The sequence below is a fragment of the Bidens hawaiensis genome, unplaced genomic scaffold (genome assembly GCF_021521415.1).
Source record: "Bidens hawaiensis isolate Kalapana, Puna unplaced genomic scaffold, B.hawaiensis_p1.1 tig00419453_1, whole genome shotgun sequence".
NCBI lineage: Eukaryota > Viridiplantae > Streptophyta > Magnoliopsida > Asterales > Asteraceae > Bidens > Bidens hawaiensis.
The window spans coordinates 48,970-121,058 of record NW_027504867.1 but is presented as its reverse complement, the minus strand read 5'-3'; the positions used below and the strand labels follow the sequence as shown (position 1 = coordinate 121,058).

General features: G+C 37.2%; 1 protein-coding gene across 1 annotated transcript; it reads right to left on the bottom strand.

The window, feature by feature from the left end:
* Positions 1–39,588: 39,588 nt before the first annotated feature.
* Positions 39,589–44,778, bottom strand: LOC143608917 (ERBB-3 BINDING PROTEIN 1-like). The gene is made up of 10 exons (XM_077083818.1): positions 44,762–44,778; positions 44,569–44,669; positions 44,363–44,447; positions 44,137–44,286; positions 43,896–44,049; positions 40,821–41,036; positions 40,606–40,742; positions 40,421–40,512; positions 40,063–40,242; positions 39,589–39,945 (listed from the first exon to the last, which is right to left on the bottom strand). The coding sequence occupies exons 2-10, from the start codon at positions 44,663–44,665 to the stop codon at positions 39,890–39,892; spliced, it is 1,167 nt and encodes a 388-aa protein (XP_076939933.1). The 5' UTR covers positions 44,666–44,669; positions 44,762–44,778; the 3' UTR covers positions 39,589–39,889.
* Positions 44,779–72,089: the final 27,311 nt, after the last annotated feature.

The following is a 72,089-nucleotide window of genomic DNA, read 5'->3' as shown; positions in this document are numbered from 1 at the left end:
TTTAAAAATATATTTTTATACTATATTAAAATATATATAGAAAGGGCAATAAAGTAATTTAACCACAAACTCCCAAATTTAAGAGTTTTACTATTTTTAGCTTGAGGTACAACCCAATTACGCGTTAGTAAACACAAGCCTCTAAAATGGTTATCTGGTCACGTGTCACGTGCATAACCAAGTTTAGATTAATATTCAAATTCAAATTCAAAATCTACTCTGGTTGTGTTATTTCTCTGGCAGAAATATTTAGGTTTTCTCTTCATTTTCTGTATGATTTTCGATGGATCTTTGGCGATGAACGTGTTTTTCCTGGCAAAGCTTCGATTTCGCCCAACCCTAATCTGTTTCTGAGTGGTAATTTGTCAAAATCTGTTGCTGATGTTACCAAAGCTTTCAGATCTGATAAATATGTCAATATTTTTTTAACTTTTTGTTAATTGTTTCAGGGACACTCATTGATATTAAAGCCTGCTATCTTAAGAAAGAACAATGGTTGTTACCTCTATGCTCAAAACGGACCGATTATGAGTATTAATTATTTTCCATGTCATTTTTACCTTTATCAATGTTTGTGACTGTAAATAGCAAAAGGCAGTTTTGCCGCTTCATTATTTGCTAAGTGTGGTCTTTGTGTACATTTGGTAATTTTGGTACCTCTCAAAAGTGGATTTATATTCATATGGGTTTGGACTTTTGGTACATACCTTTAGCATCAATGGCTTTTAAATATTGTTATGATAATGATCTAATTAAATATTTATAAGTTCGATTACATGTTTCTTATATCAAGTTTAACTAATGATTTTCAATAATGATCACGATAGAAGTTGTTCGTTCAATCAATAACATTATAATCCCAAAACATAACTCGAATCACATCGAAATCTCAAATTCATTCTGCATGTTATATCGTTAACGAATAACTCATAATATTATATTATATAACTAGGAATCCGTGACGGTGAATCCCGAAGGGTTTAACTCTCTCATATCATCATTTGTATTCCGTGCATCTATTCAAGTGAGTAATCACTCCCCTTTTTACTTACTTTCAATGTTTGGGGACTTATGCGTACCTTATATCAAATTACATGTTTCATTATACTATCAAATGCAAATTGTTTATATTTGTGTTGTGTATCAATTTAATGACGAGTTGCTATTTGTTAATATGTTTATGTGTTTATTTATCGCATTCATAGAGGTCCGTTATTTATCATACTAATCACATTATGTCGTAGTGACCGACGTCCGATCGCATAACAATGGTTTCACTGATAAAGAAGTTATGGCAACCAAAGCCCGATTCGCATGGCAACGGTTTAGCCGGCTCATCATTATTTGTTTAAAATATAACATCTGCAAACAGGTGGACAAGTGATTGCTTATACTCACTAATTACAGCTTTGCAGTTTTTATATATATTATTGTTAGTGTCAAAAACTGGTGATTTTCTCACTCAACCTCGTGTTGACAAACCTTTTCTATTTTGTATGCATTTGTAGGTTGATAGTTTAACAAGATGAAGATCACTTAGAGAAGGCTTTTAGGATAAGAATAGTTTGATATTATTTAGTAATTTCTTTATATATGATATACTCATTTGCAAATTATTTATATAAATAAATTAAACAGATATTGTCATATATCAATTTGCATGATAGTGCCTTGTGAGTTGTGAACAATCAGTTCACGCCCCAACATTTATGCCTTATTTTGGGGTCTGACAGATTGGTATCAAAGCCGAAGGTTTAAGATAGGTCGTTAGTGGTGCCCTAGTAACATGCTTAGACCCATCGTTCTTATTTGTTTACCTTATGTGTTATATTTAAATATCACATTTTAAAATTTTTTAACTTTGGGAAGCTTTTAAAACGATACAATGTGAATCACCGCATTGCTACTCCATATCATCTGCAAACAGGTGGACAAGTCGAAGTGTCCAACCGGAAAAACAAATAAATTTTGATGAAGACGGTACGGGTCGATAGAAAGGATTGGTCATCTAAATTAGATGATGTGTTGTGGGCATGCTGGACCACCTACAAAACTCCCATTGGTACAGCTCCTTATCGGTTAGTGTATGGGAAGGGGTGTCACTTACCAATGGAGTTAGCGCATCGAATGTTGTGGGCAATCAAGACTGTCAATGCGGTTTACAAAGAAGCGGGAGAGTTGAGGAAGTTGCAATTGAACGAACTTGAAGAAATAAGGGACGAGGCATACGAATGTGATTCCGCATATAAGTACAATCTTAAAAAGGTTCATGATGCAAAGTTGAGGAAGAGAACTTTTGAAGTAGGTCCAAAGGTGTGGTTATATAATTCGAGGTTGAAGTTATTTCCGGGTAAGCTAAAAAGTAAATGGATGGGTCCATATGTCATTACACAAGTGGGTTGGTTTAGTGATTTGGAAATACCAGATGTTCAAGACCAAACCAAGCAAGTGGTGACCGGACATTAACTCAAGCCATACTTGGAAGGAAAGGGCATCAACATGCTTGATGTTGATAGGGTGAGCTACTTCTTACGCCCACCGGATGCAGAAACAATTTGAGAGGCTCAGGTTTGTGGTATAGTTTAGTTTAGTTTAGTTTAGTTTATTTAGGTTTTTAAAAAACTGTCGTTCTCGTATTGGAATGTGTTCGACTCAAGTGTGGGGAAATTCTTACGAATTTTTCCTTAACACGGTGTTGGGGACAACTCGATTTTTTCATGAGGGGTAGGGTAATTTTGTGTTTTCAACAAATTTAAAGATCCATAAACAAAATGAAGTATAAAATGCTCAGCGGCCACTGTAGCTTACGGTGACCACCGTATGCTACAGTGGGTTTCAAAAGACTGACGGTGGATGGCGCCTGTCTTATGGTAATTTTTTGTGCCATAGTTCACTGTAAGCTATGGTGGATATCAATGCTTATGGTAGCGTCTAGCGATTGGAGGCGGATTTTTGGTAATAAATAAATATAACAAAAATTCTTAATATTTCTCACCCACATACGGGGTTAACCTCTTTTCACCACATATGTCACCCTCCTTCTTCTCTACCACTCCCAACTCATAAACCCAAACTCCATATCTTAAACCCTTACCATTTTCTCATCAGTTAACCAAATCAAGTGATTTTTGGGTCTATTTTGTCTAAATTTTCACAAGAATTTCAATTTTGTACTCGTATTGTGAAGAATCTTGCATTTTGGTGGTCGATTTTGGACGATTTGGTTCAAACTCTTTGGGTTTTTGTGGGTTTTTAGTTTAGTTTGACGTTTTTTTGTCATTCTCATCTTCTATAACACAATTTCTTTTCATTCTTGAAGGTGCATTACAAAATTGTAAGTTGTTTATAATAGATTTGCATCCACACTTTCTTCAAGTTCTTGAATGATATGGCTTGTTGAGTTTGAAAGGGTTATGGTTGTAGATGCTAAGTTGTTTGATTCAAACATATTTTTTGGGTAGAATTTTGCTAACCTAGTTGACATATTGCTCGAATTTTTGAAAAAAAAAAAGATGAATATTGTGCTTGAGTTACATCTACGAACATAGTTCCAACCAAGTGTGGGGACGTTTTAAGGTTGAAGAGTGTTATAATTTATTCCTTGGTTATTGTTTGTTGTGATTATAGGAAGGGGTCACAAAGGCAAGGAGCCCGTTGGGTCTTCTAGCAATCCGGCTAAACAACAGATATGAAGAAGATTAGTGTTATAGAAGGATGTAGAAGAAGGATAAGAGGAGGAGCCGAGAGGTGAAAACCGATATGGACATCTGGGTCTTTAGCAGACCAACCAGAGGAATGGCATGAGGAATTGTTTAATGATCAGATGAATGCCTTAGCCCGGCGGAAAGTTGTGTTCATATGTGAAAAGGAAGTTCGGGAGGCGGATTTTGGTCCGTTTGGGGTTACCGACAAGTTTAGAGCATTGGATTGGGAAGTTGTGTTAAAATGTTATGATCGGGAGGTGAGAAATTTGTTTGATGTGGAGATACAAGAATGGGTTGCTACTCTAAGACGTCCTCCATGTAAGAATGCATCAAAGATTAAATTAATCGACATGGTAAGCAACATCGATGTGGAGATACCCTTTGATACTTTGCAAAGAATTGTGAAGTTTGATAGCAAGCCCGCCAACCAATATATGTTCCCGATCTTGACTGATCTTTATTTCGAGCCCAAAAAGCAATCAATGTAGAATACAATGTTGGATTATTTGTTCTTGCCTGGAGCATGGCATGAGAAGCTTTATTACAAGAATTTGAAGATTGAAGCAAAACTTATGTTAGTGATATGTATGCATAATGTCATTCCGCGATGGGGTGACAAGATTGAAGTGAGATATCCTGAGGTACAGATCCTATACGCACTATTAAATGGATCATCACTTATTGTCACACCCCAACCTAAGGCGGAAATGTCGGGGCGTGAGCTGATTGCTCACAGCTCTTAAGGTACTATCATACAATATTAAAGGTGACAATATCTATTATATTTATTTAAATAATCATATACATCAAAGTAACCAAGGTACATAATTTAAAATTAAATCAAATAAAAAAATCCAAAATTCTAATTCTTGTATTTTCTTCTCTAGCATGCAACCCTAAGTTTTCTTCAAAACAAGCTTGAGAATCACATCACACGATAAATTTCATATGCGTTTAAATACAATAGGTTTTTGTCAACACCAGGTTGAGTGAGTAAATCACCAGATTTTCATGATTATATAATAATAATTATATAAAAGGCAAACTGTGTCAAGTGATACAAGCAATTTAACCAATGAGCAAGTAAATAATGATGTCGGTAAGCTCGATGTCAGATGAACTGAAGATGGCTAACACAACGGACCTATGATCATACTAGACTGAGAATATGTTGGACCTCTCCGACATGTATTCAAGCAAAGCATATAAGCATATAACACGATAGGTATAAACTGTAAAACTCACAAGACTAACAGTTGCAAGTTTGAGTATTAAATAGTAGTAAAATATCTACGAACGCATATGTCCCTCAAAAAAAATAACAATAAGTAAAAGAAGGGGAGTGAAATACTCACCTTAGCAATTAAGTAAAGGTAAACGAATGCGCAAAACGATAGCAAACAAGAGTCACATCCGACGAGATAAATCAACGGAATGTCCTAAGTAAAAGTAATAAAAGAGATACTGATGATTAACGAATGGATTCTAAAGATTTAAGTTTTGAGTTAACGAATAGTTAATCAAGAGTTACAATATTTTACTTAAAGTTTATTTAATAAAGTTACTAAAATTATATAAAACAAAATAAATTGGTTTCTTTATAAATATTATTTTTATTTAAATTTGTATTGAATCATATTAAATATTTCTTTTATAAAAATACATTATTATTAATAAATATTTCTTTTTAAATTAATCTTGTAAATAATAAGATAATAATATTTGTATAAATAAAATCGCTTATAAAATACTTAATCTTAAGTTAAATACGAGATAAATTTTAAATATATATATTAAATTAAAAGCCTTTTTAAACATTTAATACTAAAACATTTAACAAAACTTAACAACTATTTATAAACATATATTTTTATACTATATTAAAATACATATAGAAAGGGCAATAAAGTAATTTAACCACAAACTCCCAAATTTAAGAGTTTTACTATTTTTAGCTTGAGGTACAAGATTATGCGTTAGTAAACATAAGCCTCTAAAATGGTTATCTGGTCACGTGTCACGTGCATAACCAAATTTAGATTAATATTCAATTCAAATTCAAAATCTACTCTGGTTGTGTTATTTCTCTGGCAGAAATATTTAGGTTTTCTCTTCATTTTCTGTATGATTTTCGATGGATCTTTGGCGATGAACGTGTTTTTCCTGGCAAAGCTTCGATTTCGCCCAACCCTAATCTGTTTCTGAGTGGTAATTTGTCAAAATCTGTTGCTGATGTTACCAAAGCTTTCAGATCTGATAAATATTTAACTTTTTGTTAATTGTTTCAGGGACACTCATTGATATTAAAGCCTGCTATCTTAAGAAAGAACAATGGTTGTTACCTCTATGCTCAAAACGGACCGATTATGAGTATTAATTATTTTCCATGTCATTTTTACCTTTATCAATGTTTGTGACTGTAAATAGCAAAAGGCAGTTTTGCCGCTTCATTATTTGCTAAGTGTGGTCTTTGTGTACATTTGGTAATTTTGGTACCTCTCAAAAGTGGATTTATATTCATATGGGTTTGGACTTTTGGTACATACCTTTAGCATCAATGGCTTTTAAATATTGTTATGATAATGATCTAATTAAATTGAGATGTCTTCTTGTTCTTAACCCCTGTGCAAAATGGCCTATGACTTGTTGGGTCATCAGATTTGTCTTGCTATTAAACTAATCATTTTATTGGAATGTATTACCTACAAATGTGGCAACTAGCATTTGTGTTTACAGCCCGTAATTTGCCTGTATTTTGCTGCAGAGGGATTTTTCAGAGGTAAACCGACTTAAGTTATGACCTTTTGGATTCCAAGAAAAACGGATGTTGCTTTGAAATGGTTCTTATCCTTCTCAGCAGATTACTCCTAGCATCATCAGTCAACGATCTTGGTACATGTTTTTGTGAAGTTTGAATTGGCTTTTATAGTTGATATATAGATTTTTTATTTAATTTATTAATTTTTTTTAATGCCTAAAACATGTTTTTGATTTTATTGGAGCTACTATGATGGTAAAAACAAAAGTTGTGATGGATCTTAGTAAAAAAAAACTTAGTTAGACGATATGCATGAAAAGAATATAGTAACATTAATCCAGCTTTTGGGAAGTATTTTGAGATTTTAGAAATTCAAAAATTCTAATTGTGCGGGCCTGTTAGTATATAGTAATTCAATTATTTTCACCATACGTATATAATAATAAGTCATTATTTAAGAATATTAAATAAAAGTTATGTAAAAAATAAGCTTGTTTAGCTCGGCTGAGTTTCAGTTTTTTAACAAGTCGATTTTTGAGTAGTTCACGAAATTAAATTGTTTTGTGCAGTTGGGTATCTGTGTGGTTATTCATTCCAGCTTCTGCGTAGAACCATTATGAGGAGTGCCTTTTTAGATGTGAAGATGACAGGTATTAAAAAGTAGATGAAAAAAAAATTATTAGAAATAAGTTGCAAGCAAGAGAAAGAGAGTCGAACCTCTGTCTTCAAGGAAAGAAAGAAACTTGGACACCACTAGACCACATAAACCTTACTTCATAAACATGTAAAGTATATTGATATAAACGTTCAAGGAATTGTTTTTTCCGGGAATGGGGCCTTTAAAGTTTGGGGGCCTAAAGCTAGGGATTTAGTTTATTATGCTATTGGGTCGGCTCTGTTTATTGACTAACAGTCTTAATTATCAAGAGAAACATACTTAGACATTAATTTCAATAAGTATGTTCTGTTAATAATGTTTTTCTAGGTTTGAGTAAGACATATTAAACACATTAAGAAACTGAAAATACCAATGGCTGAAGTCGTAGAATTGCTGCACATTCTTGTATTTATATCATGTGATTATAAATTTGTAAGAGTGTTAAATATTTTGTAAACCATTCTTCATTTTTGAAAGATTCAAATGCTAAATGTAGGTACACTTGGAGCAACATTAAGTGGATATCAGTCAAAGCTACGAGTCTATGTCGGAAGCATGAAATCAGATCCTATTCTTACTCACAAGTCAAATCCCTTCCGTCAAACTACTTTACTGCTTGAATTATGGTTTAGTAGTCTTTTTGTAGTTGAATATCATGTGTATACATATGGCAAGGGATGTGCATGAGTCGGTTTTGATCTTAAACCGAACCAAAAAAGTGAAAATTCGGTTTTAAAAAAATGTTTTTTTTTGTTTATTTTAGGATATGTACCTCACAATTATATAATGTTTTTTTACAATATTTTCTTAGGTTATTGTTTACACCAAATGAAAAAGTTTGGCCAGGTATAGGCAAGATCAAGGATTGGCATGTGTATCCTCAATGGAAATTTAAGCAGGTTCCATCTGCAGTACCAAATCTGGATGCAAGTGGCTTAATCTTCCTTGGTAAATAGTATTTCAACTTTTTTTTATTAATTTTAGTAATTAATTGAGGTATTTTTAATATAATTTTTTTTTTGGCAGAAATTGTCGAAGTATGAATGATCAAGAATGATTTTAGCTAAGATGACAATGGAGCATTCATACTTTGATATGTTGGATAAAAGTGAACGAGAAAAGGTAAAACTTTTAAAATACATAGATATGTTTTATGATTATTTAATTCTAACTTGGTTAACATAAAATAATCCCATTTAGAGATTTTATAAAGTGTTTTTATTTCTATATGCAGACCAAGAAACTAAGCTACATCGTACAAGAGTCGCGTTTCTAGGTGGTGATTTTATGTTTGCACAATCATCAAGGTACCTTGCGAGTCTTGAAAACCTCGAGGTCATAAAGCTTATTAGTCACGTATATCATATTATCATTTTATTGTGTATGCTTTAAAAGTAGAGATGTAAAAAATCTAATCCGTTTGGAAGCTACTCGAGATCAGCTCACAAAAAGCTTGAATCGAGTCAAAGCTTATACGAGCTCAAGCCGGAGCTCGGCCCTAAAAGTAAGCTTGTTTAATAAACGAGCCCGAACCTGAGCTGGTTCACAAACCTAAATGAGTCTTTTATATAATAATAGAATAATAACTATTATTGTATATATAATTATGATAAAAGTAATTAAATTTGTATTAAGTTATACTTTATAATTTGTATGAGATATATGTTGCACACATGCCCTGTATTTCAATTGCGCCATGTGGTTCGGTGACTACCGATTTTTTTTATATAAATTCTGGTTAACTTAAAACTCTTGCTTAACAGCATGTATATTAACTATTAAGTTCTTTAGTTCATACATTATTTTACAATATTATATCATTTCTGTGAGGACATTCATTTGATCTATTGAAGCTGCTTTTGATAATTTCAACTGAAAAGATTGTTATTTGTGGATTAGGACTTCTTAGCAATTATGTGCTTTTTCAATCTGATTACATTATTATTTTTAGTATGACTTTTATAGTAGAACTTTGATTGATTGTGAATGGCTAGGTAAATTCTTTTTCATTAGTTATGTATTCATATGTTTTCGTTTTTTTTTTTCATTTTGAAAAGGCATACAGGTTCTTACCAATAGTGCTCCAATTATAAAGTTCAACATCTGTGTATAAAATATAAACATCATACCAAATTGTGCATCTTTATGAGTAGTACTCCAAGAATTATCATTTGGTTGCGCTTATTGTTATTATTGTTTGTTTGGTTATCCAGGGTGCACCGGTTTCAAACAACTCAAACTGGAATGCATCCATATATATTTCATCAAGGTTAGTTTCTCTACAGTGGGTCTATGAATCTCTCTTTGTACATATATACATAAAAATTAGTTACATGCATTTATATAACTAATGAGAGGATTATTTCAGTCCATTTATATACACATGCGCTTTATATTGGACCTTTTATACATCAGCCCGCTCTAACGTGAATCCGTTCTTACCGAACCTCTTTTGGACATAATCTTTTTTTACCTGAATCAAATCAAACTATTTTACATCAAGCCATCTGACCTATTTACCCAACTCGTTTGACCCGCTTAAAATTTCTCAAAACTGGAGAGCTTTAAGATTAATTTTACTTTTTTTAACTTGATCAAAGTGTTCATGTCTCTTTAATATTTTTTTAATGATCCGTTTTGCAAATATTTATGATTGTTTTGGGGCCGCCATTTGTAAGAAGTTACAACAACTATATGGTAAAGTTCATTTGTTTGTCAATTTTTTTTATTTATTTATTAAATCTTTGTAGAGGCTTTAGTGGAAAGCATCAGTTATCAAGAATGAAGTCATGAGCCATGGACTGATGTTGACTTCTTCACTCATACCCGTTCATGATGATAAGATTGATGGTTCTAGCATTGTTGAAGTGCTTCTTCGACATGTTCTTTTTAGAATATATCTTTTTACTTGTAGTTATGAAATACGATGATTTATAAATTTCATGTTTATTTATGCAATATTTTTGTGAATTATCAAGGTATAAATTATTTTATAGGAATACAATTGAAAATAAAGTTCATGTTTATTTATACTTCTTGGAGAATAGAAAATCCGTGTTTTGAATTGTTGTTCCCGCCGCATCGCGCGGGTTTCTACTAGTATATATATATATATATATATATATATATATATATATATATATATATATATATTGTAAGTCCCCGTTCTCGGTGCCCTACTTTGGCGTTGGATTTACTCATAAACACAGTTTTAAATATCAGCGTTAAATTAAAAACTTTCGCGGAATATAAAACTTTCATAAAATATTACATAATAATTCATAACTTGTCTTAATCAAACATTCTTGTCTTTCAAATGAAACAACAAATCATAAAAACAACTTGAGTCTTTAGATGCCAGCTTCTTTATTCAACTGCCATGTGCACCGCTCAAGCTAGTTGCCACTCACCTGCGTGTAGACGTGCACAAAAAAACCGGTTCCGGAACCTAACTGGTGGAACCGAACCGGAACCGGTTCCAGTTCCAACCCGGTTGGTACAATACCCGGTTTGGGTATTTTTGTACCCGAAAATCGTACCCGGTTCTCCTATTTGTATGTCAGTATCAGTTCCAACCCGGTTCCTACCCGGTTCTTAATTGGAACCAGTTCGGTTCGTACCTGGAAAAACCGGTTCCGACGGGTTTTTTTTGAATGGTCAAACAAAAGTCAAACTAGCCGTTGGAACCGGTTCCAACGGTAATATAGCCGTTGGAACCGGTTTTTTAGACACCAGTTAGCCGTTGGAACCGGTTCCAACGGTAATATAGCCGTTGGAACCGGTTTTTGTGACAATAGATCCGTTGGAACCGGTTCCAACGGTAATTGTCACACCCGGCCCTGAGTGGCGGAAACAGCCGGGCGCGCGCGAGTGGGGATTGATAATTAAGCACGGGCCATTGCAAACATTTATAGTAAGATTTTCATTGCGCATGAAATGTTTAATACAAATACATTACATTGTTTAAAAATTACATAAAAACATCCAAGTATAAAACTGTTGAAGATTTCCACGCCCTATCCCCTTGCGCGGCGGGAACAACTACGCGCATCGAAGGGATAGAACTAAAATCTTCCAAAAAGCTAATTTTAGATGTTCAGCGTGAGGTGCTCTAAGTGTGACTCCATGCGCTACCTAGTTATCTCCTGAAAGACACGTAAAAACATTTGAATCAGTATAAACTGAGTGAGTTCACAAGTTTTAGTAACTATATAAATCGCATTGCATCATAGTCTTGATAAAATCATATTGAAACACATTTCTGATTTCATGTCTAAACATATAGTTGATAATCCGTATGAAAACATAGATCTGACACATATTTCTGATAAAAGTCGTTCCGCGGGCTACGCGCGATCATTACCGGAAGTGTGCTCGTCCATGCAAAGTGGCGCTGCCACTACGAGCTAAATAATATAATGCCGTCCCGCGGTTTACGCGTGGACATTTCTGAAAAACCGTGCTCGTCTATGCAAAGAGGCGCTGCCCCTACGAGCTAATCAATAATTCCGTCCCGCGGGTTACGCGCGGACGTTGTGCCGGAAAACAAGGCGCCCGTCCATGCAAAGAGGCGCGACCCCTACGAGCGGGCTCAAACCCATAGTACTGCCCCATGACCATACTAGGCACTCGTCCATGCAAAGTGGTGCGACCCCTACGAGTGGGTGGATCAAACCAGCAGTCCCTACCCTTAGAGTTCCAATGGTAAAGTGATCACTTACTCGAGTTCTAGCGCACATACATCGAAAACCTTAGATAACCGTTCGCATTGCTCATCATGAAATATAATTTAAACACATAATCGCTTGCATAGCTTGTAAGTATACCATGATAAAACATTATTTAAGTACGTGTCCCTCGCCCCGAAAACAGTTTAAAAACAGTGAAAACAGCGAGAATAGGGGCTGTGAGACTCACCTGTGGTTCTTGTTAAGGGATTAATCGAGATTCGGGTTTTCTTGGTGTTGGCCTCGGAATTGAAGGTCTAGAATGCGATTAAATAACAAGAAGTATATATATTAAGATCAAGAATTAGGAGAATATAAGGGTTGGAAAGCAGATCTCAAGGTTATATTCTTGGCTTACCTGGTAACAGGATCGGAAACGAAAACAACGGATGCGTGGGAGATGATTAGTGCAAGTTGCAGTTCTTAAGAGAGAAGTTTGAAGTGTGTTTTGGGTGATAATTTAGGTTACATATTTATAGGCAAACTCAAGGGAACACAATCCCTTGCTTTAGGGGATTGTAATCTTTTCATATCTAGGTGAAATGATGATAAGGTATGGAAATTATTATTATTTATTTAAAAGTGGAGTAGTGGATAAAAGATTTTGATTTGATTTGGTCAGGACATGCAGGTCTGGGGTTGGTGAGAATAGGGTGGCTGACAGTTGACTTTTCATGTTACAGTGTGCTTTTTCAGGTACTTTTGTCAGTGTACAGTAAAAAGTGGAAAATCTCTGAAACACGCTACTGTTTCCTTTTGGGCGGGAGTAATCTCCTTACAACTGGAGAATAGACTAAGTGTTCTGCGCGTATTACTTTGTGCGCATAGCTTTCTGCGTGAAGGACATTTCTTTGCTGCGGGTAGGTGCGTAACCTTCTCGCAGTTAGGGACATTGAGTTTCATTTGTAGATTCTCCAGGTGGTCTTGGTATTTCAACATAGTGATCAGTTATGTTGAAGTCAATTCCATCTTGGAGCTTCAGACAAACTAGCTCTCAATGTTCCCGCCATGCGGGGAGGTTAGTTCCCTCCGCACGCGCATAAACGATTTAGGATGCACCCGCCTTAGCATCATGCGGGATGGTCAACCCATTAGACAACTTAACGTTAAGGTACATGAAAACATAAAGCCAAAACATTCGCGCATGGCGCATATAACATATGCCCACGCTGGTTCTTAACATGGCGCGCTCGCGCAGGGCGCACATAATATGCCCGCGCTGACTAACATGGCGCGCTCGCGCAGGGCGCACATAACAAATGCACGCGCTGATTAACATGGCGCGCTCGCGCAGGGCGCACATAACAAATGCACGCGCTGATTCTAATATGGCGCGCTCGCGCAAGGCGCATATAACATAATTACCTAATATTTAGGTTGATTACTTGGTTTAAGGGATTGGGAATTTACCGGGTGTCACATTCTCTCCCTGTTAAGCGAATTTCGTCCCGAAATTTAGGAGACGTTGCTGGCAGAAGCCATGCTCTGAAAGAGGTGTGGGTAATTCATGCGCATCTGGTCTTCTCTTTCCCAAGTGAATTCAGGCCCACGCCTCGAGTTCCATTGAACCTTTACTAACCTGATTCTGCTTCTGCGTAACTTTTGTTCTTTCCAATCGGTTACGGCTATAGGCTCTTCTACGAAGTGCAGTTGTTTGTCGATGTGAACCTCTTCCAACGGTAAAATCAACGTTTCATCAGATAAACACTTTTTGAGGTTGGACACATGAAACGTATCATGAACTCCACTGAGTTCGGCGGGTAAACGGAGTTTATAAGCAACCGGACCGATCCTTTCCTGGATCTCAAATGGTCCGATGAAGCGCGGATTCAACTTTCCTCGCTTGCCGAAACGGGGGACTCCTTTCCATGGAGAGACTTTCAAAAGTACTTTATCCCCTACTTGAAATTCCAATGGTTTCCTTCGCACGTCTGCGTAGCTCTTCTGTCTATCGCGCGCTGTCTTAAGGCGATCCCTTATCTGAAAAATCTTGTCTGTTGTTTCTTGGATCAATTCTGGACCAGTCATTTGCTTGTCACCCACTTCAGCCCAGCACAGTGGGGATCTACACTTGCGCCCATACAAAGCTTCGAACGGCGCAGCCTTGATGCTTGTGTGATAACTGTTGTTGTAAGAAAATTCAACCAATGGGAGATGAGTATCCCAGCTACCACCGAAATCGATTGCGCACAGCGCGCAGCATATCTTCCAATGTCTGGATTGTTCGCTCGCTTTGCCCATCCGTTTGAGGATGATAAGCTGTACTCATATCAAGGCGAGTACCTAGAGCTCCTTGTAACGATCTCCAAAACCTTGATGTGAACCGACTATCTCTATCAGAAATGATGGACACTGGGACTCCATGTTTTGAAACTACTTCTCGAATATACAATCGGGCTAACTTTTCCATCTTATCGGTTTCCTTGATCGGCAGGAAGTGCGCTGACTTAGTTAGCCGATCTACAATAACCCAGATCGTGTCATAACCCCCAGGTGTCCTTGGCAGTTTGGTGATGAAGTCCATAGAGATTTGTTCCCACTTCCACATGGGAATTTCTGGCTGCTGAAGCAACCCCGACGGCTTCTGATATTCAGCCTTTACTTTTGAACACGTCAGGCACTTACTGACATACGTCGCGATGGCGCCTTTAAGATTGGGCCACCAATACAGCGCTTTAACATCTTGGTACATCTTGTCTGCGCCAGGATGTACGGAATACCGCGTCTTGTGAGCCTCGTTTAATACTCGCTCACGCAATCCTCCCTTGAGAGGGACCCATATGCGGTTAGCGAAATATAGATTGCCGTTCTTAAGTTCCAAATTCTTAATCATACCCCCAAGGGATTCGTTTTTAGCAAACTCTGGTTTCAAAGCTTCTTGCTGAGCGTCTCGGATGCTGGTAAAGAGATCTGCGCGAATGGTCAGCCTTAGAGCCTTGACTCGTGTTTTTATTCGCTCCTTCCTACTTAGCGCGTCTGCTACCACATTCGCCTTTCCAGGGTGGTACTTAATTTCACAATCATAATCATTCAACAACTCCACCCATCTTCGTTGCCTCATGTTTAAATCCTTTTGATCAAATATATGTTGAAGGCTCTTGTGATCCGTAAAGATTACACACTTTGTACCATAGAGGTAATGGCGCCAAATCTTTAGCGCGAAGACAACCGCTCCAAGTTCCAGATCATGCGTTGTGTAGTTCTTTTCATTGGTCTTGAGTTGGCGCGAGGCATACGCTATGACTTTGTCTCGCTGCATAAGGACACATCCGAGTCCTTGATGTGAAGCGTCGCAGTAAACGACGATGTCGTCCGTCCCCTCGGGCAGAGACAAAATTGGCGCACTACATAACTTCTGTTTTAACATTTGAAATGCTGTTTCCTGATTTTCGCCCCAAACAAACTTCTTGTCCTTCTGAGTTAGCGCGGTCAGAGGTAGAGCTATCTTGGAGAAGTTCTCAATGAAGCGTCGATAGTAGCCAGCTAGTCCTAGGAATTGCCTCACCTCAGTTGGGGTTTTTGGCGCTTCCCAGTTTTCGATGGCCTTGACTTTGGAAGGATCAACGTGTATTCCTTTCTCGTTTACAACGTGACCGAGAAAGTGAACTTCTCTAAGCCAAAACTCGCACTTGGAAAACTTCGCATACAACTTTTCTTTCCTCAACAATTCCAACATCAATCTCAGGTGTTGCTGATGCTCGGCCTTGGTCCGAGAATAAATCAGAATATCATCTATAAATACAATCACAAACTTGTCCAAGTATGGTTTGCACACGCGGTTCATCAGATCCATGAATACAGCCGGCGCATTAGTTAGCCCGAAAGGCATCACTAAGAACTCATAGTGGCCGTATCTAGTTCGGAAGGCTGTTTTCGGCACATCTTCCTCATGGACCCTAAGTTGGTGGTATCCGGACCGTAGATCTATCTTTGAATAATAACTGGATCCTTGCAACTGGTCAAATAAGTCGTCAATCCTCGGTAAGGGGTACCGATTTTTGACTGTCAGCTTATTCAGCTCCCTGTAGTCAATACACATTCTGAACGAACCATCCTTCTTCTTAACAAACAGTACTGGAGCTCCCCAAGGTGAAAAGCTTGGGCGTATGAAACCCTTATCCAATAGTTCCTGTAACTGATTGGATAGCTCTTGCATCTCAGATGGAGCTAGTCGATAAGGCGCTCGAGCTACTGGCGCAGCTCCTGGGACCAAATCAATACGAAACTCGACTTGTCGCGGCGGCGGTAATCCGGGCAAATCTTCAGGAAAAACTTCTGGAAATTCGCGCACTACTGGTAAGTCTTCAATTCTTCGCTCATCTCCTTTCTTCTCTACGACATGCGCCAGGAAGGCGTAGCACCCTTTCCTTAGGCACTTACGCGCCTTTAGGCACGAAATTAGTTTCGTCGCAACTCCCCTTCTTTCCCCTTGAATCACCAAGGTTTCTCCGTTCAACAGTGGGACCCGAACCTGCTTCTCATGGCAAATAACTTCCGCGTGGTTCTCGACTAACCAATCCATACCCATCACAATGTCAAAACTTCCTAAGTCTATTGGCAACAAGTTAATATTGAACCCGTGACCTCCCATGACTATTACACATTGTTCAGTTCTTTCGTTCGCGCATAACTGCCTACCATTGGCTAGTTCTATAGTATAAGGCGTGTCTAGCCTACTGGTTGCTAAGCCTAGGGAGTTTTTAAACTCAGCGGATATAAAACTTAGGTCAGCGCCAGTATCAAATAAGACAGATGCAAAATGTCCGTTAAGCAAAAACGTACCGGTTACCACATTCGGCTCTTCTTTAGCTTCGCCTGCGCCGATCACAAAAGCTCTCCCGCGAGCTTGGTTTCCCTTTTGCGGGCAATCCCGACTAAAATGCCCTGGCTTCCCGCATGCGTAGCAGTTGTCGCTCGCTCCAGCTTCTCTGACACGGCAATTCATCGTCTTGTGCCCTGGTCTGCCACATTTGGCACATTCGATTCTTGCGCATTCACCCTCGTGGTGATACTTGCATTTGTTGCACCATGGGCGAGGCCCGCTGTATCCTTTCCTTGATGGCTCCGCGGCTTGGATCGCGTAAGCCCTTACGCTCTCCTGCTTCTTGAACGGTGGTTGCTTGGAGTCGGACCCTCGGTGGTGAGAGTTCCACTTCCTCTTGGGATCAGAGGTTCGCTGCTCGATTCCGCGCGTAGTTAACATACCCGCACGGACCGTATCCCTTGTAAGGGTGATGGCCCGCGCTACCGCCTCATCAAAGGTTGGAGGCGCTGCGGCGTTGAGCGGAACCCTAACAACAGGAGGTAACCCAAAGATATACCTCTCGATCTTCTTTTCCTCCGTGTTTGCCATGTCTGGCACCAACTGGCAAAGCTCGTTGAACCGGTTGTTGTAGGCGTCGATATCCGTTCCTACCATTGTGTGGTTCCAGAATTCCTGTTGTAGGTTCTGAATTTCTGAGCGAGAGCAGAACTTTCTCATCAACATTTCCTTCAGTTCCTCCCAGGTCTTGTGAAGAGCAACTTCTCGCCCCAAGGTTTTCACTTGAAGCTTCCACCAAGACGAAGCTGCTTCTTGGAACATGCAGGTCGCGTAAAGGACCTTCTGGTTCTCACTACATCCGCTAATGGAGAGAACTGTCTCCATCTTGTCAATCCAGTTGTAGAGCCCAATGGCCCCTTCGATACCCTTGAATGGCCAAGGCTTACAGGCCATGAATGTCTTGTAGGAGCATCCTTTGTCCAAGGCTCCTGATTCGGGTTCTGGGGTCTCATTCTGACGACCCTGACTTGATTCGGCCTTGCTGGCCTCATGTGTTGCGATTGCTTGCGCGATTATTTCCGCGAGTTCCTCGGGTGTCATGGTAATTCCCTTGGCTTTAGTTGGAGGCATTCTCGCTTTAAAAGAGTGAAAACATATCAATCTTAGCGCATGTATTCTGAGCACATATTATTATCATTATTTACTAGACACTGTGTGACCCGTGTTCCTAAGTGTGTGTATAGTTTCTTTTGAAAATATTTCATGCGATTTCCCCCAACGGTTATAGTCTAGGTTAAAACTTCTTTTCCTAGTTCGCTATAACCAGTGCTCTGATACCAATCTGTCACACCCGGCCCTGAGTGGCGGAAACAGCCGGGCGCGCGCGAGTGGGGATTGATAATTAAGCACGGGCCATTGCAAACATTTATAGTAAGATTTTCATTGCGCATGAAATGTTTAATACAAATACATTACATTGTTTAAAAATTACATAAAAACATCCAAGTATAAAACTGTTGAAGATTTCCACGCCCTACCCCTTGCGCGGCGGGAACAACTACGCGCATCGAAGGGATAGAACTAAAATCTTCCAAAAAGCTAATTTTAGATGTTCAGCGTGAGGTGCTCTAAGTGTGACTCCATGCGCTACCTAGTTATCTCCTGAAAGACACGTAAAAACATTTGAATCAGTATAAACTGAGTGAGTTCACAAGTTTTAGTAACTATATAAATCGCATTGCATCATAGTCTTGATAAAATCATATTGAAACACATTTCTGATTTCATGTCTAAACATATAGTTGATAATCCGTATGAAAACATAGATCTGACACATATTTCTGATAAAAGTCGTTCCGCGGGCTACGCGCGATCATTACCGGAAGTGTGCTCGTCCATGCAAAGTGGCGCTGCCACTACGAGCTAAATAATATAATGCCGTCCCGCGGTTTACGCGTGGACATTTCTGAAAAACCGTGCTCGTCTATGCAAAGAGGCGCTGCCCCTACGAGCTAATCAATAATTCCGTCCCGCGGGTTACGCGCGGACGTTGTGCCGGAAAACAAGGCGCCCGTCCATGCAAAGAGGCGCGACCCCTACGAGCGGGCTCAAACCCATAGTACTGCCCCATGACCATACTAGGCACTCGTCCATGCAAAGTGGTGCGACCCCTACGAGTGGGTGGATCAAACCAGCAGTCCCTACCCTTAGAGTTCCAATGGTAAAGTGATCACTTACTCGAGTTCTAGCGCACATACATCGAAAACCTTAGATAACCGTTCGCATTGCTCATCATGAAATATAATTTAAACACATAATCGCTTGCATAGCTTGTAAGTATACCATGATAAAACATTATTTAAGTACGTGTCCCTCGCCCCGAAAACAGTTTAAAAACAGTGAAAACAGCGAGAATAGGGGCTGTGAGACTCACCTGTGGTTCTTGTTAAGGGATTAATCGAGATTCGGGTTTTCTTGGTGTTGGCCTCGGAATTGAAGGTCTAGAATGCGATTAAATAACAAGAAGTATATATATTAAGATCAAGAATTAGGAGAATATAAGGGTTGGAAAGCAGATCTCAAGGTTATATTCTTGGCTTACCTGGTAACAGGATCGGAAACGAAAACAACGGATGCGTGGGAGATGATTAGTGCAAGTTGCAGTTCTTAAGAGAGAAGTTTGAAGTGTGTTTTGGGTGATAATTTAGGTTACATATTTATAGGCAAACTCAAGGGAACACAATCCCTTGCTTTAGGGGATTGTAATCTTTTCATATCTAGGTGAAATGATGATAAGGTATGGAAATTATTATTATTTATTTAAAAGTGGAGTAGTGGATAAAAGATTTTGATTTGATTTGGTCAGGACATGCAGGTCTGGGGTTGGTGAGAATAGGGTGGCTGACAGTTGACTTTTCATGTTACAGTGTGCTTTTTCAGGTACTTTTGTCAGTGTACAGTAAAAAGTGGAAAATCTCTGAAACACGCTACTGTTTCCTTTTGGGCGGGAGTAATCTCCTTACAACTGGAGAATAGACTAAGTGTTCTGCGCGTATTACTTTGTGCGCATAGCTTTCTGCGTGAAGGACATTTCTTTGCTGCGGGTAGGTGCGTAACCTTCTCGCAGTTAGGGACATTGAGTTTCATTTGTAGATTCTCCAGGTGGTCTTGGTATTTCAACATAGTGATCAGTTATGTTGAAGTCAATTCCATCTTGGAGCTTCAGACAAACTAGCTCTCAATGTTCCCGCCATGCGGGGAGGTTAGTTCCCTTCCGCACGCGCATAAACGATTTAGGATGCACCCGCCTTAGCATCATGCGGGATGGTCAACCCATTAGACAACTTAACGTTAAGGTACATGAAAACATAAAGCCAAAACATTCGCGCATGGCGCATATAACATATGCCCACGCTGGTTCTTAACATGGCGCGCTCGCGCAGGGCGCACATAATATGCCCGCGCTGACTAACATGGCGCGCTCGCGCAGGGCGCACATAACAAATGCACGCGCTGATTAACATGGCGCGCTCGCGCAGGGCGCACATAACAAATGCACGCGCTGATTCTAATATGGCGCGCTCGCGCAAGGCGCATATAACATAATTACCTAATATTTAGGTTGATTACTTGGTTTAAGGGATTGGGAATTTACCGGGTGTCACAGTAATATAGCCGTTGGAACCGGTTTTTGATGCCCAAACCTATATATAACTTGTTTCCACCACTTGTTTCACCACCAAACTCAAAAACAAACTAAAATACTACTCTTTTAGCAAACCCGTTCCTTTACCCGACCATCCAACTAAATATTATTATGGCACCCATCAAAAAAACTAACAAGAAGGCTAAGAAGAGTGCTTTTGTTGCCCCCGTTCCTGTTACGGAGGACCCAAGGGTTGTTACGGTAGTCAACCATAACCGCAACCAAGACATATGGAAGAATTGGGATTTGATTGTGGATGACGAAGGTTATCAAAAGGCTCGTTGCAAACTATGTGGTTCAATATTAAAGCACGATTCCAACTCTACTTTGAGAAAGCACATCGAGAAGCCATATTGCAAGGCGTTGAAAGGGATTGGCACGACCGATCAAATTGACTTGGGTAAAGATGGTACACTATTTCGTTACAACACGACTCAAGTTCAAGATAGAATGGCAAAGTTCGTTATTCAACGAGGTTTGCCGTTTAACCACTTTGATGACCCGGAGTTGACGTCGTTGATTCGCGAAACTCTACAACCGAGATACACACATGTAAGTCATACTACCTTAAGACGTCATTGTATCAGGTTGTGGGAGTGTGCTAAAAAATAGTTAATCGAGTCTTTTCATTCTTTAGAAGCCATGGTTAGTTTAACTACCGATGTTTGGTCGGCACCACACGGGTTGCCCGAATCATACATATGTGTCACCGCTCATTGGGTTGATCCGATGACATGGCAATTGATGAACGCACCATCGCTTTTGAAAACTTCCCGTTCCCACATACCGCCGAAAAATTGTTTGAATTACTTGATGAAGTTATAACGACTTACAACTTGAGAAATAAAATATTTTCGATTTCGTTTGACAACGCTTCAAACAATACTAAGGCGGCTGAAAAATTTATCATTAAATATTCACCACCTTGTTTCGGGGATTTTTTTCATGTCCGATGTGTTGCACATATCATCAACTTGGTTGTTCAAATAGGTCTTGACAATGAAAACATTTGTGATGATTTAAAATACTTTAGACTTATGTTACAAGATATCTTCAAAAGTGGTAAAAGAAGACATCTTGAATATAAGAACTATTGCAAGTCGGTTGAAAGAAAGTATTTGGGGCCGAATTGGGACGTTCCAACCCGTTGGAACTCAACTTGTCATATGTTAAAGTGTGCTTTTGCCCAACGCCAAACTTTACAAGCTTTTCATAACAATCTTGTTGAAGAACGCGAGGCCGATATGTTTCCGGAAAGTGTTTGGGTCCAAGTCGGTTATTTGTTGGAGTATCTTAACGTGTTCAAAAAGTCAACAACAAAATTATCGGGAGTCTATTACCCTACTAGTTGTTGGGTTTTGCAAGAATTGTACTATATGTCTTGTGTTTTTAAAAGCTTTGCGGAGAAGAACAAACTCTTCGAAAATATTGTTGCGGTGATGAAAGAAAAGTTCATAAAATGTTTTGAAAACATACCGCCGGTCTTTACTTGTGCCGCCGCATTAAACCCCTATTGGAATGTTAATGGGGTTGAAACAACGATTGAGGAAATATTCGACAACTTAGGTATGCACGAGATTGACCCGAAGTTGTCGACGGAAGCGAAGGACAAGTTCAACAAAAACCTTCAAGATCTTTATGACCATTATTTTCAAATGTATGGTCCAAGCACGAGATCGTCTTTTGTGAAAAAAAAACAACAACTAGTAGGCCGTGCAATGACCCACTTATAAACTTGATGAATGGGATTCGTGAATCGGCATCTAAGAGGCAAAGAGGAAACACACCAAGTAGCGAACTTGGTCGATATAGTGGAGCAAACTATGTTGAGGGCGCAACGGTCGACGAAATTCGCAATGTTGATTTGTTGGCTTGGTGGAAAGGTAAACAAAACGAATTTCCCATTCTATCCGCCATGGCTCGTGATTTGCTTGCCGTACAAGCCTCAACGGTTGCTTCCGAATCGGTTTTTTCTCTTAGTGGAAGGGTGTTATCTATGCGAAGAACAAAACTAACTCCCGAGTCTCTAGAGGTTTGCATTTGCCTAAAGGACCATTTGGATGCGGTGGATCGTGTACAACAAAAGGCGAACTTTGAAGACGAAATACCAATAGAGCGTCATATTCATGATGAGGAGGCGGAGGACGGGGTTTCTTCCGATAACGAAGACGAGGGTGAAGACGAGAATGAAGACGAAGAAGAGTTGTAATTATTTGTTTTGGTAAAATTATTTGTAACTTGTTCAACTAATATTTAGTTTTGATTTGTTTTATTATAATTACTTTTGTTACTCATGATTAATTTTTGTTACTTTTTTAATAACGACGAACATTTTATTTATTTAAAAAATAACTATTACAAACATTATTAAAACATAAACGATACTAAACATAACAATTAAAACATAAAAAACAAAGTCCGTCGTTTTAATCCGGGAATACTTATTTTTGGGTTGTAGAGCCGGACGACTCTCCCACTTCCTTTTTTTTAGCTTCCAACCTTCTTTTCTCTCGACAATACTTATTCGTATGTTTTCGTAATGTCGAGTTGGACCCTGCTTTAAGAAACTTCGAGCAATATTTGCAACGTGCCAACTCATGTGAGTCGGTCATGAGACACAAATCGCAATGAACCCAAACATCGGGGCATCTTGTTGTTTCGATCACCATAACAACGTCATCATTAGTTGCCATTTGTTGTCGGTTTAAGGTTAATTTTGGTTTGGAGTGTGTTTTATAGTTTTGGAATTGGTTTAACAAGTACACAAACAAACCTTGCTATTTATAGTAAGAAAATAACCTATTTGTAGTTAAAAAACCGGTTCCAACGGTCAAAAACGGCTATATAGCTGTTGGAACCGGTTCCTAACGGCTATAATATTTAAATTTCAAAAAAAACCGGTGGAACCGGTTTTTACGTAAAAACTGGTTCCGGTTCATACCCTACCCGGTTCTTAAAAGTTAGCATATCTGGGCATCGGTTCGGGTCGGGAACCGAACCGGTTCCATTTTACAACCCGGTGTAAAAAAACCGGTTTCGAACCGGTTCGGGTTTTCCAGTTGAACCCGATTTGTGCACGTCTACCTGCGTGCATGCTAAGAGTCAGTTACGTTGAGTGAGGTCTAGTTAATCATACATTATACAATACATAAATATACCTTCATTTATGCATCCGAAGATACACATTAAGTACTTTACTTATTACTTTCATTTCATACATACATTCATACTTTATTACTTCTATACTATATACTTACTGTCCATCCTATCTCATATATTATTAGGGTCTGATCCCTTCCTTTTCTGTCTCAGATATTATTAGGGTCTGATCCCTCTTCTTTTCTATCTCAGATATTATTAAGGTCTGATCCCTCTTTCCTTGTCTATCTCAGATATTTTTAGGGTCTGATCCCTTACTTCTCTATCTCAGATATTATTAGGGTCTGATCCCTTACTTCTTCCACCCTCATATATATTTTCTTTACATACCCATATCATATTGTACCTTTACATATATATATATATATATATATATATATATATATATATATATATATATACTTTCTTTAACATTCATACATACTCACATGTCATGCATATACCTTTCATACACTTTCATATTTCATATACTTACCTTCCTTGACCATACGTGCAATATCCGAAGATCGTTCACGTACCGACAAGCTTTCGTTCACATTCAAGACATATATTAATTATCATATAAATCATACATGGCATACACTTACCACTTAAGGTAAGTATGGTAACTATCACATCGAGTATGCACACAACCTCGAAAACATAACAAGGAAATGGGGCTAGAAACTCACATGGGTCTTGTTACGTCTCCGTTTATCGTTATTCCTCTCTTTAATTATGCTCGGCTAACTGTACATTAATTACATGTATCAATACTTGTCCTAATCACATTATTCATATTTCAGCCAAAAATGGCTCAGTCTGGTCTATTCTAATGGCTTTATTAGGTATTGTATCCGTAAGTATGGCATGCATGCATATCCTTATGTTCAATTAGATTACACTTGTAAGATCTTCCTTTCCTTCTTTCTTTTCTGGTCGATTAGAATACAATCTCGTATGCAAACTCAGTACATTCGAATACATGATGTGATCGAATACACTGTGTATTCGAGTGCATGATGTATCCGAACGTTGCATATTGTATTCGAGCCTTTCATTGTATTCTAACATTTTTATTGCATTAGAACCATCAGTGTAATCGAGTATAATTATGTATTCGAATCTATGATATATTCGAACATGCATATGGTATTCGAGTTACATTATGTAATCGATTAGGCACATGTATTCGAGTCATACTATGTAATCGATCAGGCACATTTATTCGAATCACTCCATGTAATCGATTAGGCACATGTATTCGAATCATGCCATGTAATCGAACATGTGCATGTAATCAAGTCCATGATGTATTCGATTAAAGACATGTATGCAAGTCCTTGTGTTGTATTCGAATTCCAGGATTGTATTCGAATGTATGTATTGTATTCGAACATCCTTGATGTATTCGAGTGACCCGTGTTGTATGCGAGTCTAATCAATGTACTCGAATATGTAAACTTTGTAATCGAACCATTCATAGTAATCGAATGACCTGCATGTATTCGAACCTTTCATGTAATTGAATGTATGCATGTATTCGAGTCATCCATTTTAATCGAATCAGCTGTTTCTGCTTGGTCCTTTATACCCATTTTCCTTACATGTTTTAACACCTAAACCCTTATTATGGTATTATATCAAACCTTGAACGTTTCCATACTCGTTTTCGGCAAAGACCAAGCCCGTCCATACGTAAAGCTGAGCCTTTATCCTTTAAACGTTCTTGGGTTAGATCTAGGGTTTCTTTATACGAGCCGTATACGTCCATGAGTTATTTAAGTCCATTTTAAACATCAAATTTGCAACTTTATCACATAATAAGGTCTGATTTACTATCCTACTAAGTTTCATGCAAAACCAACTTCGTTTACCCGTTCTTTTCACAAATAGAACACTACTTGTTTTATCCGAAACGAACCAACTAACCCGTTTACTATCAAGTTCATTACTTTATCAATAATCATGACCCGATCTATCATCCTACCAATTTTCATGTATATCCATTCATGAAAAGTAAGTCTTTTTAACACAAACGTACCTTTGAGGTTTTAATCTAAAATCACTCGAGAGGCCCAAAACCATATCAAACGAACTCCGATTTGTGTGATTCAACACGGAGCCTTCTTGTACCGATCTACAAACCCAGCAGATTGCCTTCGCCGGAAACCGCCGCTACAGTCGCCTGAACAGCTGAACAGTCGCTGGAATCCTCACTTTTGAGCTGCTATGATTTTGCAGATAAAAACCGGACTTCCCGACCTCTGATCGAAGATCTAATCAGTGGGAATCTTCATTTATATACCGTGAACAATCAGTTAAAATTTAAAACTGATCCGACGGTTAGATCTCCGGGAATCTTTGTATCTTTGTGGGTGGTTTTCTCAAAAACGGGAATTGGAGAAGTGTGTGTTTTTGATGGTGTAGGCTATGGTGTAGAGATGTATGAAAATGGAAAGGATTAGGGTTTTAAGGGGTATTTATACTCTTTTAAGCCTATGGACCATAGGCCCATCTTTCCTTTTTGGTCCATAATTAATTACATCTAATTAGCTTAAATATCCTTTCGTCTTTATTATTTTATTATTTTTCTACTAACTCAAGTAAACTTCTTCATCAAAATTAAATAATATATTAATTATTATTCTTAGAAATTTTGGGATGTTACATATATATATATATATATATATATATATATATATATATATATATATGTCTTTAACCAAAGTTCAAAAAAAGTGACAAGTTAATATGACGGTTTTTGTGAAAATATCCATTAGTTATAAGTTATAATATTTACAACATAAATTAAACTATTAAATATATTAATACACATGATTTATTGAGTTTATTACAAAAAAAGAGCCAAAAAAAGGCTAGGAGGGATTCGAACCCGCGCACCTCCCAGCCACAACAGCTTTAACACGCACACCCCTAGCCACTGGGCTAGGGGGTTTAGATGTTTAATGGCTTGAATAGAAACTTTATAACCAGACATGCTCAAACCCTAAATCAGATATGAGCCCTAAAAATTCAATCCATTATTCTGTTATATAATCGTTTAATCAATGTTAGGGTTAACGATCAGCACTTAAAAGTGAACTTGTTGCATATAAGAATTACCAGATTTGGTTGTTAATTGGTGGTGAACGACGAAACAAACTCCGTGGCCAAAGACGGGATCAAACAAGGTCTTGCAAGTTCATAAAACGCAATTAACCATGGGGGTTTTATTGGCGACGGGTATAGGGTTGTGCAGGCTCATTTAATTGCGTTATGATGTTCGTTTTAGGGTATAATGATTGACGGGCTAGAGCGGTTTCGTTATTTTGTTAATTTGTATCAATTAGATCTCGATTTCCTAATTAACTGGTGTGGGTGAGATCGTTGGGCTTAAGGGAACGATATACTCAAATAAATTCCAACATTACAACGAGAATTGTGGTTCACGAAACCTAAACGGGTCACTACATATGGGTGAAACGGGTTTGGATGGTGGGTTTGGATATTATTTGACAAAAATTGCATTTTAGTCCCTGGACTTTAATGTGGAACATATAGGGGTTAAATTAAGGTTGAGGGTGTATTTTTTGAGTGTGTGTATATATATATATATCAAAGATAAAATTAATAAAATAAAGAAAGGAAAAATATAATCTAAAAAATTGAATATTTTAAATGATTAAATTGCCCGAAAACAATAACTGTTCGGGTATTAGACATTGATAAAGTAAACGAAAGCCCGAGTTGTTACACTTATTCCATATCGGTTTTGGTGTTGAATAATATCTGGATAAATAGGAGCAATGTGGACAGAAAAATAATACCTCATTGTACACTGTTTACCGCGTTGTTGAAGATGTTGGGGCAATTAATGTGGGTGACAAGGGTTCGTATAAGAGGTTCAATCCGTTCGATGTGACACATTTGGGGGCTGGATGGGAATATAATGCGTCCGAAAGGTATCGCAAACTTAAAAATGATGGTAAAAGGTGGAGAGTGTTAAAGGTGGTTGCTAGACCGTTGCAATAGGGTGAGGCTGATGAACCCGAAAGTGAAGATGAGGTTGAGAGGGTGATGAGGATTATCAAGACAACCCATATGTGACACCCATGGACACAGAACAAGCGAGGCAAGTAGAGGTGGAAAGAGAGAGGGACTTTAATTGGGTTATATGGGAAGTGCATTATTACACATTTGATTATGCACAACGGCCTTATGATCCAAATTAGGCCCATCAGGGGACGATGCAACAGGTTGTGGAGCAAAATCGACCACCTACATTTACTGACTAGTCTGAATCTTCCCAAACAGTTTTTGATCAGCAGACATATATGGGGGCTAACATGGAGAGAGCATTTAAGCAAAGTTATGACCGACATGAACAATGGAATCTCACTAGTGCTTATGCTTTTGAAGAGGAGATGAATAATTGATATATTGATGATCGATATCGGAGGATGCATGATGCTTGGCACGCGGGATAGCCAGTCGTGGCTGACCCGCCGATTGTGGATTACACTACCTTGCTACCTTAAAATGGTAGTGTGTCATACCCCATGCCACCATTGCATCATTCCATGTGGGTGGATCCAAATCATGGTTAGCATCATGATGTCGCGCAGCAACAAAGAGGTAAAAAAAGGTACTGGTGAGCAAGGAGCTTTTGATTTCGGTGAGTTCTCGGATATGATGGCATCCATATTCGGCCCACCTTAGTCGCGATACTATTGATAAAGTGGTTTCTTGTCCTATTTTGTACATTTGTTAATGTGTTTTTTATGTTGATGGTTTCGGTGGTGTTAAGTGTTATATTGCTTTAAGGGTTGTGATCAAATGGAGGTGTGAACCTTAATCTATAAAAATAACAATAATAAAAAATAAATAAATATAAAAAAAACATGTGCCAAAACCATACATTGGGGACAATGTAACCCAAGTGTGGGGATGAGGAGAATGTTTTTGAGATTTTTTTTTGGGGGTTAAAAGATGTGTGTTGCGGCAATGTTGAGGTAAAGGTCTCTTATCATGATCATATTTCCTTTGTGTGAGTGTTTCCTAGTTTTTAGAAAAAAGTTGTGTCATAATTCCAGCCAAAGGTAACAGGTTTTTTGGTTATTTATCTCACGTAAAATGCCAGCAACCAAATTTCTTACATGAAGAGTAGGAACTTTATACCACCATTTATCATAGTTGGCATTATTTGAGTACAGTAGTGTGACTCCTCCTGTTAGAACTTGTGCCATGAATGCGTTCTGAGATCTTAGCTCAACATGAGTGCAAAGATGATAGATGTAATTAGGTGCAGCCTCGTCTGGATGTGTGCGAGTGTGGGTTTGGGGGTTGGCCTCATGCATTATAAATATGAGTGAGGTTAACGAGAGGGGCGGGTAGTTAGTTCCTTTAGAAGTCATTATTGGACTTATTGCTTATCGATCGATGCACCTTGAATAGTTCACGTTTTTGTTACCTTTGCAAGAAGACTCGGCTTAGTAGTCTATTCTTGTATTTGTATTTTTGTTTGGTGAACTGCTATGAAGTGTTCTTTATTTTTTTTAGTGAAAAAAAAATGAAAAAAAAAATGTAGTAGCAATAATTTGAAATCAATTGATCAAAGTATGGATCGACGAAAAAAACAAGGGAGAAAAAGTTAATGGTGTATATAGTTGTTTATTTCGTTTTGTATGTAATAAGCCGGATCGGATCGCTTGCACTACTTTAAATATTCCCATTCCATACCCTAACACCTTGCCCCGTTACAACCCATGCTAAGTCCTCTTGATTTGCACGAGTGTCTAAGAAATTATTCGGTGGAGGTTCGATAGTTGCACAAGCTTAGTATAGTGGATTTGCACACATACATTTGGGTGGACTTGCAAACCATGCTAGCTTTAAAGAACTTATTGAGTGGAGAGTTCATGAGGGGTGTGTTGCATGAAATAAAAACAAGAAGCGTGCTAAGTTTGGTTAAATTTCTATTTTTGATGTATATGAATGTGTTACTAGTGAAAATATGAAACACATGGGAATAGGGTATGATTTGGGACCATAACCGAGATGGGTTTTGATGGAATGATGATTGATATTTAAAAAAAAATGTGCCGCTTGAGGGAAAGCAACGTAAGTGTGGGGATGTGACGGGTGACCCGTTGGACAACCCTTAAGTACTAAAATGACATTAAAAATCATACACTTCAGCGGTTTATTGTGTGGAATTGGTTGACAACTAGGGATGAACATGGGATGGTACTGGTACCGATCCCGATTTTCCTGATCCCGAAAATTGGAAATTCTTGGTACCGGTACCGAAATATTCGGTTCGGTACCGGTACGGTACCGGGACGGTACCGGTACCGAGGGTAAAAAATCGGGAAATACCGGTACCGTACCGTACCGTACCGGTACCGTACCAATCCCGAAACTTAAAACCATGGTACCGATTCGGTACCGATTTCGGGATCGGTACCGGTACCAATCGGTACCGGTACCGATTTTGCTCATCCCTAATGACTACAATGAGTTGTTATTGCATGTACAAAAGGCGTAAAAGAAGTGGGAGTTATGGTTGGAGTGAAGCATGCCGAAAAAGGGAGGTCAAACGACAGAAGATGAATATTTACAAAGGGAGTCCAGAAGTCAAAAAGTGCCCCACCGTAGCTTACGGCAGCCATCGTAAGCTACGGTGGCCTTTGAAGACAAACTGCCACAGTATGCCAGTTTTTACCCACCGTCGGCAATTTGTATTCCACCGTAAGCTAAGGCGGCAACCGTCGCTTACAGTGGGCCCTAACGCAGAATTCGTAAATACCATTTAAAAGTCGTTTTTGGACGACTTTTAAGTATCTTTTCAATATATTTCGATTGGAGACGTGCTGGACACTAGTATCGAAGTGATGACGAACCAAGTTGTGAGTGGCTAAGTTTTCTTGTGTTTTCCCTCGGATTGTAAGATGTCGGTTTGAATGTTATATGAATGTTTATGTTATTTATGAGAAAGTTGTTTAATCTTTATGATTGCATTACTATGGTGTTTATGTGTTGATTGGTAAATTGTTGATGTTGTTAAATTTCGTTTTTTGAACCGTCAATTCTTGGTGCCATAGGAAATCGAGATTCATCGGGGGGAGGGGGCTCGGGGTTGGATATATTAACTGATCATTGGGTGGTCACCTTGCGTTTTATAATTCAAGTACTTAGTCCCCATTTATCACAATCAATCGTATAATCAAAAACCATGTCTTTGTAGTTCATCTCAGATTAAACCTTCATATTAACAGTTATAGAAACCTGAAACCGAGAGAGAGCCTATCCTCTCATCATTGATTTAAAAAACTTGTTAAGTGCTTTTAATTACTTTTTGTTAATCAAACCAAACAACCATTGAGTTAATTTTCTGCATTTAGTTTAAATTTAGTTAATTTAAAAAGCTACTTGATAACACATTTTCCACAAAATCCCTGTGTTCGATACCCACTTACCACTATCTATTTAGTGTAATTGGTTTATTTTTGAGTCAATCTATGACCTCATGTCATGTTCCTAGTCCTGGAAGAAAAGTATCCCGAATAATTCTTTGGTACTTATCGAGAATCTTTCCTTGATACTTATTTTCTGACTTTTTTACTTTCCAGTTTAATGTTAGTGAATTTTGTATGTTTTCTATTAGTATTATTTTTTAACTTTATGAAGTTTATGTATTAAAATTTTAAATTATCTTCGTAAACATTTCACTATGTAAAGTTATACTTTGTAAGTTTATGTATTTTAAGACTCTGTTTGTATATGAATATGAATTGCACTTACAAATCGTATTGTTGTCTTAATAAGTATAGTAAAAAATAATTTGTCATTTGAAATTATACATTTGTTTATTTGACTATTTCTATATATATGCATGTATCATACACTAATATTATATATCTACGTACCTTTTCAAAGTATTGCATATAGAGAAATGACAGTCTCGAGAAAAAGCACATTCAGAAAGCTCTTTTCATCAGTTCCAAATTTAATATAAAACTAACATATATGAACACTACCAACTATAGGTGAACACTACCGACCACATTTCTGATATTTAAAGGTAACAAATACATAAGTTTATTTTATGGATCAACTGTATTAAAATTGTGTATATCAACTATAACAATTATAATAAAGATATTAACATTGGGTATATTAACTTTAATAATTATAAGAATATAAATGCGTATGGTCAAGTTATAATAAGAAGTATGATATTTGTAAGAAGGATAATAATTAATCTAGGCCATTAATTTTTAATTTGAATGATTGAGATTAGTTTGGAAAAATTAAGTATAAAACAAAGGAAATTGCAAAAAAAGGAATAACACATTATTGTTGACTTTCTCTCCCCACATGCAAGACACATATCAATTCTCCCATCGTTTTAAAACGTCTATAACTTTTTTATAAATCTTTTTTAAAATAACCTTAATAATGAGCATTTTTAATCTTTAATATGAGTATCATACTGTTATAAAAAAATTTTAAAAATTTAGCGAGTTTTTTATACACTGTGTTATATGTTATAATCATTATGTTTTTTCTTCATGTGTTTTAGCGTTGTGTTTTTTGTTGAGTCATAAATTGGTTAGACTGACGCATATCAAAAGGCCACGACAATATCAAGATTAAAGTGAATTAACGAAGACGAGTTGAAGAACTGCATTATGGTTGTGATGGTGTAATACCGAAATTCCTATGGATTTCGGTTTGTCTAGTAACACCAAAATCCCTATGGATTTTGGTTAGGCTAGTTTAGGCTTAGTTGGGCTTGGCCTTTGGGACTTCTATATGGTAACCCTATATATAGTTAATGTTTAGTCATCAATTAGGGCAATCAGTTGTAGAGCACTTTGATAGCCACCATAAACCCTTAGAGAGCAAAGTAGATCTGAAAAGAAGTTATGTACCCGATGTTTATCAAGTAAACACGATGTTTGTGCGGAATCCAAAAACTGTGGTGATTCAAGAACAATATAAATGAATAATAAGAACAAGATGAACTTCAATTTTTTATTATTTTTAGGATTTAATGATACCTAAGAGCAGATTCACCCCTTTCCTGTACCCGAAACCGACACAGGTGGGTAGGTAGAGAATACCTAGGGGCGCGAGACAACTCTCTCTAAGGAACTCGGCAAAATAGCCCCGTAACTTCGGGCCTCGCAATCACTATTTTATCTCATACCTTTCTTCGTTCATGGTTCGATAATTGGAATCAAAGCCTATAGACTTATTCTAGGCTCGGTGTTTGTGATATCATTGATTCAAGGTTGAGTTTTTGGTTGTGGATCTTTGAAGAATTCTAGAAATTGAAGAACAAATGTTCTTCGTATTCCTCGGGGTTGTTGAGATAACTTGGGGGAAGGATTTGACTTGATTTAGGTCTTAAAATTCAAATCCCAGAGTTGTTGGGATTTATTCTGTTACCAAAAATATCTGGTCAAAGCCTCCTTAGGATCTTTGGAAGTTCTCGAGAAGATTTCATTGTTTTCGGCCAAAGTTTTTGTCGTTTTCGGTGAAACTCGTGTGTTCTCGGTAGAATTCTAGTGTTCTTGGCAACTTTTGTGTGTTCTCGGGCACCTATGATCGTTTTCGGCCAACTTTCCTTGTTCTGGGGAAGTTTTGTGTGATTTTGAATAGTTCTCGGTTAAGCCTTTGGTTCGTGTTCTCGGTCAACTTTCAGGCGTTCTCGGTTGACTACATGGTTCTCGGTCAAAGTTCATTGTTCTCGGTGGGCTGTTCGATCTTGTTCTCGGTCTTTAGTAGAAGTTGGGCCTGGTCTTTGGTGGGCCTTAGTTCTCGGGTTCTCGGTGTTTATTTAGTGTTGAAAGTTCATTCTCAACTTTACAAGGGCAACCTAGTACATCAGAAAAAACATTCACGGACTTTTCCATTCAAGCTTCTTCCATGCCAACTAAGGTAACAAATAATATATGTTCTCAATCTTCTGTTAATAAGGTAGATTAAATAAATCTTACAATAGTAACTTGATTAGAGAAATAGAGGGAATAAAACATGAAAACTTCACTCTTAAGAAATTCAAAAATGCTTTGAAAGAAAAACTAGAGGCACAACAAAAGGATTTCTCTAAACTTCAATCCGAATTTAGCATAAAATGTTGTCACCACTTAGATGCTAAACAGAAAATTGTCGAATTAACCGCCGAATTAGAAGCATCTAAGTTGGAGATTTCTAAGTTAACTAGTAAATTTGAAAATGCCGAATTCGACTTTAAAAAATTCGATGTCTCTAGTGTTGTTGTTGAGTCCATGATTGAAAAACAATTAAAATGGAAAGAAAATAAGGGTGAGGGCATTGGGTACAGTATGGTTCCACCTCCATATAATGACAACTACACTGGACTTCCTCTTACCAACGAAGAGTAAGAAATGAAAAGGTTTATGAAATATGGTAAACAGGTTCAATCTGAAATTGTTGGATCAGGATCCCTATAGGTAATTAACCTTGTTTTTAAATGTGTGAACAATTTTGATGCTTCTACTTGATATGTAGATATTGTAAATGTTTTTGCTTCTGATAGTGAAGGGGTTTATGCCAGTGAAAAGGAATCTTATTCTAACGTGTCATCAAATTCAGATGACACCACAACACAAAATTGTACTAATAATAATACACAGAGTTGTGGCAACAAAGGGAAGGCACATAAGGAATCAGCACAACAATGGCAGTCTCGTCCTCATAGGTCCTCCGGATTTCCATGTGTTAATAAATCATTGGTTGGTATTTATATTAAGAGGCAAACATGTTACCATTGTGGCACACCAGGACATATAGCCAAAAATTGTGTTCATCTTCTATATGTTCCCTATTACAAGCAAAATCAGAAGGCTACACCAAGGGGCAAGAAGAATGGAAAAACATTTCCTAAGAAGAAACTTGAATCAATCTTAACTTCACGTCCTTCCCAACACGAGACAAGTGCTTTCGTTGACGTTAGAAGAAGGATGAAGGCGTGTTTCGTCTGCGGGAACGGCGGACATTTGGCAAACGAGTGTCACTACCGTCCTGTTAAAAGACAAGCTCCTCAGGTGAAAGGTAACAAGTTTCAACCGAATCTAGTGGTTAACCAAAATGCCTATTTTATAAAATCACGAGTATCTATACAACGGGTCACAGATACTCAAGGATTCAAATTTAATATGACATGTTTACACTCAAATGATTTTGAACTGTTAAAAGAAAAATAAATTTTTCAGAAATCAAAGAGTGTTGAAAGTTCTAAGAATTCGAATTCAAATTGTTCCACTCCAAAGTCTGTTCTTTCCAATTTCACTAAACCAAAACAGACTTGAAAACTTAAAACTCAACAAACAGAACTTGTAATAACAAATGTTTCTGTTATAGATGGGAAAGATATGAGTTGGCAAGATGTCACATATGTTGATGCTCAAGGGAACCCCAAGACATTTATGACTTGGGTTCCTATGTCCAACTGATCCTGCAATGCGTGTAGGAACAACCACAAATTCAATGTTTATTAAATGGGTTGTTCCAGGCACATGACAGGGAAAATATCCAATTTTCTAAGTCTTTAAACCATAAAATGGATTATTTGTTTCTTGGACGGGATTTTAGGTTGATAGAACGTTTTTAATCTGCTCTCTAAGTGTGTAGGAACAAATCAGGGAATTCATTGCATATTAAAAGTTTGTTCCAGACATTCAACTCGCAAGGATGTAGAATCTCAAAAACCAAGCTTATTCTTAGGGGAGATTCACACAAATTGGAAATATTGTCTTGAAGATAAAAGGTAACCTTATCACTTTGGTACGAAAGATTGAGCAGTCAAAAAGATTTTTAAAATATAAACTTTTATTTAAATTTGTACATAAATAGTCAAAAATTTTAAAAATACAAAAATATGTTCACGTATAGTTTTTCAAGTATAATTTGTTTTGTTTTTCAAAATGTGAAAATGACTTGAACGTACATGAGAAATTATAGTACATCAGTTGGCTGACTATCACATTTCTTCATATATTAATCTTAAATGCTACGTTTCGACGATTGATTCTTTTTTAGGTAAATTTGTACATACTTTTTCTATTCAAATGATTGAACAAATTTGGGAGGGGGGGGGGGGGGGGGATTTAAAAAAAATACAAAAAGAGTGTGCGTGTTTTCTTAAAGCAAAAAAAAAACATGTTTTGCACTCTGTCGCTTAAAAATATGTCGGTTACTTAAGTTTGAGGGACATATACTTGTGTATGTTTGGTCTTGTTATCTACTTGTAGACATATGGCATAGCCATTCACCTGAAGACTGAAAGTTACTGGGGCGACTGTTGTGTGTTTTGTTTAATTCTTTCGCTTAAAAATATGTCGGTTACTCAAAGTTTGAGGGACATGTATTTTTATATATGTTTGGTCCCGTTTGCTACTTGTAGTCATACGGGATAGCCATTTACCTGAAGATTGAAAGTGACCGGGGCGACTGGATTTAAGACGTCTTCTAAATAACTATATGGGAATATCTTCTAAATAACTATATAAGTAGTGATATGATTATTCAGTTAACAGCTTTATAGAAGCTCAAAATATTTTCAAATGGAAATTTGATCCAACCTTTGGAAAATGATAGATAAATTGTTTATGTGTGCCTAACGTGTGAAGTTAGTAAGCTAAAAAGGCTTTTGACCAGTCATTGATTTGTATGGTAGCTTTCAATGATGCGTAAAAGTTGAAGTGATATATATTAAATCTGCTAAACTTACTGTGGAGAGTCATTTTGAAGATGTGTGCATGTCTCCAGACACATCTCTCCGAATGGTAGGCAGAAAAGCAATTACCCAGTCATACACGAGCCCGTTAGTGTCTTGATCACCAAATGTATTATGTTATTAAGTAAAAAAAACATGCAAAAATTATATTGTGTTATTAAAATTCGTATTTCAAAAGCTTAAAGGATCAAACTATAACTACAGGGGTGAGGTATTCAAGTAAGTCCTAAACACTCCGAATGTAAGGCATGTAAGTCTGGTCGGCATGTAAGTCCAACGTTCAACCTTGAAGCATAAAATTTTTGTTTGTACAGGGAAAATATTTTGATCAAGTACTATGGGGTTGGAGTCAAACTGGGGTGATATGGGGAAAGCCAAATACGCTTTGATAAGAGATAGGAGGCATCGCAGGTCCATAAGTGATGTTCATCTAAGCTTTATGCCTAAATTGAACCAATCTCGTATTACTGATTCAAAGAAAATCATGCTAAGTTTCTTAATACATGCTATCAACCTGTCTCTCTATGTCATAATAATGCTGTAAATGAATCATTGTGAACTCATCTTAATCAATATGATCTATGTTCAGATCTTTTCGTAAAAGTTTACTCTTGTCGAAACAAATGCGTTAAGAAATCGATTTAAACTTGGATTACGCTTTTGTTCACAACCCATGAAATCTGATAGCAGTTTTGTGTGTTATATTTGGTTTAGCTGGTATGATCTCATTTCAAGTCTTTCCAAGAAAATCATAAAAATCAGAAAAATTACAAAAATTACAAAAATATTTTTGTTTTATTTAATTGTTTTCAAAATATTTTGGTTGATCTTTCTATCAAAGTTGATTGTTCTTTCAAGACTGATTCCTTGCAACGGAAGCTTATGAAATATCTGATATTCAAATTGGATAATGTTGTCAATAAAGGGGAGATGGTAGAGTATTGGATGCAGATGCTGAATGCTGATCATGGTCAAGTAAAAATTTTGAAGGTTTTGGAAGAATCAGTCTAAGGGGGAGATTGTTGGATCATAAGTTGGTTTAGACTGACGCATATCAAAAGGCCACGACATGATCAAGATTAAAGTGAAATAAACGAAGACGAGTTGAATAATTGCATTATGGTTGCGATGGTGTAATACCGAAATCCCTACGGATTTCGGTTTGTCTAGTAACACCAAAATCCCTATGGATTTTGGTTAGGCTAGTTTAGGCTTAGTTGGGCTTGGCCTTTGGGCATTTTGTATAGTAACCCTATATATAGTTAATGTTTAGTCATCAATTAGGGCAACTTGTTGTAGAGCACTTTGATTGCCATCATAAACCCTTAGAGAGCAAAGTAGATTTGAAAAGAAGTTATGTACCCGACGTTTGGTGATAATAAACGTGTGTATTGAAATTCATATTGTTATTATTATTCATTTATATTGTTCTTGAATCACCAGGGTGTTTGGATTCCGCACAAAAATCGTGTTTACTTGATATCATATTGTGTATATCCGGATTCAGGACTTACATTTTTCAATTGTGTTTTTTACATTGTGTTATACAATTGTTTTTTTTATTGTGTTTTTGTCATTGTGTTATTTTTTATGGTGTTTTTTCATTGGGTTTTTTAAATTGTGTTTTTTTCATAGTATCTCCCATTGTGTTTCTCCGGTGACCGTTTTCGGATGACCTTTTTCAGTGATTGTTTTTCGATGACTTTTTGTTGATTTTTCCGTCGAAATTTCTCGGGGATTGTTTAGCAGTGACTTTCCAACGGCTTTTCCAGTGAATTTTTCTTGCGAAATTTCCGACAAGGTGGTGGCGGTGGGTGGTGGTGGGTGTAGGTGATGAGTGAAAATGTAAATGGGTTTTTGAGATAGGAATTGAGTTTTCAATATTAAAATGGTGTACTAAAATACCCTCTTTCCTAGCAATATAGGAAAATCAAACTTCTTATTTGAATCTAACCCTAAATACGTTTACCAGATACCATTCCATTGAAATATTTGGTTACCATGTGGGAATGACATTTACTATAAATTATTGTTATTTCTAAGACATAAATTATTAATTTTTTAAAAACTTATATACGTTTTTTCATTCCATCATAATGGTCTATTCCATGTCGCTTGTCATTCATGCGTACCAAAAGTTACATAATGGATTCATTTAAAAATGTACACATTTAAGCGATCTTTATATTTGTTATTTAAAAAAGACAGAATTATAGAAATTGTCCTTTATGTTTACCCAGAATTTCCCTGGTGGTCTTTTATCTTCCAAACTGATGATTATTGTCCTTTACGTTTAAAAATGTTACATCTTTTGTCCTTTATGCCTAACCCCGTTAAAAAATCTCGTTAAGTTGTGTCATGTGTTGCTGACGTGGGGGTATTACTGTAATTTTACCCTATTAAAAAAACATTTTAGTTTTATCCCAAACCCTTCTCTCTGCTAGAAAAAACCTCGACTCTTCTTCTTCTTCTTCTTCTTCTTAATACCCCTTCTTCCAACCTACCTACAACTAAACACCAGAGCCGACCCTATGAATTATTTCATTGCCATCATAGCTTCACCTCCGGCGAGCCACCACCACCGTCTTCTCCGGCAAGCCACCGACACTGCCACCGGAACCACCATACACCATTCTCTCTCTCTCTCTCTCTCACACACACACACACACACATCCACCAACACTACCACCACCATTGTCGTCCGACCAAAATGAAACCCAAATCAAAATCCATTAGCATATTCCGGTAAATCGGAACCTAACAAAAGCCCATTCATCGCCCTTGGCCAAATTGGAAGCCTATCAAAGTTCATTCATCCTATTCCGGTCAAATCGGAAGCCTAATCAAAGTTCATTCTTCCTATTCCGGCCAAATCAGAAGCCTTATCAAAGCTCCATTAAAGTATTACGACTCGATCCACCTGAAACCCACATTCCGTCGCGATTTAACTGTTGTTTCAGGTAAATCGCATATGTTGATGGGTGGATGTTGAAGGGAATTAGAATTTTAGGTAAATCCCGACGATGACGGTGGAGCTTCCCATGCATCATCTTTATATCAAGAGGGCTTGAATATAAATGGGAGGGGAGGCAGAAACGGTAGTCAGAGCTTGAATGGTGATGTGGTGTGGATATGGGCAGTGGTGTGGGATGGATTGTCGTCGTGGTGACGGGTTGGTGATAGGGTAAGAAGAAGATAGAGAGAATAATTATATATATATATATATATATATAATTATTAAAATGATTTTTTAAATTAATAGGTAAATTGAACAATTCGCCATCATGTGTAAAGCACATGACCAGACTCGACGATAAAAACTGAGTTAGGGCTAAAGGACAAATTGTGTTACATTTGAAAACGTAAAGTACAAATCACATCAATTTTATAGAAAAAGGACAACCGTTGAAATTGGCTACAACCATAAAGGACAATAAATGTAATTCTCTCTTTAAAAAAATAAAAAAACTACTAACTTTAGACATGAAACACAAACCAAGTTTAATTAACAAAAAAAGCCTCACAAAGGTTATAAATCAACACATGCTTTTAGACATCTGTCTGAGACATAAATTCATTCAACAAACTCTTGACAGTTGACACCAATACAAAAGGCTAGAAACCAAAATTGGATTTGATGTTTTTGTTGTTAAGCACCACCATTTCACTTTTCCATCACCTCGGTCTCACCCTCGACCTCACCCTTTTCAACTCGCTTACCTGAAATATCCCCACAAAAAGACAGTCTAAAACGGACGTACCCGTTCAAATAGTTAAAAATAAAACATAAATCAATTTAAAATTGCCACATCAGATTAAAAACTCTTGCCAACTCGCCTTTCTTCTTCTTGCCACCACCTTTCTTTTTGGTCTTTACGGGAAGCGCTAACCACGCTTTGATTTCAAGGTTATCAACCGTTTTAGTAGGCTGCAACTCCTGAAGTGCATGAGACGTTATGCGGTCCGATCCATTTGGCGTCAGAAGAACCGTGAACTTGATATGTGCCACAAAATCACCTATAAAATGCAACGTTCGTTTCATCTTGGGTAAACACTAATATTAACAATAATAATAGTGACTTGAAAATACTAAAAACAAAATGAGGCTTTTCATGACGAACAGAGCAACACTAATAATAAAAATAACAATAGTGACTAGAGAAAATACTAAGAACAAAATGAAAATATGTCTTACCAGGCTTTTCATGAAGAACAGGGTATGGCTGCAAAAGCTCATGGTTGACACATTCCACCAATCCCAACCGAGCACGTTTTTCTTCCAAAGCCCTATCACAAACAAAAACCAAGCACACTGACTTCCATTTGAAAACTTCATAAAAAAAACTATAAAACTAAAACACGGAAAATATGAAATGATACCTAGCTGAAAATGGCATGATTGGAAAATTCTGACTAATCTCACTGAATATAAACCGAGATGCTTTCATTTTCAAATGATAACTCTTGTCAACTGCTCGTTTATATATTGTAGTCTGTTTTTCATCCAACAACTTTGGCTGAAAAACAATCATGAAACCATTTAAATTATAACATAGAACCACAAAATTAAGATTAAAACTAAATTAAATAATCACCTTGCCATCTCCGGTGCTGGTGACGATATCAATGGCATAAACTTCATTTTCCTCAAACTCGGCATCATCGACCCTTGTCTCAGGATTTGAGACACTCAATACGACTTTGTTCCCATCAATCACAAACTGTTTCAGTTGGTGGCTCAAAACACCTTCCACAATTTTGCAGTCGTATGCAGCAGCAACCTCTTGAATGGCTTTTGTCACATCTTGATTCTGAAGAAACAAAATCACACAAAAATAAATTGATATAGATTGATTAGATGGAACAATATTTAAATTGTAACCATTTAGATATGCTAGAACATAATTTCTGTCAGTGTAACTATGACTATTAAAAGCATCATTGGAGAAACTCCATTGCACATAAATACCATCATCATGTAGAAAAAAAATGTTCTAATTTTTAAGAAATTCATGAAAATTTAGAAAGCTAGAAAAGAATAATTTAAAGATACAATATTATCTATATAGAGACAGAAACCTGGCGCGACAAAGTTAAGAGTTCTGATTCTTTTGATTTTTACTATATAATATATAATTGTGACACACCGACGTAAAGTTATTTGTAGCATGGTGGTTATTCTGTGGGTGGGTGTATGGTTTGATTGGAGTGTGTACCACCCGAGTTCGATTCTCAGCTATGAAAAGAAATATTTTCTTTTTTTTTTATGTAGTTGGTCGTTTATTTCGTTTACATTTGATACTTTCTTTTTAAACGTGTCTTTTATGATTTGGTGTTGACATCGTCAGCACCGGTCGAATTTACGTCAATTCACCACAATTGTATGTGCAGTTTTCTTGTTTTGTTTTGTTTTTTTAAATTGTCAATTTTCGCAGTGTATTTGTTGTTTATTTTTTTCATTTTAAATATGTTAATTTGTTTGGGCGTTGGCGAATTTTAGTACTAATACCATAATGAACGTAACCGGTACCGTTCGACTCACGACGACTTGGCGCCGCAACGTCAGGTTTTTACCGACCAGATAAACGTCATTTTAAAATATGTTGTTGTGTAATATAAACTATACGGCTTTTCTGAGTGTTTACTAATTTAATTTTTGGTTTAGTGCCAATACCATAACAAATTTAACTACTCAATGCGGTTTTTGTTTTGTTTTGTTTTAATTGTTGATTTTCGCTGCGTATTTGTCTTTTTTTTTTCATTTTAAATATTTTAATTTGTTAAAGCATTGGTCAATTTTAGTTCTGGTACGTAATGAACATAACCGGTACCGTTCGATTCTCGACGACTCGGCGCCGCAACGTCCGGGTTTTACCGACCGGATAAACCTCATTTTAAATATGTTATTGTAATATAAAAGTATACGACTTTTCTGAATGTTTACTAATTTATTATTTTTTTTGTTTAGTGTCAATACCATAACAAATTCAACCGATACCAATCCAATTTGTCTCGCCTTGATCATAAGTTGTATGTGTATCAATGTTATTTTGAACGTTTACAGATTTTTTGATTCTGTGCCGTTGCCATTCGAAAGACAATGTGACCGACCGAATTTACAGCGGGTTTTGGGGTTGGATAATCTATCAAATATTGATTCAGTGTGGAGAAGATAGGTTGACCGAATTCGCAGAGTTGCGTCGCCGCGCGGGCTTACATCTAGTATCAGAGTAACTATGACAAAAGAAACATTTGAAGCAGTCTCCAATAACAACTATTATAGTCATCATTTGTAGACAGGTAGCACCAATCAAGACCAACATTTGGAACATGATTTCTGTAAGTGTAACTAACTAACTATGACTATTAAAAGCATCATTGGAGCAACTCCATAGCATATATATCAGCATCATCAATAAGAAATATCATGTTTTAAAATAATCAGAAAACAACATTAACAAAATGAAAATTAGTAAATGTGACAAATTCAAGATTAATATGATCTTACATCTTATAAGAGCTGACAATATTAACTAAAATGACACGTAAGTTGCATTCAAAAATACTTGTTTAAAAATGTAAGCTCACTAAGAAGCACACTCAACCAACCGAGCGCATAAGCTTGCAGAAACCAAAGATAAAGCTGACATTGATATAGGCAACAGGGAAAAAGAGGAAATCAAGAAGCATGTGATCACCTCGGCAAAGTTGCCCAACTAACAACTCCAAAATGTAAATGCATGTAACAGATAATGACTTGTAAAAAAAAAACAATTAGCTTTTAAAAAAAGTATACAAGTTTCGCAAAAAAAAGTGTAAGATCAAAAGGCTCATGGTCAACGAAGAAAATTAGATGTGCATTGGAAACCTAATATAAGCAAAGATCATTAAAGGCAACAAGGAAAAAGAGAACCAAACTAATAAACAAGTGATAAATGCACATAACAGACGAACTTAAGTGAAAAACAAAGCTTTTTCGGAAAAAAAAAGTAATTTGAGTTTTATAAAAAAAGATTTAAGCTCACATGGCTTATGGCCAACTAACAAATTAGATGCACACTGAAAACCTAAAAATAAGCTGGATCATTATTGGCAACAGGGAAAAGAGGAAACTAATATTCAAGTGACTATGCAAAGTTGCCTCATCAAAAAAAAAAGGAAAGGAAAAAAACTAGTTTGCTTTTATAAAGAAAATAAAGAAAAAGGAGTAAAAACAAAATCATGATTTCATATTTGGAATACTCCTCAAAGCAAAACTAGAGTTTTTGAAGGTAAAAAAAGTAGCCTCAATTAAAAACGCCAAATAACAGATAGATCACAAAAACAGGTGTATAAAAGTCACAAAAAAATGTGTAGACGCAAAAAACTCATAGTCAACTAATCGTTTAGTTGCACACAGAAAACCTAATATAAGCCAAATTATTGTAGGCAACAGGGAAAAAGAGGAAACCAATATGCACGTGATCACCTCGGCAAAGTTGCCTCATTCAAAAAAAAAAAAGATGCAGTCCATTTCCATAAAAGAAAACAAAAGTCATGAATTCAAAACCCCAAAAAACAGCCAAGAAACAGTTACTCATATATTTTTAACTTTCATTGTAAAAAAAACTATGCAGAACATTTAATAATCATCTCAAAATGTTTTGAAGAGAGCTATTTAACGATGTTACCTTCTTTCCAGGCTTCACAAGTCTTAAGGCAACCTCAGCTGCAGTATTTGCAGCTGCAATGGCATCAGCCGCTCGACCTGTTACGGGGCCTTGTTGAAGCACATGTGTGTGGGCCACGACAGCAATAAAACCATCAATATGACACCCCACATCACTGAAACCAAACATTTAGTCACAGATGATGATTAAAAATTGAGCACATACATATACATATGGAAGATGAAACGATAATAAGACTTACATCTTCAAAATGTCACCTTGTTCCAACAAAGCTTCATCACTGGCAAGAGGTGAGAAATGACAGACTGTGTTGTTAACTGACAAACACGTTGGAAAGGCAACACCTCGTTCAATCTTCTTCTTGACATTCTTGTACATATTCCCAGTTTGCCTGAACTTGAAAACAGATGTCACAAATGACCTAGCCGTAAAAAGCTTTCAAATACAAAAAAAGAAGTCGAACTCACTCTCTGATGTATGAATCTCCCTTTTCACATATATCAACAATCTTGGCTTTCGGTTTGCATTCTGACAAGACCAACTGCAAGGCCTCTGTATTGTATAGTTCAAAAGTCAGGTGATAAAACTACTACAGAGCCCAAACAAGTAGTTTTTTTTTTTTATTATAATTATTTATTTGGTTTCAAACAGAGAGAGAAAGAGAAGTGGTAACTGTTGACGATTTCAGCAGCGGATTTGTATTTGGTTACAACTTCTGTAGACGAAAGATCGAGTTCCTTCTCTTCCGCTCGTTCATCGTCCGACATCATCAGCCTCCTATTCAATTCAAATTATTAAAACTAACAAATCGATAGGAAGAAGAAAGAAAGAAAGAGATGTGTGATTACGGAAATGAACAGAGCTACTATTAGGGTTTGGAGGTCGGCGGTGACCCTATAATAATAATAAACTTCTTAGGGTGGGTTTCCTCGTTGGATGACACGTCAAATACCACCTCTTCAGAGTTTTTCTATTTTTTTTTTCTTTCTTAAAACATACTAACAACAGTTTCATATGTTCGTACATACAACGCTAGGTGGCACAAGACCATTATATCAGGAAAACCTGTTGCCCAAAGCTCCAATACGATAAACCCGGTTTAGATCGAATTTGAACTTGAAACTTTGCCTTCTCAAACTTAAATCTTTACGTCCACTCCTATGTCAACTGGGTTTTACCTCAATGAATAAATCACTCATAAACTTTATGAGTGATTTATTCATATATTATAGGAAGTGGATGACAGAAAAATTTCATCACTATATTTTGGAAGTCATGATTCACCCTAATTTATTTTTTAATATTTTTTAAAATTATTATAAATGAGGGAGAGAGAAAAATCTCCCTATCTTGTAATATAGGAAATTAGAAATAATAAAATAACAAAATAATGAATGTCGATGATTTAACTAGAAAAGTTATTTAATAATAATTAGGTATCACATATGGCACATTGCGCCGAGTTGATGAAAAAAACAGTAGTCTGCAACTAATGTTCATACTTTAAACTTTTACTAGAGTGAGATGATTAGGGTGTGTCTTCCCACATTCCTATCTCGCTTCATTATTGGTGCATTTAATCTACATTAATGTACATGTTGTACTGTTAATGGCTCACATGGGTATTTCCATAATAGCCCGTTATTGTAGTGATTTATAATTGATATTTCAGCGTATAGTTTCATTGTTATCGTTACATTGGAATCATGGGTGTTTCCACAGTAGATCGTTATTGTAGGTGATTCGTAACTGATTTGTTCAGTGTGTAGTCATTGTTATCGAAAAATTGAAATCGTAGGTATTTCCTTAATAGACTATATAGTTGCTCTATCTCTAATTGTTCATTGTATTGTGTCGTTCTTAACCATTTATTGTTTTTGCTATTGTTTCCACCGTTGTTGAACAACTTTTGGCTCATCTATGCTTTTTGTTTTTGTTTTCTTGTACTTGTTACATGTACTCAAGGGAACCATTGAAATGTGTGATAAGAGAGTAAAGACTAGACGTTGGAAACGAGGAACTTAATAAAATATCTTTTGAGTGAAACAACTTTATTTATTTTTCGTTGTAAGTTATGTTGAGCCCTTTTGGTATTGAAAAATTCTGTGATTTACCATATCGAGTAGCATGTCAACCCTAGTCGGGTGATATCTAATAAAAGAAAAGACTTTAAGCAGCCGACCTCTTTACACGTCACCAAATTGAATTAAAGTGTCATATGTCATTCTCAAAACACTTATTTGTCCACATGCTTGTCACATCCTACCATGAGGGGCTTGGTCGATTACAGACAAATAGTTTACCAAGTGTAAGCAGCGGAATATTTTTAATAAATAAGTTATAACGTTTGCACTAAGTATTTATGACAAGGTGTAACTACACAACTATTTCTTCTTTGACAATACTGCAATCACGTGGTTAGTTCTACTAATCTTCTTGGCATCTAATCTTCATTGTTCATGTTTGGTATACGTCTATCATTAGGCATTCTCATTACAAAGCTAATCCAAATTGCTATCCACATAGTACCTGAATACATGCTAAAAAGCGTCAACTAAAAATTTGGTGAGTTCGTGAGTTTAGCTCACATACACATAAAAGATTTAATTCATAAAAGCGCGCAAGTTTGTGTGTATGTAAGTATAAAGCATGGTGCACATCCATCAAGTCCACACTCAATTATGCATTCGATCATAAGCCTCCCCTCGACTTACAACCGAACGGCACCCGTCCCCGATTATTACTCTGCCAAGCAACAATCCAAACGTTAGGTTATATGCTGCAACGGTCCGCAGACCTCAGTGTGGTTTACCATATAGTACTACCCATAGGAGCCATAGGCTTACTCCCTGAGTTAATGATTGAGTAATTTAAAGTGGGACAAAAACATGGCAGAAACAGTTCTTGATAATGTCACACCCTCAAAATCCACTTATAGAGTTTTACTGTTAGAGGGTGTGAACTAACAGGATCAAAATCCTTAGTTATATCAATCACCATTATTAAAGTCTTTTAAAAGCAACTAAAGACATACAAGTCTTAAGTAAATGCGGAAGCGTAAACTGTAAAGTAAATTGTTGCGTCACACAGGACGACTTAAAGCAACAGTTGTCATGATAAAATTAAAAGAAATTTAAATCATAAGAGTATAGTGAATGCATGTCCTAAACCGCTTGCCCGCCTCGGCTACCTAAGATAAACATACTAAAAGTGTCAACACAGGGTTGGTGAGTTCACAGGTTTAAATAAAAATCAAGAGTTGCGTTTTAGCGTTACCAGATAGAGTTATGTCAATATATATCAATAGGTAGCTAACCTATCAAACATGTATTACTAAGTGTTCGACACCGAAGCTGACTGATTATACATTTACCTTGTCGCCATGTCAACAACGACCATGGTAATGTGTTAGCCAAAATTACACCCACTCGACCTACAGTCGAGTTTAGAGTTGGGTGGGGTTTGTCAAACCCAGTAATATTACTCAACACTGACTCACTATTATCCAATATTAACCGGTTCGATTGTTCAGAAGGACTTAGTTGGTTTGTTGCCACTTAGCCTTATAAGTGATATATAAAGAGTAAACAAAATCTAAAGCGTTGGAGTATGTTATCTCCCCCTAATAAAAACGTTAAAGAGTAAAAGGGGCCGTGAAACTCACTGTTTGCGAAGTTATCGAAGTCTGGGAAAAGCATGCGTAAAAGAAATCCTCACTAGTTCTCTAAAACAAAAATGATATTTCTAAGTGTTTTGAACCACGAGTGAGTCTCTAGACTCGACACATAAAAGTTATGCATGAGATGTGTTCGTGTTACGTTTGTGAAATAAGTGCGACTCGATAACACGTTGGTGATAAGTTACGGGTGTGATTAAGTAGGGTATTAAATGTTACTATGATACATTTTCAGTAAAACATCTACCACAAGGGCAAATATGTCAAACACATTTCAAACATCGATTAAACAATCACTTTTCACATTTCAATCAAGAATTCAGCAGCTAAGTTACCAAGACAGAATTTAACACGTCAAGATTACCCTATTTCACTATTCATAACATGCGGATAAAATCACCAAAATTTACCACTGAAGCGCACGTGAGTTAGGTTTCTAAAAATACTTTTATTATATTTTTAACATTCGCGGTTTTATCACAAGAATAAAAACAACACAGTAGGTACACAGCAGTCATCATCATGCGCAACAAAAAGTTCTTAACTAGTCCCGTTACATGGTTAATCCAATTAATGCAAGGCCAATTGGGTTAGATTCCACACTCAATTTATTAACTTCCAGAAGTGAAATCAACTCAGGTCTTGTCGTTTGTGAGATATGCTATTAGCAAAACAGCCTATAAGAAGGCTTCCCGAATCATAACTGTACAACCAACTTATAAATTTATAAAACGTGACTTCCACACGTCCAAAAATTACAAACTTGGATTCTTTAGAAACCATACTCGACCTAATACATCATAGAATCGATAATCACTTCAAAGGATATCATTAACATCAAGTTACAACCGTTTTAACATGCATCTATGATTCTGCCCAGCATCAGTTTTCACCAAACTTCAACAAACTAATAACTTATGAACAATTAATCATGCATACAACCCTCTCGGCTCATAATCCATCAACCATGCATCTCAATTACAATTTTCATGCACATTTAGATTTTACTCAAAGATTCAATTTCAAAGTATCATATGATTAACAATCAACAACAAATCATCAATTCTCTAGTGTTCATCAATAAACACAACAATAAACCCTAATTCATCAATAATCAATAACTTTAACATTTAGGGTTTATGATTAATATGCTTAATGATGCAAATAATCGATAGAATAGATTAGATAGGGTGTTTAATTTACCTAGCTAACACCTTGGATCTTCAAACAACTTGTTAATATCTTGTATGTAAGTGTGTGTGTGTTCGGTCGACAAAGAGGGGGGGGGGGGGGGCTGCCGTCGCAAGGGAGAGGGGGGGGGGGGGAGGGATTAGGCTTTGGGTAATAATTTGTTTAAATAATTAATCAAGTTACACTTTACCCCTAACCTTCTAGTTCACTTAGTTCTAGCACAACTAGTCTACGATATCCATAATATAATGTTATACATGCAAACATGAAGTCACATATAAACATAACACGTATTAGTACCAAGTACTTGTTTATATTAATTATTGTTTGTTCACAAATGGTTTGAGTAGACTCGTGTGTGATTCGGTGAAACTTCAAAAGACTACTTGTGTAATGATTGTCACGTATCATTTAAACTCTAATTAAATGCAATGAGGAATGCGTTAACTGGAATGACATAGTTCGTGTGATCTTGAGTTTGAACTAACGGAGTTCGGGTTAACGGAGTTAACCTGAAATTGACGAGTGTCGCAGATAAACATCACACCACAAGTAAATCACAACATGTATTCAGCCCAAAAAGTTTAAATAAAAAGGGCAGCACGAAACTCACCACAATCCATATGCAATATGTGTAAATGAATGATAATTTATGAGCTTGCAACGATGCTAGATACCATCAAATAAGCCTTGTATACACACACACACACACACACACACACACACATATATATAACAATAAGTAATTTGACAACAATATAATATTTGTTATTGGTCATGTCGTTCGATTGAGCTCTTCTGGTATGTTTAAATGTTACGACTTACTGTCGGTCGTTCAATTGTTAAGTTGGGTGTTTTCCCATATTTATTTATAATATGTAAACGCTTCATTGAGATAGTATCACTTCTAATAACTTTCCCTAGTAGTATGTACTAGGTCAACTTTATTTGTTGGCCGACCTACTAGGTTTTAAACAAATATACTCTCCTTTTTAAGAAAGTTCACGTATATATAAGTTTATAGTATTTGTATCACATATTAGGTCACACAATTAATGTATAACAAATAAACATCATAATATGTAACTTTATCGAGTTCGGTAGAGTTACTATTCTTAGCAAGTTTGGGTTCCCATTAAGTTTCAGATGTCAAACGACTTCAAATTTACAATAGACATATATTGTACAAAAATATATCATTTTTAGTTCTGAAATCCAGCAAGTTTTAAATAAACAGTTCGGTCCCGATACTCTATTTAAGTGGCAAAACGCATTAACTTAAGTATAGAATTTTCACCGAATGTTTTCAAATAATTCATATTTAAAATATAAATATAAATAACTTATATAATATAAAAATAACTTACCAAGATATTATAAAAGTTTTTGTTTTTATATTTTATTAAGTTCTCTGTTCGGTTCGTGTCGGTCTAACCATAAACCGCGCTTAATTGTCGTTTCTTCCAAAAATTAAGGCAATGCAAGTATATAAAGTATTATATGTATACTTTTAATAAGGAAACATTATTTTATATATCTTCATTTACAACTTCTATTTTATGAATTGCAACGTAACTACCGGGTAAACGCCATCATTCTGTTCTTTATGAAATGGTTTCACATGTATAATTTTAAGTTATAATGATTTATTAAAAAATAACTTTTAATGCATAAACCATAGCTTAAAACAAGGGTTGGTTCCAAGACCGGTTACCCTTTTGGTTAAAGTACAACGATTGAATAATTGTGTTTTATATAACTATTTTAAATAAAACATTTCCCAAAAGATATTTTCTTTAAAAATAATATTTACGTATTAGTATTATTTAAAATAATCCAGTAATGATTTGACAGATAAAATATAGGTTTCGCCAGTTTTACCAAAATAATGTTACAAAACCGTTCTACTGTTATTGTTTTTACAAAACAAATTTTAAAACACTTATAATTTATTCTTATAAAATATCCAAATTACGTAAAGCAATAAAACATTTATGTTCTTAACGTCAACAATAATGAGTAATAATGAAACAATAACAATAATAAGTTAGACTAGGGTAAGGCCGTCGTGTATCACGACTAGGGTAAGGTCATCGCTAGTTTGACCAAAATGGGTCTTGCAAAGGATCCCTCGCGTAGCGCAATGGGTTATCAAATCCTTTAATATTATGTTATTCAATCGCGATACGCGATGAGCCTAAGGTAAGGCCGTCGCGTATCGCGACTAGGCTTGATGACACAACCTGTAGGCTTGCCACGTGGTGACACGTGGCGGACGGTGTGCCACGTGTGGACATGTGTCGGGACACGCGTCAACACCTGTCAGACCACGTCATCGCGATACGCGATGACGTTGGATCTTTGAGGTGTCGCGTATCGCTCCACCGCTTATTCTTGGGTTTGTAAACATGCCCTTTGCGATACGCGATGGGCTTGTCTTCTGATCCGTCGCGTATCGTGATGGGACATGAAAAACAGAATTTTCGACCCGATATATTCATGATGTTACATCCTCCCCACCTTGGAATGAATCTCGTTCGCGAGATTCGCTTTTTCGAATAAGTGGGGGTACTTTTTCTTAATCTCGGATTCAAGTTCCTAAGTGTATTCGGGGCCTCTTCGTGAGTCCCACTTTACTTTGACTATTTTCAAGGTTCGTCCCTTTAGTTTCTTTGTTTTAGAATCTTCGATTTGTATTGGTCGTTCTAGAAATTTTAGATTTTCATTTATTTCGACATCTTTTAATGGCATCGACAAAGAATCATCGGCTAGACATTTACGCAGATTGGATACCTGGAATACATCATGTATCCCGTTCATTTCCTCGGGTAGTTGCAAATGGTATGCAATAGTACCAATTCGTTCTAGTACTTCAAAGGGTCCAACGAAACGAGGACTTAATTTTTCTTTCTTTCCGAAGCGAACAACGCCTTTCCATGGCGAAACTTCTAATAGAACTTTATTGCCTATATTGAATTCTAACGACTTACGACGGACAGCGGCGTAACTCTTTTGGCAGTCTCGCGCCGTCTTAAGTCGTTCGCGGATTTGCAAAACCTTATAGGTGGTTTCTTGGACTAACTTGGGTCTAGACAATTGATTATCTCCGGTTTCAGACCAACATACCGGCGTTCTACCTTTACGACCATACAATGCTTCGAACGGTGCAGCTTGAATACTTGTGTGATAACTATTATTGTATAAAAATTCCATTACGGGAAGATGGTCGTCCCAAATTCCGCCTAAGTCAACCACACAAGCGCGGGGCATATCTTCCAACGTTTGAATTGTCCTTTCGCTTTGCCCATCGGTTTGAGGATGATAGGCAGTGCTAATGTTTAACTTTGCCTAACGCTTGTTGGAAGCTTTTCCAGAAATGAGACGTAAAGCGACTGTCTTGATAAGAGATTATTGACAAAGGCACTCCATGCAAAGCAACGATGATGTTCACATAAATTGCGCCAATTTATCCATTGAGTATGATCATTGATGGGTATGAAGTGAGCGGATTTTGTTAACCTATCGACTATGACCCAAATTGCATTATGTTGACGAGTGGTTTTCGGGAGTTTTGTGATGAAGTCTATGGTTATCAACTCCCATTTCCAAACGGGGAGTTCGGGTTGCTGAAGCAATCCCGAGGGCTTTTGATGTTCAGCCTTGACTTTCAAGCATGTCAAACATTTTGCAACATGCAAAGCGATGTCCATTTTCATTCCGTTCAACAGTAGTTTGGCTTAAGATTTTGGTACATCTTGTCACTACCGGGGTGCATCATGTATTTGGACTTGTGAGCTTCTCTCGTGCTCTTTTCACACAAGTCTCCAACGATTGATACCCAAATACGGTATCCCAGTCTAAGTATACCATCGTAACCCTTGACCAATGGGTCAATGGTGCCGTTACGTTTTTCATTGGAGATCTTGTTTTCCTCGATTTCTTGGATTTGAGGTAAACGAATTTGCTCGATTAGATCAATTTGAAGTTCTAGTCTCAATGCTCGAACTCTTTTTGGCTTTTCGTGTTCCTTACGACTCAAGGCATCAGCCACAACATTGGCTTTACCTTCGTGATAGACGATCTCACAGTCGTAATCGTTCAGTGTTTCCATCCACCTTCGTTGTCTCATGTTGAGTTCTTTTGGGTCGAAGATGTGTTTCAGACTTTTGTGATCGATATACACGACAAATTTGACTTCATAGAGATAGTGCCTCCATATTTTCAATGCAAAGATTACGGCGCCTAACTCTAGATCGTAAGTTGTGTAGTTCTTCTCGTGTACCTTGAGTTGACGAGAGGCGTGATGTACACAAAATTATACATCTTTTAGCATCAAATAATCTCTAAAAATTGCAATTTTTATCAAATAACATAGCATAGAAGGCTACTTATCATAATAAAATACAATTTCAGGCAAAACCAAGTCCCAAACGAAGAAACAAGCGAAAAGATGAAGAAAAACGGAAGAAAACACAAGAAAAAGCAAGAAACACGCCCCCATGCTTCTGAACACCAGAAAAGACAAAAATCTACAAGAAATGACAAAAATTGGGAACAAAAGCACAGGGTCGTGCTCCTTGCCCACGGAGCCATGGTCATCTACAAGAAAAGACAAAGGAATTTGGCGCATGTCATAATAAAACACGGGGGCGTGCCTACCTAAGCACGGGGCCGTGCTTCTCACTCCAGATTGCCTATAAATAGTGGCTCATGTTGCACTCATTTGGTGTGCATTGAAGAGAGTTCTATCCGGTTTTCACTAATAAAAACACCCACTAACACTCATATTGAAGATCTAGTGAAGAGTTTAAAGGCTTGGAGGTCATCATCATCACCCATCATCATCAACCATCATCATCATCATTAAGAAGGAAGATTCATCCACATTTGGTTAGATTGTTCTAGTTTAATCATGTGTTTGTTATCATCATCCATTCTAATGTTCATAACTATGCTCATTATGAGCTAAACTCCATTTACCATCTAATATCTATGAAAAAGCTTTGTTTTACTTGATAATTATATAAGACATGTGGTTTAGTCTAGTAAAGTACATGGTTATCTTGCAATTATCTTTTGATGAGAAATGTTTCACCATCTTAATTCAACAATTCAAAGTTGGTGATTGTCAATTCTATTGGCTATCATTCATGATCGATTCATGTTCTTGAAAGAAAGAAATACTTTGATAATTTATTGAAAAATGGATCCTTATATTGTACTTTGAAATTATGAGATATAAGTTATGACCTATTTCTCTATGTTTTGGTAATCCGAAAATGGCATCGCTACTGCAATTGCTTAGGATATCATGCTATTTAAAGAAATCATATGTTAACGGAATGTGCAATTATAACCTACTTAAATCAACCAATGGGAGGTTATGTGACAAACTATAACCACCCGAAGTTGTTAGAATTGGTATATGAGAAATCGAAGTCAATCCTATTCTTTCTACTTTACGAAACTACTTGCCAACTTAAATTGACATTCTCGAGGTAACATGACATTAGGAAAGGGTCGACTTTAAAATGCGCATGATACTCTCTTTTATGTCATAGATGCTCGCTTAGGAATGAGGAGCTATCTATCATATATTATTACGGCAAGTATACCACATGTTTACATATTAATTATCAAGGTAAAATGGAGTGTATTCTTGATTTTAGATGGTAACCTTCATATAATTGAACTACATGTTTAGAATTTCTCGTCTTGGTCACCTATGTATTATGTACAAGTATTTATATTTTATAAAAAGTTTTAAAATTAACCCCAAAATGATTAAAACCTCCGATTAAAGTGAAACAACGATTCATTATTAGAAACATTAATGTCCACGGATCGATACTTGGTTCTTACGAATACTATTCTACATATACGATAGGTACACTTGCCTATTTTGTGTGTGTCTAGTCTTTGTAGAAATCACTTTTATAAATTTAAAACACGATCTTGTGTAAAAGCTAAATCATCAATCCATTATATTTTACAAGCCACGTGCAACACACATCAAGTTTTTGGCGCCGTTGCCGGGGACACGGTACGTTTCTAAGACCGATCCAAGTTTTAATTTAATCATTGTCTATAATTGTACAAATTTTTAACTTCTATTTTATTTTTATTAAACTATATAATTTTACGGCTAGCTTAATTTTAACTTTTATTTACCTTACCTTTACTTTAGCTTAATTAACTTAGACTGTAGTTTAGCTTTAAAATAGTTTAGCCTAACTCGTAGTTTAACTTAGACTAACCTTTAGTTTAACTTTTGCTAACATTTACTCTAGTTTTCACTTTGATTTAGTCCCATATTTGTCCTTTAGTTTTGAGTATGAGCTTGTTTCTCCAATTTCTGAAACGGAACGACTCTTTCATCGACGAGCACGTAAACGGACTGCAGAAACCGCCGAAGCAATCAAAGACGAGTCAGTAGATGCCACCACATCAAGAGAAAGTCAAATCGAAGAAATGATGGCGGCCCAGAACAATGAGCCGAACATTAGCCAGTATGCCAAGCCAACTCTCGAAGGCTACGTCAATGGAGTGGCTTCACCCGAAATCACCGAAAATTTCGAAATCAAATCAAGCACCATTCATATGGTGGAAAATTCAGTTCAATTTCATGGTCCCTCGACGAAGACCCTCTTTCTCATATATCTCGATTCTTTTGAATTTGCGGAACCTTTAAAATGCAAAACTGTTCAAACGATCAAATCAAACTCAAACTCTCTCCTTTCTCTCTATGGGGGCAAGCCCTGGATTGGATAGAATCTCTTTCCTCTAGTTCAATCACCACTTGGGACCAGATGGTTGAACAGTTTCTCCTCAAATATTCTCCGCCTGACAAAACTGCCAAATACCGAGCTAGTATTACCGGATTCCGGACCGATGATGATGATTCGTTACACGCGACATGGGAGAGATACAAATGTCTTCTAAGAAGATGCCCACATCATGGACTGAGCGTATGGTTACAAGTACAAACTTTCTTTGACGCACAATCCAATAAAAACAAATAGGCCATCGACCAAATCGCTGGTGGAGACCTAGGATCCAAATCACCTAACGAAGCATTTGAAGTCCTGGAGAAAGCCGCAAAGAAGATTTTCGCTTACAACCCACCAAGATCTACACCTACCCATAAAGGAATACACCACATTGATTCCAACACTCTTGTCACAGCACAACTTGAAGCCGTTTCAAAAGAAATTCGAACAACTTCAAGCCGAGCTATCAAAAACCAGACTCACCTGTGACACTTGTAGAGGAAGTCATAAGACTAGTGACTGTAAACAAGTCATCATGGCCATGGAAGAAGTCGATTTCATCGCTCGACAAAGCAACGGTTTCAGCAATAACTACAATCCAGGATGGAGAAACCACCCGAATTTCAGCTGGAAAGACAGAGGTAACACTCAACCCCTACCCGGATTCAAAAAAGACCGATGAATGAACCCTTCCAACCAAAACCCCAATTTCAAGATCAAAGTTCCAGTAGCCATCAAAACCCAGGCTACTAAAAGATCAAAGAAATGCTGATACAAATCATGACAAAAACAAATGAAGCAGAAAAGAAGGCCGATTCAAGAGCCGTTGATATCAGTGGAGTATTATTGAAACATGAAGCCGACCTAAAAAGTCAAGCATCATTACAGATTCTAGAAACTCAAATCGGACAAATTGCCCGACAATTATCCGAAAGACCACTCGACGCTCTTCCAAGAGCCAGTCCGAACTTATATTCCACCTATTCCATACACCGGACGGCTGAAGCAGGAACGATTGGAAGCTCAGTACGGGAAGTTTTTAGAACTCTTCAAACAACTCCATATCAACATCCCTTTTATCAAAGCCATCGCTCAAATGCCAAAATATGCCAAGTTTCTCAAGGAAGTGCTGACAAATAAAAGGAAGCTGGAGGAACTCTTGCATGTCACTCTGAGTGAAGAATGTTAAGCAGTCCTCCAAAGCAAGCTGCCAACAAAAATGACCGATCTAGGGAGCTTTACTATCCCTTGTCTTATAGGAAATTTGTCTGTTAGCAATGCCCTGGCTGACTTAGAAGCTAGCATTAATTTATAGCCTTATGCGGTTTTTGCAAAACTAGAGATAGGAGAACCAAAGCCCACCCGCATGAGCATTCAGTTAGCTGAACGATCTGTTAAATATCCTCGGGATATTGTTGAAAACATGCTTGTTAAAATTGACAAGTTTGTTTTCCTAGTAGATTTTGTAATTCTAGACATGGAGGAAGACAAAAGTGTACCTCTGATTTCAGGAAGACCCTTCTTAGCCACTACAAAGGCTATTATTGACGTTTGCACCGGCAAGCTCACTCTCAGGGTCAATGACGAGGCAATAACTTTTGACATAGGAAAATCTATGCAATATCCGCAACATCACGATGACACGTTATATTGCGTCGATATCATAGATTCTATCGTGAGTTGATATATGTGAGATTCCTCCATTAATAACCCACTAGAAACACAAGTCTTAGATAAGACCATCGCCATACCCATTTTAGAAAACGAAAATCTCAATGATGACTGTCACGAAGCATCAGAAGTAGTATATGAGATCACCGAATGTAATGAAAAATCAAAACCATCAATCGAAGAACCACCCGCCTTAGAGTTAAAAGAACTCCCAAGCCCTCTCGAATACGCCATTCTAGATCAAGAATATCAACTTCCAGTAATTATTTCATCTCACCTTTCTAAAGAAGAGAAAGACGAACTTCTTAAGGTTCTTAAGAGCCATAAGAAGGCCATCGCATGGAAGATCATGGATATCAAGGGCATCAGTCCTTCATTTTGTACTCACAAAATTCTCATGGAAGAAGAATACAAACCCGTGGTCCAACATCAAAGACGTCTTAATCCCAACATGCAAGATGTGGTGAAGAAAGAATTAATCAAACTCCTTGATGCCGGATTAATCTACCCAATCTCAGATTCACCCTGGGTTAGTCCCGTCCAAGTATACCCAAGAAGGGAGGAATGACGGTGGTAATGAACGAAAAGGATGAGATAATACCAATGAGAACCATCACAAGCTGGCGAGTTTGCATTGACTACCGGAAACTTAATGACGCCACATGAAAAGATCATTTTCCACTTCCTTTCATTGATCAAATGCTTGAACGATTATTTGTAAAAATGTTCTACTGTTTTCTTGATGGATTTTCAGGATATTTCCAAATTCCCATTGCTCCTGAAGATCAGGAGAAAACCACTTTTACATGTCCATACGGAACCTTCGCATACCAAAGAATGCCATTTGGACTATGTAACGCTCCAGCCACCTTCCAGTGATGCATGGTGGCTATCTTTCACGAAATGATCGAACACTCAATGGAAGTATTCATGGACGACTTCTCGGTCTTTGGAGACTCTTTCGATTATCGCTTAAAAAACCTTGACAAAATGTTAGCCAAGTGTGAGGAAGTAAATATAGTGCTTAACTGGGAGAAATGACACTTTATGGTTAAAGAAGGCATCGTTCTCGGCCACAAGATTTCTCAAAAGGGATTAGAAGTCGATAAAGCAAAAATAGAAACTATCTCTAAACTTCCGCACCCAACCTCAGTAAAAGCGATTAGAAGTTTTCTAGGTCACGCAGGATTTTACCGTTGTTTCATAAAAGACTTCTCCAAAATTGCTAGGCCTATGACCAAACTTCTGGAGAAAGACACACCATTCTTCTTCTCTGAAGAATGTGTTGAATCATTCAACATATTAAAAGACAAACTTGTCAACACACCAGTCATGACTACACCCGACTGGACCCTTCCATTCGAGATCATGTGCGATGCAAATGACTTTGCAATTGGAGCCGTACTCGGACAACGCAAAGAAAAACACTTTTACCCAATTTACTATGCCAGTAAAACTCTTAACGATGCACAAGAAAATTACACCACAATAGAAAAAGAGTTACTAGCAGTAGTTTTTTCCTTTGAAAAGTTTAGATCTTACCTAGTTCTTTCCAAAACCATAGTTTACACCGATCATGCCACCATACGATATCTCTTCAACAAGCAGAACTCCAAACCCAGACTTATCCGATGGATCCTACTACTCCAAGAATTTGATATTGAAGTTAAAGACAAAAGAGGAGCAGAGAATGTAGCCGCAGACCACCTCTCACGCTTAGAATGCCCAGCTTCAGGAGAGTATTACAAGGAAATTATCAACGATAATTTTCCACATGAAGTTCTATGAATATCCAGGCAGTCATACAGGAGAAAGACGAAAGTCCTTGGTTTGCCGACTTCGCAAACTATCTAACTTGTAAAATCGTAGAAAAGGGCTTACTCATAAACAATGGAAGAAATTCTTTTCCAACCTTAAGTTCTACTTCTGGGAAGATCCGTACTTGTTTAGGATAGGGGCTGATCAGGTTATTCATAGGTGTGTAGCAGGAAAGGAAGCCTTAGATATTCTCAAGCACTGTCATGAAGGACCTACTGGTTGACACCACAGTACCATCACTACAGTCAGAAAAGTGTTTGATGCAGGATTTTTCTGGCCCACCATATGCAAAGACACACATGGTTTGATCCAAGCATGTGGTGCTTGTCAAAGAGCCGGAAACATCTCAGCCAAGAACGAGATGGCTCAGAAATGCATTCAAATTTGTGAAGTCTTTGATGTATGGGGAATAGATTTCATGGGCCCATTTCCTAACTCATTCGGAAATAAGTACATAGTAGTAGCAGTCGACTACGTGTCTAAATGGGTAGAGGCTCAAGCTCTTCCCACTAATGATGCCCGGGTTGTAGTGAGATTTCTGAAAAAGTTATTTTCACGATTCGGTACTCCGAAAGCCCTAATCAGCGACATAGGTACTCACTTCTGTAATGCTTTAATGGACAAAGTCTTAGCGCGATATGGAGTTTACCACCGTTTGGCAACACCATATCATCCTTAGACCAGTGGGCAAGTAGAAGTCTCAAATCAAGGAATTAAAAGGAGCTTAAAAAGAACTATAGGGATGAATCGTAAAAACTGGGCATAAAAGTTAGATGATGCTTTGTGGGCCCTTAGGACAGCCTACAAAACCCCCATAGAAACAACACCCTTCAAACTCGTTTATGGGAAAGCATGTCATCTACCAGTAGAATTAAAACACAAATCCTACTGGGCTCTCAGAGCAGTGAACTTCGATCTAATGTCCGCCGGTATAAACCGGGAAGATCAAATTCACGAACTCGAAAAACTAAGAACATTAGCATATGAAAATTCCTGGTCTTACAAAGAAAAGACTAAATGTTTACACGACGCCCATTTGAAAGGAAACAAGAAATTCCAAGTTGGCGATCGTGTACTGTTATACAACGCACGTTTACATCTTTTCCCAGGAAAATTGAAATCACGATGGACAGGCCCATACATAGTTGAATTAGTCTTTGACTATGGGACAGTCGAGATTTCAAATTCTAGCGGCCAAAAATTCAATTCAATGGACATCGATTAAAACCATATATCGATGGACCATTTGAAGAAGTCTCGGAGGTAGTAATCCTCCAACTCCCAAAATAGATTATGAGGAAAAAAGGTCTGGCCAAGACCTTCACAAACTAGGCCTTGTAAATATTTATATATATAAAAAAAAATCAATCAAAACACGGGGGAGTGCTTAAGAAAGCACGGTGCCGTGCCAAAATTTGCGGACTGGAATCTTCGCTGCAAAAATCTCAGTCAGACTGGTTTGTAACAGTATTGTCAGAGTAAAAACACGGGCCGTGCTTCAAAAAGCGTCGTGCTTCAAAAAGCATGGGGCCGTGCTTAGGTATCTGGTTGGCTATAAAAGGCACCTATTGCCAATGCATTCCTTGAACCAACAAAAACCAATGCACTCCTCTCTGAAAATTCAACATGCCTACTGAAATGAGCGAAGCGATTCCCGTTCCTCAACAACCGAGAAACGATGCCCGCCATGTTTTCAAAACCGAGCTTCTATTGAAACTTCAAGAACTCATCAAGGAACTCACCGAAATGAATATCCTTGCTGAGATGCGCCTCGTTCAACTAACCGAATCACTGGAAAACATGAAAATAGAACTTCGAAACGTCAATGAACAACTCCAGTTTCAAGTTCTCGGTTTCACGTACTTTGCACCACCAGGGCCATTCAGAGGAGGAGAACCTTTCGGGGAAATATAGGAAACTTATTTTTTTGTATTCATGTGTAAACAAGTGCATTACGCGCATTGTGCTAGGAATTCTGGGCTTAACCCGAATATTTTCATTTTTTTAGGAAAGCCAGGCTTATCCCGTATTTGTTTAAGGACCCTTAATTTTAATGAAAAGTAATTTTTAGGATGCCCAAACTCTTAAAATAACATACTAAACATCATTCTAAAAATTCTGGCTCTCGCATTTTGCTGAAAAATAAAAGAAAATCTCAATAACAAAAAGCACGGGCCGTGCTTCAAGAAGCACGAGGCCGTGGTCACCCTAGAATCTTCAGCATGATACGCGCTGACCCCGTACAATTCTCTGACTCATAAACATTTATTCCCCTAGCAGCACGAGGCCATGTTTCCAAAAGCATGGGGCCGTGTTCGACTCTCTAGTATCTATATAATGCATGCAAAAACTCACTATTCCATTCACACCAAACACAAATTACTGAAATGGAAAGCAAGAAAGTTGAATGGAGACTAGTGAGGAAAGGCAAAAACATGATTCTTCCTCAAACCTTGAGGAGGAGGTCATGAGGTTACAATGTATCATACAAGACCAAGTTGAGAGCAACATCCAAACTGAAGCTCGCGTAATTGAGCTAATCAACAAAGTCGAACTGCTTCGGTTTGAAAACTTCCATGTTGTGGATGGCCACCACAAGGATGTGGCTTCCAAGCTCAACTTTCTCAATCTAGAGATCGCAAAGCTCGACAAAAATCTTTCCGAGCTCTTGGAAGTTAAGCGAGCCTCACCACACATTCAAGACCTGTTTGGGAATGGTGGCCGTTGAAGTCCCGACTATGTTTTATGTTGATGTTGCTCCTGCTAGTGTTATGTGTTAAGGTCTAGGATTGTTGTTGTACTTTTCCTTTTACTATGTTTAATTATGTTTTATGTTTTAATGAAATTTAGGACTTTTAATTACTGTCTTAATCCTAACCTACAAAGAAAATCAATTAAAAATAAACCAGCTCGTCAAATAAATAGTAAAACAAAAAGAAACTGTCTGCATTATGCAGCATGGTACCATGCTTCCAAAAGCACGGCGCTGTGTTTTTGTGTTCAGTGCAGTAACGAATTTTTAATTATTAAAACAATTTTTCTAACCATTCTACCCTAAAACCAACTTCGTCCCTAAACAAGAACCGCCAACCACTCCCCTATTTCACTAATTTCTACGTCGAATCTTCAATCTCAAACCAAAGGTATGTTAATTTGACGATTATATTGTTCAAATTCATCTTTATAGGTTTAGTTTAACCCTAAAATCTCTCAAATTGATTAAATCGGGTCTAAACCCGAAAATTATATGGGTTATTCTATTAGTTTATGGTGATGAATTGTTAAATAGTTGTTTGTTAAAGATTGATTGAAAGGAACCATTCAGGTTTGGATCTTGGGTTGAATATCCAATAAACAAATAAACCCAAATGGTATAACCAGTTAGAAACAAAGGTTCGAATTTGGATAAAGTCAAAATTAGGATTAAAAACACGAACCGTGCTTCAAACAACACGACTCGTGGTCACCTTTTAGTCAACCAAAAGTCAAAATCAATAGGAACTGACGAACTTGAGCAGCACGGTACCGTGCTTTTAAAAGCACGCCACCGTGCTTTGCTCTATGTTCCAGCACATTATAAATTTTTATTGTTTTTCGACTAATTTGGATACTAATTGCAGATGGCCAAGTATGGGGATGACACACACGCTTTCCTAATCTTTCCCAGGCGTGATACAAGGAATAGACGGGCCAGCACAAGATTAACATACCTTAACCGTCAATTTCCAGAAGCGAACTTATATGCCTGCAAAGACACATTGAAACAAGTTAACCAATGGAACCGGTACAAGGCCATTGTGAAAGGACCGTGGAGACAGGTTCTTGGTCAAACATGAGAGGCTATAACCTAACTGACAAAGGAATTTTTGGCTTCTTTCCATATAAAGACCAAGAATTCAGACATGTGGGATGAGGACACCATTGAATTCAGATGCGGGGGTGAATGGCACACAACTTCTTTCACCCAACTTGGGATTGATCTGGGAATATACTCGGCAGCGGAAACCGATAGAGAAATCTGGTTTGAAGCAAAGACAACCTTTACAGACGAAGATGGTGATGATGATGCTGAGGCCGGGAGCACACTGTTACAAGCATGTGAACAACTGAGCTATGGGACAGAAGACTATAATGCAAGTGTCTCAAAAAGCACGACACTACGTGACCCACTTATGAGATACATTCTCCGCATACTCAGTCACACTATCACTGCCAGAGGTCAAAGTGAAGGGGTGGTTGTAAATTTAAAGGATCTATGGGCAGTTTATTGCATGAAGAACACCGTACCGTGCAACATCACGTTTTTATTCTGCAAGCTGTTCACAACAAATGCAAATGCCAGAGGAAACGCACCTATCTTTGGCGGGCCGTGGATCTACAACCTCTATAAAGCTTATGGTGTAGACAGTGATGGTACCCGAAGCCCAGATTCGATTACTCTAGCCCTTGATTATTGTATTAGCATGCAGATGGTTCAGCGAATCGTTCAAAACCCGGATATGTGGAGATTCTGTGATAAGTATAACCAGGTGTGGGACCCAAAAGACCCAGCAGAGATGTTACTCCAGGATGTGCCCGTGAGGGGAGGATCATCGCCCAGACAGTACTGCCGCCGCACCTACCATCAGAGAGGAGGCCCATCTTCATCAGGGGCCGGCCCCAATTCATCACACGATAGCCGAAACTCATTCGAGGTCCTATACGGCCTAATTGATTAGTTCTCAGAAAGAATCACCACCTCATTTGACAGGATCACAGGGAAGATGGCTGCCTTTGATGCACAACGAGCAGCCGAATATGCAGAGACGAGGCGAGAGATTGATCTGTTGGGCTATCGCATGGACAGGAAGTGGGGACCATTTGACTCGGACATGGGTAACTGATGAGCCGCGACACTGGTAGGTTGGGTACGGGCATGGGCATGGGTTGGTAGTTGTTTCATGACACTTTTATGATTATTATATCTGTTTGAACAATTTACATTCTGCCGTTTACTTGTTTGTTTGTTTGTTTGGTTGGACACTTTTTATGGACGTAGGTGCCAAAAAATTATTAGTAGGTACTTATCTAGCCCCTTTGGGTAAGGGATGGATGATTCCATACCCAATTTTCAGCAAACAATGCTTGGTTGTTTGTGGTTGTTTCCAGTTTTATATTCTACAGTTACAAAACAAGAAAACGGACGATAAACAGGGGACGCTCTGTCAAAATTTCGTTAGCCTGTAGGGAAGTACCTCTCCATTTAACCCACCATACTTAATTAGAATTTTTATCTTTCAATGAATCTTTGCACATTGAGGAGAATGTGAGATTCAAGTGTGGGGAGGAGGAATTACTTGATCAACTAATTGCTCAAATAATTATAAAAATTCTCTAACCAACAAAATTTTTTTTAGCAAACAAAGATTATTTCTATTTTTTTATTGCAAATAACCAATTACTAATCTATTATAACCAAAGCAAAGTGAAAAAGTAAAAAAGAAATTTGGTAAAACTGAGCAGAAATTTATGCAAAATATGGCGTTTATACCCAATTCCTCCGTTATTGTGAGATAAAACCTCATGCCATATATATTTTCTTTGGAAGATTTGAGTGAGTCACATGTTTCGTATGATTTAGAACTTGTCGCAAATATGCATTTCGAGACCGCACGAAGCATTGTATAAGGATGAAGGTAATAGTATCACAATTCACTCAAACCACTCCCCAAATTACAAAACCTTAACCAAAATCTCACCACTTTATCCATCTCACCGGTAAAATACAACACTGGCCTTTTACCAGCAGACCCTAAAGCACTGGAAATGCCTTCTTTCGATTTCAATTTCCTTTACTGCATACATTTAGCAAAACCTTGGTTGCCTTTAGAACTTAGGGAGAGAATCTTTCTCTTTAGCAATGAGGTGAGGAAAAAGTGGCGCCCAGACGAACAAAGGCCACCATTTTGTGGAGTTTCCAAAAGCGGAATGAAAAGACGAGCAAAAAGATACGAACGGTGCTTAGGTTGCGGAAGCTGGTCCCACGAAGGAAGATGTAGAAAAAGTCATACTCAGTCTCAGCATGAATATACCGAACTAATGAGGGTGGGGGATACTAGGCTCAAAGCCAAATGATCCACTAGATTTGGAAGTTATGTCTAGAACAGGATTGAGGAAGAATTGATCCCTACTCACCCAAAACCAACCATTATTATCTTCTGATTTATGCAACACTTCAAAAGGGTGGAGATTTGAACTTGTTACAAGCTTATTTATCATAGGTTACATATTGACTAAGAGTGTTCACTTACATACATCACAGGTATGATCAGAAATAAAAATCGAGTGTGAGTGAACATTGTGAAAACACGACGTTCTGCATAAACAGAAGCTCATAAAAACAAAATTGCCTTTTTGTTTATCACTACATATATTACTATGATTTAAGGTTGGTTTTTTTGTTTCCATTTTCTTGGAACTCTTTTAGGGGATATTTAAGCTATAATCCAAACTTGCTTTTTTTAGAGAATATTTATAAATACATTGCTTGAGGACAAGCAATGTTCAAGTGTGGGGATGTTTGATGTACACCAAATTATACAACTTTTTAGCATCAAATAATATCTAAAAACTGCAATTTCTATCAAATAACATAGCACATACGGCTTCTTATCATAATATAATACAATTTCAGGTAAAACCAAGTCCCAAAAGAAGAAACAAGCGAAAAGATGAAGAAAAAAGAGAAAAAACACAAGAAAATGCAAGAAACAAGCCCCCATGCCTCAAGAAACATGCCCCCATGCTTCTGAACACCAGAAAAGACAAAAATCTACAAGAAAGGACAAAAACTGGGAACAAAAGCACGGGGCCGTGGTCATCTACAAGAAAAGACAAAACGAATTTGGCGCATGTCATAATAAAACACGGGGGCATGCCTACCTAAGCACGGGGCCGTGCTTCTCACTCCAGATTGCCTATATATAGTGGCTCATGTTGCACTCATTTGGTGTGCCTTGAAGAGAGTTCTATCCGGTTTTCACTAATAAAAACACCCACTAACACTCATATTGAAGATCTAGTGAAGAGTTTAAAGGCTTGGAGGTCATCATCATCACCCATCATCATCAACCATCATCATCATTAAGAAGGAAGATTCATCCACATTTGGTTAGATTGTTCTAGTTTAATCATGTGTTTGTTATCATCATCCATTCTAATGTTCATAACTATGCTCATTATGAGCTAAACTCCATTTACCATCTAATATCTATGAAAAAGCTTTGTTTTACTTGATAATTATATAAAACATGTGGTTTAGTCTAGTAAAGTACATGGTTATCTTGCAATTATCTTTTGATGAGAAATGTTTCACCATCTTAATTCAACAATTCAAAGTTGGTGATTGTCAATTCTATTGACAATCATTCATGATCGATTCATGTTCTTGAAAGAAAGAAATACTTTGATAATTTATTGAAAAATGGATCCTTATATTGTACTTTGAAATTATGAGATATAAGTTATGACCTATTTCTCTATGTTTTGGTAATCCGAAAATGGCATCGCTACTGCAATTGCTTAGGATATCATGCTATTTAAAGAAATCATATGTTAACGGAATGTGCAATTATAACCTACTTAAATCAACCAAGGGGAGGTTATGTGACAAACTATAACCACCCGAAGTTGTTAGAATTGGTATATGAGAAATCGAAGTCAATCCTATTCTTTCTACTTTACGAAACTACTTGCCAACTTAAATTGACATTCTCGAGGTAACATGACATTAGGAAAGGGTCGACATTAAAATGCGCATGATACTCTCTTTTATGTCATAGATGCTCGCTTAGGAATGAGGAGCTATCTATCATATATTATTATGACAAGTTTACCACATGTTTACATATTAATTATCAAGGATAAAATGGAGTGGATTCTTGATTTTAGATGGTAACCTTCATATAATTGAACTACTTGTTTAGAATTTCTCATCTTGGTCACCTATATATTATATACAAGTATTTATATTTTATAAAAAGTTTAAAAATTAACCCCAAAATGATTAAAACTCCGATTAAAGTAAAACAACGATTCCTTATTAGAAACATTAATGTCCACGGATCGATACTTGGTTCTTAGAAACATTAGTGTCCACTAGCGATCTCGATGCTTAGAGTTTTATTTAGTTTCGTTAAAGGTTCGTTTAATAGACTACAAAAGCTATAACCTAAAAAACTTAAGTTGGCACCCGAATCAAACAAAACTCTAGCATATGTGTCATTGACTAGGAACGTTCCGGTGATGGTTTCCGGCATGTCGGCCGCCTTTTTGGTGTCAAGAATGAAGACTCTTGCATTTCCTTTATTTGCTTCGTTTCTTTGGCCACTTCCACCCACACCAGCAGCGGGTTTGTTCTTGGGGCAGTCAAAGCTTAAATGTCTCACTTCCTTGCAATTATAGCAAGTCGTCGTCTTCTTCCAACAATCGGACGTTGTGTGGCCGGGTTTGTGACACGAGTCGCAAACACTTGTAGTCGAAGACAGAGCAAAGTGGCATCGGCCTTTGTGGTACATTTTACAAAACTTGCATTGGGTGTAGTTGGAGTTGGTTCCAAATTTGCGTTGTTTCACACCCTTGCCCTTGAATCGTGTGTTTCCACCGGTCTTCTTGTTGTCGTGAGTTGGCACCACTTTCTTATCTTCTTCTTTGTTGCGGATTAAACCATTTATCAAGTAACCAGCCAACTCCATCGCAGAGTCGGCGGTTTGTGGAAGGTGAGACCTTACCATGTCGCAGATTTCCCGCGGGAGTCCCCAAATAAATATTGTGACTTTGCTGGACTCGGGGGTTACCAGCTGGGGCACTAATCGGCAGTATTCATGAAATTTCGTGTTGTATTCTCGGAGATTGGTTCCTACGAGTTTATGACTAAGGAATTTGTTTGGATTTGATCAGTCTCGTGCATTGGATAGAACTTTTCCAGCACCATCTCTTTGAACTCCTCCCACATCATATTGTACAACACTTGTCGTCCTTTGCTCATTATCAGCGTATTCCACCACTCCAAAGCCTCGCCCTTAAACATTTGATCAGTATATTGAATCTTTTCTTGTTCGGAGCACTTGCATATTATAACGATCGAATCCATCCCTTCAAATCATCTTAGGGTGGCAATGGCGCCTTTGTCGTCATAGAATTCTTTCGGTCCAAAGTTTTTGAAGTCCTTAAAGGAGCAGTTTTTGATTTTTAATTTCTTAAACTTTTGTTTTATGCCGCCATCAACGTTTGATTCATGGACACTTTCTTCTATATGGGGCGGGTTAGGACGGGGTTTGGATTTAACGGATTTCCGAGATGGTCCAATAGAGTGAGATTGCTTAGATTGAGTTCTAATGTGAGATTCGGCTCACACGGCTTCTTTTATCATCATCTGAATTTGATTCATATACTTTTCAGGAATTTGTTCTTTTTCTTGTTATTTTTCTTTATCTTTATGGTTTTCTGCTTCCTTTCCAGAAGCCTCCGCGTTACTTTGATTCGACATAATGAAATTTAAATTACGATATTTTCTTAATCACACATTTTATTTATTCATTTATTAAACACACACATATATATATATATAGGTATTGGATCATTTCAGAAGTTTTTTACAGCGAGAAGTGCGAGAAGTGAAGGTGTAACTCCATTAATCCCTAATTTCACTCCATTTCTTATGTGTAGGTGCATATGTATGTGTGTAGGTACGTATGTTTGTATATGTGTATGTATGTGTGTAGGTACATAGGTTTGAATGTGGCTCGGTACATTTATATGTTTGTAGGTTTGTTTGATTGTGTAATTAAGACATAAATATGTTAGTGCACGGCTTTGCGTCTAGTGTCTTTGTATTTATCGTTAACGTTTTTGTTTATTAATTATTGTAATAATTAATGTTTATTATTAACTAGTTCGTTAAGGTTAAGTCTAGTTCGCTAGGGATGTTAGCGAACTAAGACATTATAATGTATTCCCTCCTAATTCATTAGGGGATGTTAACGAATCAGGGGGTGGTTCGCTATGTTAATTTATGTTATGAAGGGGAAGCTGGTTCGCTAGGGGATGTTAGCGAACCAGGTCACCTTCTATATGTAGTGAACTACTGTTCACTTTTAATGTAAGTTTTTGAAAAGAGTTTTTTAGTGTTTAATTAACCAATTGCTCTCTCTCAAGCTTCACCTTAATATTATTCATCTAATATATTGATAATATATACACATATTTATAACACTGAATCGGTTAATTATGAGCTAGATCCTTAATAGTACTAATCGGATATTCACAGATCTGAGATCTGTTATTGTTATTGATTATTAATCCGGGTTCCAACAAGTGGTATCAGAGCTGTTGGTGCTCATTACACTTGATTTGTGTGTTTAAATTGTTATTGTTATTAAGTTTTTCTGTTTTATAGTTTTTGAATCAATTTTGGTCTGAATTGGTTGAATTATGGACGAATTGGATTGAGTTTGTGTTGGTTAAGGTATTGAATAGGTGTGGATTAGAGGAATTGAAGTTTGGATTGGATCTGTGTGGATTGGTTTTGGTTTCGGTTTAAGTCCGAAACAGGGTGTTTGTTTTGATCAAATTAGATTGGTAATCGATGTTAATTGGATTAGTGGTATATTGTATTGGATTCGGAATTGGTTTACGAGGATTTTGGTAGGTTTTTTGTGCGTTTTTGTTGAGTAACGAGTTTGTATTACGAATTTGTTATTGTTGGGTTTCTGGGTTTAATCTTCAAAATTTCTGGAAAAATTGTTTGAAGATTTGAAGATTTGAAGATTTGAAGATGAACGTAATTTGCTATCATCTGTATGGTGATTCGCTATAGGTTTGTCTGTGATTCGTTATCAATTTTGCTACTTCGCTACCTAGTTCGTTAATTAATTCGTGTGAGTTATTGGTTCGTGTTATCTAGTTCGTTAACTAGATTAACTGATTCGTGTGACACGTGTCCACGTTGGGATTTGTGTCATAACAACCTTTGCCACGTGGCATAAGGTGTCAGAGTTTGTTACAAACGGTTGTAACAACCTGATTAGTTATAGTGTGATTCGCTAATCAATTGTAGCTGATTCGCTAAGCATTCCTTAGTGATTCGTTAAGTGATTCGTTAAGTTTATTTTGGCGAGTCGTTACTGATTATCATCTGATTCGCTAAACTAATCCTTTGTGATTCGTTTGGTCAATTCGTTAAGTTGACTTGTTATCTGTTTCGTCATTTGGTTGATTCATCTTATTTGTGATTCGTTAACTTTCAATCTTAACTTCGTTAAGACTTGATTCGCTACACTATTGACAGTTCGTTATAACTGTTCACTGATTCATTAACTTGACTTGTGATTCGCTAAACAAGTTTCTCATTCGTTAAGTTACTTCGCTACTGATCAATCTTAATTTTGTTAAGAGTTGATTCGTTAAAAACTGTTCACAGTTCGCTATAACTGTTCATAGATTGTTAAATATTTATTTACACCCTTTAAATTTTTGAAACTTTTCAAAGATGGCCGGTATGTATGCATTAGCTTCTCAAAACATGTTGATGCAACAGATGTTGCAACTTGATACCGAGATAGGTTCACATTCTAAATGTCCAAGATTGATGAAGTTCAGTGACTTTGCCAAGTGGGAACCTCGGTTTCTTGCACATTTGGGATCTGTTCATCTTGATTGCTCTTACTGTCTTGATGAAGTTTATGTGGCACCAATGACTGGTGATGATACTATTGGGTATACTCCTAAAGCTGTTTCTCAATACTCACAAGAAGAAAAGAAAGCTTTAGAAATCGAGATAAAAGCCTATTCTACTCTTACTATGGCTTTACCCGAGAATATCTTTCATCAAGTTGGTAGTATCAAGAGATGTGCATCTTTATTTCAACATCTGCGTATGAGAAGCATGGGAAACACAGCTGAGAGTAAGAAAGTGATGCTCAAGTTTCAGTTTCGAAACTTTAATCTATTGAAGGGAGAAACAGTTGAAGAGATGACTACAAGATTTAGTCATTTAATTGCTGAAATGGACAAGATGAAAATGGAAATTTCTGAAAGGGATAAAATTGACACTATTAAAAGTGTGCTTCCAAGTTCTTATTCAACATTTCTAATGGTTTTGAAAGAGAATGACTATTTTGTGAATGAAGACTTGACAGCACTTGAATTTCTATAGAAGATCGAAGCTAGAGAATACGATCTTAAGTGTCAAAAATCCTCCAAAGAAAATCAAGATCCTGCTTTCTATGGTGGAAGTATGCCTCTTAGTTCAACGATCTCTCCAATCACTGCTTTTCTTACTCATGCTGCAAGTGAACAAGAATCAACTATGTTTAATAATCCAAAAGTTTGTTTCTACTCTGCTGGTAATTCGGGTGGTTCTGGAAGTTCAACTAATACAAATCCATTTGCTACACCACCTAGTGTTAATATGAAGGAAGCTGAGCAAAACTTTGCTTTTCTGACAGCTTTTATGTCTTCATATGAAAACTTAGTGAGTAGTAAGATTGCCACAAGTGATTTAACAGATGAGGACTATGATCAGATAGATCCAGATGATCTAGAAATCATGGATTTAAAATGGAACATGGCTATGATCGTTCGTAAAGTTAAATGATTCATGCAGAGAACTGGAAAAGATCTTCCAACCTTAAACAAGAAGTTGGGTTTTGACAAATTAAAAGTAAAGTGTTATAATTGTCAAGAATTTGGGCATTTCGCAAAGGAATGTGACAAACCAAGGAAAGAACACACTGGACCTCGTGGTCAAAGTCAAAATACTTCTACACCACGAGGAAGTGATGCTGAAAAGAAACCATCTTCTTCTACAACACAAGCAATGTTAGCAGATGGAACTGATTGGTCACAACGGTTATTATGCAATGATGTTCAAGCAAATTTGGCTATGTTTGGGTTACATAAAGATTGTCAAGATACAACTAGTAGTGAGATGTCTTCCGATAATGATTCTGACGACTCTTGCGACAAGCCTTCTGAATCAATGTTTGCTTGCATGGCCAAGATCACTGAGGTTAGTAACTCTATTTTTGC

What these genes read in the sequence shown, in the direction of transcription:
- LOC143608917 (XM_077083818.1), bottom strand. Translation starts at nt 44,665, where the DNA reads ATGATGTCGGACGATGAACGAGCGGAAGAGAAGGAACTCGATCTTTCG. An exon ending in CGCTGCTGAAATCGTCAACA is followed by an intron (nt 44,448 to 44,568) that starts GTTACCACTTCT and finishes TATACAATACAG; the next exon opens with AGGCCTTGCAGTTGGTCTTG. An exon ending in TGGTGGCAAGAAGAAGAAAG is followed by an intron (nt 39,946 to 40,062) that starts GCGAGTTGGCAA and finishes GGGATATTTCAG; the next exon opens with GTAAGCGAGTTGAAAAGGGT.